This window comes from Cydia amplana, chromosome 19, assembly GCF_948474715.1.
Source record: "Cydia amplana chromosome 19, ilCydAmpl1.1, whole genome shotgun sequence".
NCBI lineage: Eukaryota > Metazoa > Arthropoda > Insecta > Lepidoptera > Tortricidae > Cydia > Cydia amplana.
Window position 1 is genome coordinate 3,372,093 of NC_086087.1, and position 72,089 is coordinate 3,444,181.

The 72,089-nt window shown below is 38.3% G+C and overlaps 5 protein-coding genes across 5 annotated transcripts; 3 read left to right on the forward strand and 2 right to left on the reverse strand.

The window, feature by feature from the left end:
* Positions 1-10,838: 10,838 nt before the first annotated feature.
* LOC134657105 (trypsin-like) lies at positions 10,839-14,383 on the reverse strand. Its single transcript, XM_063512657.1, has 4 exons — positions 14,133-14,383; positions 12,767-13,040; positions 11,961-12,089; positions 10,839-10,999 (listed from the first exon to the last, which is right to left on the reverse strand). The coding sequence occupies exons 1-4, from the start codon at positions 14,318-14,320 to the stop codon at positions 10,850-10,852; spliced, it is 741 nt and encodes a 246-aa protein (XP_063368727.1). The 5' UTR covers positions 14,321-14,383; the 3' UTR covers positions 10,839-10,849.
* A 5,244-nt stretch (positions 14,384-19,627) lies between these two features.
* Positions 19,628-23,728, forward strand: LOC134657106 (trypsin-like). The gene is made up of 6 exons (XM_063512658.1): positions 19,628-19,728; positions 19,955-19,979; positions 20,310-20,323; positions 20,994-21,264; positions 22,120-22,251; positions 23,579-23,728. Exons 1-6 carry the CDS (start codon positions 19,628-19,630, stop codon positions 23,726-23,728), a joined length of 693 nt encoding a protein of 230 aa, XP_063368728.1.
* Positions 23,729-29,745: 6,017 nt separating this feature from the next.
* LOC134657107 (uncharacterized) lies at positions 29,746-42,741 on the forward strand. Its single transcript, XM_063512659.1, has 5 exons — positions 29,746-30,058; positions 30,138-30,235; positions 31,003-31,093; positions 31,704-31,781; positions 42,638-42,741. Exons 1-5 carry the CDS (start codon positions 29,746-29,748, stop codon positions 42,733-42,735), a joined length of 678 nt encoding a protein of 225 aa, XP_063368729.1. The 3' UTR covers positions 42,736-42,741.
* LOC134657250 (uncharacterized) lies at positions 37,389-41,556 on the reverse strand. Its single transcript, XM_063512825.1, has 2 exons — positions 40,153-41,556; positions 37,389-38,629 (listed from the first exon to the last, which is right to left on the reverse strand). The coding sequence occupies exons 1-2, from the start codon at positions 41,066-41,068 to the stop codon at positions 38,556-38,558; spliced, it is 990 nt and encodes a 329-aa protein (XP_063368895.1). The 5' UTR covers positions 41,069-41,556; the 3' UTR covers positions 37,389-38,555.
* Positions 42,742-53,565: 10,824 nt separating the features above from the next.
* On the forward strand, positions 53,566-56,468 carry LOC134657108 (uncharacterized). The gene has a single exon (XM_063512661.1). It carries the CDS (start codon positions 53,574-53,576, stop codon positions 56,466-56,468), a length of 2,895 nt encoding a protein of 964 aa, XP_063368731.1. The 5' UTR covers positions 53,566-53,573.
* The last annotated feature ends 15,621 nt before the right edge of the window (positions 56,469-72,089 follow it).

Sequence of the window (72,089 nt, forward strand, 5' to 3'; positions counted from 1 at the left end):
ACTTGCAATGTAAGTGTAAGGCCTGAGTGGACGCTCGAGTTGGGCGTGCAGCGGGGCGGGGCGTGCGGCGTGCATGTTAAACAAATGGTTTACTAATGAATGGGCCAAAAACGTTTCCCAAAGTATCACATCCCAAACTATGTTTCCCAAATTATCATTTCCCAAAAAAATGTTTGGCAAAACAACTTATCGCAATTTTTCAGTTAGCAATAGTCTTTTTTGGCAAGTTATTGTTTAGCAAATAATTACTTGGTCAAGTTTCATTTTAGCAAGTATTATTTAGTCAAATGTATCATTAAGCATAACTTACATGTCCCAAAATATTATATGGCATACAATTTACATACCAATAGAGGGCCTGCATCAGTATTTTTATTTTTGCTTTCATTTGAAATACTTTATCCCGACCTTGGTTTTTTTATCATTTTGGTTATGTTTTACGCAAACGGATGTAATTAGTTGAACCACGAATTCTATGCATTACGCTCTTGCTGATATATTAGTGCGAGCGAGATGTAGGTACTATAGAAAGTAAATTACAATGGTCACGTATATGTCAGTGTTGACACTGTCAGTGACTCATGGTTCGGGGTAGGTACTGAATGGTAACCGTAAATTTCCAATTTTAAAAGGCACGTATTTAACCGGTCAACTAATTAATCGAATTTGGGTAGTTTAAAAAAATAGAAATGGCTACTAAAATTAATAGTTTGGCAACAAAAACGGAGCCTTAAAATATTTATCAATATGAGTTTTATTTTAATGCCGTTACAGCTTTTGATTATTTTTAGGCAGGTACCAAGTATTTATTTGGCAACTGAATTAATATATTTAAGACCATTTATGAAGCACATTTTAAAAAGAAAACGGCTATCTATTAATTAAAAAATTAAAAAAATATATTATTATATGCCCAATGAAAGTTCCTGTTTAATATTTTAGTTGCCCGGTTAATAATAAGCCATTTTAAAACGTATTTATGTGTGGGTTGTTTCACGTTTGCCGAACTAATACGACAATTGATGTAAATAAATATATTATGATTTTGACATTTTGATGATTAAAAATTTAAAAAAACATACTATTTTTTTTGGTACTGCATTATACCTACCTACTATAACTTAATTTATGAAGATTACCCCCAATCTGCATTACACAGAACTGTGATTTTTTTGTATTATTTCCAGTTAGAATCACGAGCTCTTTCGACCCTAATACGAGAAAAAAAGTGTTCCCAAAATTTCATACAAATGCAGCAAAAACGAACGAACGAATTTAGGTTCAAATTTAAATAGTGATGCCTATTTGCCAAATTTGCGAAGTAACAATTTGAGCAAACATCTTTTTGGAATATAATATTAGCCAATAAAAAACGTTTGCTAAATAAGTTTTTGTCCTAATAACATTTGACAAAGTAAAATCATGCCAAATGATAATTTGACCAAATAAGTTATATGCGAAGTGTAACTTTTGCTAAAGGTTCCTTTGGGAAATGAAACTATTGCGATAAGTTTGTTGGGAAGTGAAATTTGGCGAAATGTATTTGGGCCAAACGGAAGTACACCTAAACGAATGCAAGCGTCTAGGAGCGGCCTTAGTGCACGCTGCTCAAATCACTTGTGAGCTCGATGCCACGCTGCACGCCCCGCCTAACGATCCGCTCCGAGCGTCCGCTTCGGCCTTGGACTTAAGACACTCTTCTTGAATATGTTGGCAGACAATCATGATTTTACTTTTTACTGCATTCTTACCGCAAACGAACTATTATATTGTTTGGGATTCAGGGGGTAGGTAAGTATACTTCTATTACATTTGCTCTAAGCCCCACTTGCACAATCCCACTAACCCGGGATTAACCGGTTAAACCGTTAACTCAGTGTCAAATTGTACTGGTAATTATGGCAACTCCAGGTTTAACCGGTTAACCCCGGGTTAGTGAATGGTGTAACTGACTCTTAGAAAACAAAGTTAGGTAAAGTGGATAATGCTGATGTCTTCATCACCCTCCTTCTTCACCATTAAATGAAATTTTTAAACTGTTTTGTGAAGTTTTTTTTTATAATAAATAGCTACCGTAAAAGTATAAAACTTTGCCCTTAACATAACTTTGCCCACCGCGTCACAGTTCAGTAAAAGCCAAATAATTTAAAAGTAGTTACAGATACACTTTCTTCAGAAACTACTTTTAAGTTATTTCGTATTTACTGAACTGTGATGCTCTGGGCAAAGTTTTTTTAAAGGGCAAAGTTTTATACTTTAACGGTACTTAGCTTTTTTTCTATTGTTGATCCTATTTCTACACAGGGTGATAGTGGAGGTCCCTTAGTCTACAACAACGTGCTGGTCGGTTTGGTGTCCTACCGTCGACAGGACGAATGTGCTGGACCATTCGGCACCGTCTACATGAGAGTGGCCAGTTATTCCGAGTGGATCAAAAGTCACTTAACTTAAGATTGCGTTTTTAAATTGGCAATAAAACATGAAAAATTTAGTTGTATTTTTTATTTTTGTTTTCGATAAATATTCACTTGGATACAGTTACTGACCTCTACACTAGGCAATGCCTATCCCGTGGAAGAGAGAATTATTATTCTAGTGTGTTTTAGTTAATTTTTTTTGTGTATTTGGAACGGGTGATATTACTGATATTTTAACCTTTCATGGTCAAAAATTGTGAGTTCAAATCTCGGTGGTGCTGTATAGACCAGAAAAATTGTGCTCGAATAAAATTACTACAATTTGGGTCAGGATCCTTATCATACATAGTCAAGGTTAAATTTATTTGTAAACTCTTGTAAAAAATAATTATAATTAACTTTCGTAACCAATTTAGGCAATATATCGCTATTCTCGCTAACAAGTTTAGCTATATGAAAATGAAAAAATAATAATGAAATAATGAAAATAAAAAAATGAATATTAAAAAATTAAAAAATAATTATTTGTTAACAATATAGGGTACAGTTGTAAAAGTTGGAGTCTTCTAGTAAGTATAAAACGCCTATGACAGCTTAGAAGACCCCGCTCTTCCATAACATCACGTGTAGAACTTAATTATACTTTTATGTATCTTCTTCCTCTTTCTCACTCCTTCTAATGAAGATTCTTTTTGATGGTAGTTTTAATCCACTTCAAGTACTTGGTTACCCTGGTGTGTCTCGTCCCGATGACGCCGCACGGGGCTCTACGTCTGATGCCGCCGGATATCACCCCGATGAGGACACGCCCGTAGGTAAGGGGTCCTCCGCTGTCACCCTTTAAAAAAAACAACGGGTTGCACACAGGGAGTGCCGGCAGAAGTGAAAACTCAATCACTATTGCAAAATGTCTGCAGCACTATGTGTAATTGAGGTTAACGCCATCTAGCGTTAGCGTTAATTACTTGAAACCCCTAAGCACATCACTGTTAGTATTCGAGTTATATCAATACCAGTTAGAGCGAAACTCACTAGATGGCATTTAAATCAATAAAGAAAAACTCAATGACATTGAAGTAACAGTTTTTCGATCAGGTCACGTGTCCGTCTTACGTCTTACGGATACGGACACGTGACACCTGTTACGAGTTCAACATTTTTTCCTCATCACAAAAAGCGCCGCTAAAGAAGTTATCACTTCAAAAAGAAATCCTGGAGGTTGATTCTAATTTAACAATTATGGTTTTGATACGACAACGATGATTGTGTTGGTGATTGACGTGAGTCTAGGGTTTGCAATCCGGATCCGAAATGTATGAAATTATGGATATGGATCCGGATCCGCGGATATTCCCATACATTTCGGATCCGTCGTGCAAACTGTACGTGAGTCTCACGCACGAATTTCACTTCATTTCGCATGCGCCAATCAGCATGACCGATGTTCAAGGTTGGATCAAAACCGTAACAAGTTCTCACTAGACTTATATCGTTATATCGACCGATATAGTTCTCACTGAATTTGCGAATAGATACTCGTATAGCCAGGAGAATGTTTTTGCTGAGGAATTACCCAACTGACCAGCTTTTGGACCAAAACCAAACATTACATTTTTACTTAGTTAACATAATTAATACAAATCTAGCTGACTAAATATAATAACAACTTACTAACCACCTCAGTTACATAGTAGATAGTAGTAGTAGATCTACAGCTACCCCATAACCTTGAAGTGACTTTTTTCTGTATTATTCTTTATTGAGCTCAATAAAGAATAATACAGAAAAAAATTGAGGTGTGCAATGAAGAGTATTTGTATTGTATTATTATATATAATATATATATAATAATATCATTTATTTCAGAATTAAATTATTCCATATATGTACAATTAAATAAAACTCCGACCATCGTCCCGTCCTGCCACTGTTTCCAGGAGACTGTTGAGGCTACCGGCGATACGTCTCAGCAGGGACGTAACACGTTTGCGCATTATCGCGTGGAAGCCATCCGTGCGCGCCTCCGCGAACATGCCTGACGCACTGCAATGCCTCGGGAGCCCCAACAGCATCCTGAAAGCGTTGTTATATTGGACGCGCAGGGCGCTGTAGGTTTTTTGAGTATAGTTGATCCATAGACTGCAGGTGTAAAATGACTGACAGTATGCCCTAAATAGGGTAATTTTAACGTTTTTGTTACACCTAGCAAATCTACGGATCAACATGTTACTCCTCACCGCCAGCGCTCTGCGTTCCTTTTCGATGTCCTTGTTGTCTGTGAGGGATGAAGTAACCCAGTGCCCCAGGTATTTAAATTCTTCAACTATCTTGAGAGGAATGTCGCCAAGTTTAACCTGAGCGGTATGCGAGTAGCTCTTAGTACCCGCTTTAAAAACTAACAACTCGCTCTTCGAGGCATTGTACCTGAGGCCATGAGACTCCGCATACCGCTCACATATCGTCAACAGGTCTTGTATGCCACTGATTGATGGACTCAGCAACACCATATCGTCTGCGTAGCTGATGTTATTCATAAATTTACCGCCCACTGAGCATCCGACCATGGCATTGCTGAGCTCACCAATCAGGCGATCTACATACAAGCTGAAGAGCTTAGGTGACGTGAGCCCCCCCTGCCTCACCCCGCACTCCAACCTGTAAGCATCAGGCAATGAATCTGCCCACTTAACAACATTATATTGATGACCATACCAGTACTTGAACATTCCAATCAGCTGACTGGGCAATGTCGTATCCTCATGCAGTTTTTGCCATAACTTTTCATAGGACACCATGTATATGTTATGTTGTATTGTATTGCACTGTATTGTATTGTATTGTATTGTATTGTATTGTATTGTATAATCTTACTAAGCAAGATGTATGGCCTTGATACCCGGTGCAAACGATGGTCTTACGTTGTCCACGACATTCTTCCGTGGATATCGGGACTGTTACCAGTTGCAAAGCGTCTTGAAGTTCGTTCTGTTGAAAAACAAATGATTTAACACTATCAGTGCCATGCGCACCATTTCCAATACAAAATGAAAACACATCTTGGCAGTGAATGTGTTAAGATGCAATTTTAGTTACAAAAGCATCGCTGCACAGCATTGCAGCATGCTGCTTGCTTGCAACGCTGTCAATTTCCTTGATAAATAGAGTTAGGTTAATTGCCGCAATGCTGTCGGTTTTGGAACGTTAAACTGTGCCCCTAATTTTTCAAGCAGATTATTTAAATCGGTCGGGAAGCGCATGTTGCAATGCTGCTCGATAATGCTTTCATATTCAGGATGGAACCTTTATGTTTTTTTTTTAATTGGAGTAGGTATATCCCGACTGAACAGACAGGTGCAGAAATTCACAGCGGTATTTTAGTAAATATAAAAAATAATTTTAAATGAAAATCAACTCTTGGAAAAAAATCTCTTATAAATGGTGCTAATCAGAAAATCTGATTTGTACTTTTCATGACAATGGATTTAAAAACACGGTGCATGATGTATCTTTCTAAAATATTTTGCAATTACTTATTACGAAATATATAAATACCTACACTATATTCGGTGTACCCCCATCCAGTTAAGTTGACCAGAGTACCTGCTTCTAATTCATATCTTACATTAGGCAACGTGACTCTATTTACTTTACTTCCAAACTTTAAACGATCCTTCAGTTTCAACAAGCATATGTCATTAATATCATCAATAGGGTCGTATTCCTCATGACAAAATTTATATTCTGGTGTGACGACAACTCTGTTTGCGTTTTTTAAACTGTCAGTGCCGACAAATCCCCACCCAGATAAGGGGATAACACTATTACTGAAAAAGAAAACACAACTTACAAGTTTACTGGAATTGTGTCGTTATAAAAACTACAAGTGTTAGTGTAAGGCCTGAGTGGAAGCTCGAGTTGGGCGTGCAGCGGGGCGGGGCGTGCGGCGTGCATGTTAAACAAATAAATAAATAAATATAAATAAATAAATATTATAGGGACATTCTTACACAAATTGACTAAGCCCCACGGTAAGCTCAAGAAGGCTTGTGTTGTGGGTACTCAGACAACGATATATATAATATATAAATACTTAAATATATAGAAAACAACCATGACTCAGGAACAAATATCTGTATCATCATACAAATAAATGCCCTTACCAGGATTCGAACCCGGGACCATCGGCTTCATAGGCAGGGTCACTACCCACTAGGCCAGACTGGTCGTCGAACAAATGCAAACGTATAGGAGCGGCCTTAGTGCACGCTGCTCAAATTACTCCTGATCCCGACGCCACGCTGCACACTCCGCCGAACGCTCCGCTTCGAGCGTCTACTCAGGCCTTACACTTAGTGTTTTAGTTTTAACTAGTGCTCACAGCTTACCATTATCAGATTCTAAATATTTTTAACAATGGCCTGATTAGGGATCTATGGGGTAGGTATTTCTATGAATGTCGGGACGGTTTGCAAACTACAAGTATATTATTAAGATCATCGATTTAGGTTTATTTCGACGTAAACAATAATATATGGAGGAGATAGTAAGAGTTACATTAAACTACTGTTTCCATACATTATTTAAGTTTCATTCAACTAACAGATTAGTTCTATAAACGATTGTCATCTTTGCTTGGTTGGTTGGTTTGCCCAAACGGCTATATTTAAACATTTTATTGTACATAAGACAGATCACAAACACAATAAAAACAAAATATATACAATATACAAAGGCGAACTTATCCCTATAAGGGATCTCTTCAGGAATCTAACCTTTGTCGTCAACCTTTGAGGAATTGCAATTTGAGCAATATATAGGTTGTTTGGTACATCGTTTGCCAAATTAAAACGGCAGATAGGTTGACTCATTTGCTATCTTCTCATGCCTAGAAAAAAATATTGGCCATGGTTATTTTAACTACTGCGCAAGTAACAATTTGAAATTTACGGAAAACTGGCATTGAGCTGAAAAAAAAAACCTTGCGACTTTTTTTTTCTAAGCATGAGAAGATAGCAAATTTATTTATTTAGAAATTTAGAAATTTAATTCAGGCAACAAGGCCCATATTACAAATACCTTACACACTAACATACATATGTATTTTATAAACTTAAACCTATCTGCCGTGTTAATTTGGCAAACGATGTACAGTCACCTGCAATAATATGTTACTCTACGAAGGCCGCAAAAATATGTGACACGCTCTTATGGCTCGACAAATATTTTTGCGGCCTTCGTTGTGTAACATATTATTGCAGGTGACTGTACCAAAAATCCTATACAGTGTGGAAAAATAAGTCGGGCCCTGGAGGGAAACTACCTTAAATCCTTCAGCTGGCTCATTTTACTTAAAGGAGACATTCCTTTATTTTTAAAAAGAAACAAAACTGCATTCAAAGATTTTCTAAAACTCGCTTGCCTCGCCCGGGACTCGAACCAACTAAAAATTCCAAAAAATAAAAACTCGCAATTTTATTCTACTAGTCGATACAGTTAATGTTAATGATAACATTTCTCCAAGACACATTAGGTCTTAAACTCGTCTGTCGTACAAAATATCCATAAAATGTAATATTTATTACTCAAGATTTTTTTTAGACAAGCCAAATCAAGGAAAAAAAGAAAAATACTTTGAATGCAGTTTTGTTTCTTTTAAAAAATAAAGGAATGTCTCCATTAAGTAAAATGAGCCAGCTTATGGATTTAAGGTAGTTTCCCTCCAGGGCCCGACTTATCTTTCCACACTGTATATGCTGAAAGATATTGAAAATACTTACTACAAGCAATGTGCAGCAGTCAGGATGAACCTATCGTTGATGATAGAGCCTCCACAAAAATATGTTTTATTATCTTTTTTGGGTGTGTATAAGGCAGCCATGAAGGGAACTTCTTTAATCGAGATCTTTTTTCCTCCGTAGATTCCTAAGTTATCACTGGTGCTAGCTGAAAGAAGAAATCTTATTTTTTTTAATAAAGCATAAACATGTTCTTTTACCGCACAGGGTAGAAATAGTGTCGATTTTTCAAACTTATTAAGCACTAGCGACCCACTTCAGCTTCGCACAGGCAGGGTTGGGCAGTATTTCAATTACATGTATTTGAAATACGTATTTGAAATACAAATTAGTATTTTGTATTTGTATTTCAAATACTACCTCAAAAGTATTTTGTATTTGGTATTTCAAATACTGCACTCACATGTATTTAGTATTTTGTATTTCAAATACTTCAAGCTTCAAAATACATTTCTATAAATACATTTTATTAAATTCTATAATCCTAAAATGTCTAATCTCTCGCACAAGCTGTGAGCCGACCGCGAACCTCCGATCCAGCCGAGATACAATTTTCATTGGCTGGATACTGGATCTATATTAGGTCAACTTCTGCGTGGAACTTTTCGTTTAAATCTAGGGGATAGGGTCATTGCAGTAGTTTCCGTCCATGCACTAGTTTTCGACGACTTGACGGATTATCAAATATATATTTCATTTTTAATTTACTACTTTTTGCGAAATCTTCATCTTCCTCGCGTTGTCCCGGCATTTTGCCACGGCTCATGGGAGCCTGGGGTCCGCTTGGAAACTAATCCCAGTAATTGGCGTTGGCACTAGTTTTTACGATAGCGACTGCCATTTGACCTTCCAACCCAGAGGGTAAACTAGGGCCGTAATTGGAATTAGTCCGGTTTCCTCACGATGTTTTCCTTCACCGATAAGCGACTGGTAAATATCAAATGATATTTCGTACATAGTTCCGAAAAACTCACTGGTTCGAGCCGGGGTTCGAACTCGCGACCTCCGGATTGCAAGTCGCACGCTCTTACCGCTAGGCCACCAGCGCTTCCTTTTTGCGAAATATGATTGTTATATGTAGACAGATATATTGCTTAGACGCCTTAGACATAAGGATTGAAATCAGTCCAAATTTGTGCAGGAATGTAGGTATATATTCAAATTTCGTCAAGTGGACGTAAACTAGAGCTGGACGAAAACTAGCGCAATGACCCTATAAGTTTATATGAAAGGATATTCGTTAAAGTTAAAACTAAATGCTAAACAAAAAAATAAATAAAGGTATATTTTGTAATTGAAATACATTATTTTAAACACTGTAATTTGTATTTTGTATTTCAAATACCCGTCACCAAAGTAGTTTGTATTTTGTATTTCAAATACTTTTAAAAATGTATTTTGTAATTTGTATTTCAAATACGTGGAAGCCAGTATTTTGCCCAACCCTGCGCACAGGATACCCTTAACAAATTATACGAGTACACTTAAGCCTTCCTCAAGAATCACTCTATTGATATGTGAAATCCGTTCAGTAGTTTTTGAGTTTATCGCGGACATACATACAGACAGACGCGGCGTGGGACTTTGTTTTTTAAAATGTATTAGATTAACACTCAATTGAGCAAGAAAGGTGCTAAGTAGATATAGACTTACCTATATAGATTGTATTTAATAATTTGAAATATTATGAAGAAAATAGTTAAGTTAGGTATAATGAAATATTGATATAGTAAAATATCTTCAAAATTATAGCGGAAATAATACCATCACTTACCATAACCTCCACAAAATGATACACTGAACACAAAAACTAACAAATGTAGGCCAGCCATGTCAAACCACGTTTTAAATTTATATGTGTCGTATTTATAAACAAGGTACCTATATCCAGCAAAATAATGAGTTGGATAAGGAATTGCTCTGAATTAATAATTTAATTTATCGAATAATTTATTAGTAGCTCTAAACTGCGTTCCTCAATACACAATCAGATTTTAATTGAAATAATGAAGTAAAAACGTTGGGTCACCGGCAATTATACCTAATCTAAGCTGTGTATCAAATAACTAGATAAGAACTAATAAACAATACATTTAATTGGCATGTTTTAATAGAAAAAGGAAATAAAGAGTTATAATATTAGATTTTTTTAAGCTATGTTCATAATTCCATACAAAATGAGACAACGCAAACGCGTACCTACGTCACGTCACACTATCGAATGAAAACACTAGTGGGTTCTGTACATTTATGGGTCGGTTAAACCAGTGTACGGTACATTGTAAACAACAGGCGATTCTTGAGTGTAAGGCCTGAGTGGACGCTCGAGTTGGGCGTGCAGCGGGGCGGGGCGTGCGGCGTGCATGTTAAACAAATGCAAGCGTATAGTAGCGGCCTTAGTGCACGCTGCTCAAATTACTTGTGAGCCCGACGCCACGCTGCACGCCCCGCGGAACGCTCCGCTCCGAGCGTCCACTCAGGCCTTACACTCAGTGTGGTGAAACAGGGGCGTATTAACTCGACTATTGTGGTGTCCTCTGTTTTCAGGTGCAGTAAATAAAATACTTGACATTGTGCCAACTTGTTTGACCAGATCGCCATTAAAAAGAAGAAGAAGAAGAACTCGACTATAATAGTTTACAAGTTGTCGTTAATGGTAGTGCTGATCCAGTCCAGGTAGCTGTTGACCCTGACGTACACCGCACCGTTAGGCTGGCCGCACCCTCGGCCGTAGGACACTATCCCGACCTGGATGTTGTACCAAGTTAGAGGTCCTCCGCTGTCACCCTGTATAAATATAAGGGTTAGTAGAATGAGTAGAAATACCGTAAAAGTATAAACAACAAAACTTTGCACTTAACATAACTTTGCCCACCGCGTCACAATTCAGTAAAAGCACTTTCTTCAGAAAGTGTAAGTACCTATCTATAATTACTTTTATTTCGCTTTTACTGAACTGTGGCGCGGTGGGCAAAGTTTTATACTATTACGGTAAACACTTTTACAAGATATGCATGGGCCCAAATGAAGAACATCCCGGAAGCTCCGGCCCGGACACGGCCCGGTCTAACGTGAGTCCTCCTTAACTCATGTGTTATAGTCACTTGCGCGACATGTTTCGGACAGCCTAGGTTTCCGTTTCAAGCACTAACAGCGAGTGAGTGTAACACGTTACGTGTAACACGTGTTACACGTGAGTTAAACCGTAAAATTTAGCTTAAAACAAAATCAATTTGCGTCAGAATCAGAAGGGCGTCGACATCCTAAATGGACTGGGTGTTTGTCGTTTTCGATTAAAATATTTTTTTATACAATCTGAGTCCGGGTCGAAGCATCCAACACATAATTTCACACAACAGCCACTCCAAGCCTCAGTGATTACGTGACCCTTTCTATAGAAATCAGAGTATTGAACGGCTCGGCCCAGACACAGGCCGTTCTAGCGTGAGTCATTCTTAACCCGTGGAGCGCCCTAACAAGACACGTGTGCTAGTAACTAGTATAGGAGTTCCATACTACGGTAATTCTGGGGCGCTCCAGGGGTTAATCCACATACATCCTGGACCCTGGTGGCCCCAAATGCTAGTTAATGGAGAAATATCTGTAGGGCTAAGATGGTCGGTTTTTTATCATCTGCCATCATGCCTGTCACGTTCTAGCAACTATGTAAGTGCGAAAGTGACGCATGACATGACAAGATTGAAAAGTGATAAAAATGCGACCATGATATCGCCGCTGGAGTGCTTACCACGCAGGAATCGTGGCCTTTATTTCCGGCACATATTTGCTTTGCAGTGGTAGACGGATAATATTTACGGCAATTCTTATCCGAAATAATTGGTACCAACACTTGACGCAGGTCTTCCACAGCGCCTTTCTGTATGACATAAAAATGTATTTTTTATTTAATAAGTTTTTTGTAAAATATCCATATCCAAGCTTTTGTCGCTGACTGTACTTTTCTTTCAAACACAAAACTGTGTTCGAGTCATTCCTGAAGACATACCCAAAAGTTAAGGGCTATAAAGGTTTCATATTTAACCCTTATCCACGTGAAAAGGTACTCCTTTTATTTGGATAAGTATGATACAATCTTAACTTATACATGCCCACAAGCTGTTAACTATTGTCCAAAGAAGAGAAAACTGTGCAGTTTTGATGAACACACAAGTTTTAGCTCCTGTGAGCAACATAAGTTAACAGCATGGCAGCTAGGTACTGATACTAATTATTTTATCATACTTATCCAAATAAAAGGAGTACCTACCTTTTCATGTGGATAAGGGTTAAACAAGAAAATTAGAATAAATTTAAAAGTGGAAATATTACTGTCTTAAGAGTGCTGTCAGAGGCCGTGAGTTCAAGTCTGTGAGAGTTGAACTCACGGTCTCTGGATATCCATGGATGGGGTGGGTTATAGCATCGTTCGCAGACGTTTCTGCTTAATACAAATTAAGAAAATTAACCTTTATAGCCCTTCTGGGTACCTATGTCTACAGGAAACACGTGAACACAGTTTTGTGTTTAACCCAGCTGTGGGAAACAGATACTTACACTATTTTCAGTCTTTCCCCACCCAGTAACGTTGACCTTAGTGCCCGGTTCTACCGAGACAGAGTCATTAAACGTGATGAGTGCTATCTTGTCATTATTATCAAACTCCTTTATCGGTTCCTTCAGTTTTAGCAAACATATGTCGTTGGCATGGCTGGGGAACTGGAAGTCGTCATGACATAGTTTTTGCTCGGGCTTTATGAAGACCCCTTCTTCGTCGAACAAGTTGGATAGACCGATGTAGCCCCATGAGTTGAAAGGTTCTTCCGCATTTCTGTAACATTATGATTATCAGCATCATCATCATTTTAGCCTTCAGTCGCCCAAAGCTGAGCATAGGCCTCTCTTCGTGTACGCCACTTATCCCGGTAGGTACTAAGCTAGTCTCATTCAAAAGTGGCCCGCGATTTGTAATTATAATTATCAAGTTGAATTTAAACCAGGGTTCTAATTAGAGTGGTGCCGTTGAGAGAGATAATCTTCCTCGTAGTAAACCAAGAACGTTCTCGAGATTACCACAACTCGCTAATTTGAATATTTACCAGAATGGTTGTTAATGTATAGGTATTGCATTGTATTAAGCTACTCTGAGACAGGGGGGTGTCACTCCGCAGTTTAGGTACATTTGGCCGGCGCACCCAGCGGACAGGCGTATGGCAGTGGGCTGCCGCTCGGCGCGCACGATAGTCGTGTCACATGGCGCTCGCGCAAAATTGAAAATACACAATGGCTTCGAAACTTACTTCCGCGAGTATCAGACATGCTATCTTCGGATAAAAGATGTATGTTTACATAATCAACGTTTGTAATTCCTACATATTTATCTTAAAAACAATAAATCAGTGGGTATAGGTATAAAAACTTGTCAAGTGATAACCCCGTGCCGACACTCACAGCTCGGTCATAAAACTGCGGCGCGCAAAGGAGATTCACGGTTCGTGCGCGGTTATAAGTTTCAATTTTGCTTGCAGGCGGCGATATAGGTGTAATTTTATACCTAAACCTGACTTTTGTGAAGGAGTGAATTTTCTGTACGGTAGTACTATTAGTTATTCTGTGTCTGAGATAAGTATTAAATTCATTGTCTTAAGAATATCAAAGAGTTATTCTTGTTTCAAACGTAGGGTGATAAATTGATAATTTGATCCCGGTAACGATGATGAGACTTACACTTTAACCTTTTATCCGCAGGCAGGAACCAATTGCGCAGAAAATTGATGGAGTTAAACTAAAGATCAAGCTCCGTAACATGCCATGGAAAATACTAATGTCCAGCAGCGATATCATGGTCGCATTTCTATCACCTGTCATGCCATGCGTCGCTTTCGCACTTACTTATTTGTTAGAACGTGACAGGCATGGTGACAAATGATAAAGTTTAGAGACGACCATCTTAGCCCTATAGCAATGAAAAAAAAAAACTAACCGGAAGCAATGGGCAGCAGTCAGGATAAACTGTTCGTGGACGATGGATCCTCCGCAAAACGACGTGTTACCATCTTTGTTCGCCGTCCACAGCGCAGCCATCCAGGGGGCGTCTTCGATATCGGTCATATGACCCCCGATAATGCGCTGAGTAAGATCGTCTGAAGCTGCCACTGGTAAAACTAGAAATATAACGGCTGGAACTGTACCCTTTTCAAGCAAATAAATGATTGATTTAATCGTATGGCTACAAGTTGATCGCTTAGGTATATACTATTGGTAGAAGTATAATGATTGATAGAGATTATAACCACAAGGTTTTTGAGATATGGGAGGCAAACGAGCCGCCAAATTTCCAGATGGCAAGCAATCACTGTCGCCCATGGACACCGGCAATACCAGCGGAAATACAGGATTTCCTTATGGGACATGGGGCGTTGGTATGTGCTTATAAAAAAACCACAAATGGGCATTGGTAGGTATATCGTCTTGTACCTGTCGCTTTTTGGTGAAGAAAAACATCGCGAGGAAACCAGATTAATCCAGGGTTGGAAGGTCATTCTTAGGATTAGTTCGTTATTCTACAGGTATTAGGATTAGTTAGTTAGTTAGGTTTAGTTATTCTACAGGTTGCACTTCGGGGAGTGTGCTCAAGAGCTACACGAGCTTATTCCACCGTCCCCATTCTACCATCGGACTTTTAGACGCACGGCCGGTTTCCATCCTTACTTGGTAAATAGATATTCCACCAATTCGCACGAAGCGCTTTGCTTCCTCTTTTCTTATGCGCACTGCCAAGGAATGGAATTCCTTGCCGGCGTCTACATTTCCGAGCACATATAACCCGGCAACCTTCAAATCAAGGGTGAACAAGCACCTTCTGGGCAGGCTCGCTCCATCGTAGGCCACGTCTTCGCCTCGGCTAGTCTGTGGCCATGAGTAAGCCCATTTATAATAATAATAAAAAAAGTTGCCAAACGAACCGCAGGATCCCATTCTGAGCCGTGGCAAAAAGTCGGTACAACGCGAGGAAGATGATACTTACCTGATGCTGAAATTAACACACTTATAGTGACTAACACTATTGCCAGCAAACACGCCATGGCGACAAACTTAACAAACTACAACGTATCGAAATTTTTGGTTAATTAAAAGTGTGTATTACAAATGCAACCTGCAATTTCCATTTCCTTAATTTATACCCTTCAAGAAGTTTACTTTAATTAGCTGTATTATCAGCGTTGATAAGTAATGTTTATGTTCCCGTTGGGCTCGTTTTTGCGACTTATCGGAAATCATAATTATATATTTTAGGCGGGCATGATACTGAAAATATACAATAATAATCAATTTCAATTTATTTTTATTTCCTTTAAATACAATTTTAACATTACAACATGTTGTTCGTAAGAGTAGGAAACGATTCCTCCGTACTAGTAAAAACTTTATGACGGCAGGAAGCACCACCTCTCCCGAATCACATTCAATCTATCTAAGTCTAGACGCAGTAGGTATACATAGTATTAACGCATCATACATATAAAGATAAAAAAGAATACAATAAACAAAAAACACAAATGATAAGGCAAACAAGTTTTTAAGTGTATGTATGTGTGTGTGTGTGGTGTAGTCGTCATCACCAGGGAGATTCCAAAGACTGTGAGGCATGTATGGATGGCTATATGTAATAATGTATGTGAGGGAGCACAACGTATACAGAAAAATATGAAGTTAAAGACATCAAGCGTTGCATGAACTGATGGTACGTCAGACATTATTGAAGTTAGCGTTTTTGTATTTATATATATACAGTAATTTTTAGAAGTTTTTCAGTTGCATCGTAATCACATCATTTCAAAAAAGATGTAACGGCCGCTTTACACCTATTCACTGTTAGCTGAGTTAGGTTGATATTTATGGAGATCTTGTTGTATAGAAATTGGCCAAAGAAAAAGGCAAAGTCATAGGCAAAGCTAGTTCTACTAGGTGGATTGATAAAAATTCGATTTCTCCTTCTTTCAGAAACTGCTGCAGATGGCGCTTTCTTGTGCTGTTTTAGAATGACGGACTTTATAAATAGTTGTCTTACCGTTAAAACATTAAATACCTGTATTAAATTCCTTATATAGCGGCTGTTGAGTATCTGAAAATTTTGAATGTAGCTACCTTAATAACTGCTCTTTGAGCTCGTTCAATTGCAATCATGTGAGACTTTTTGGCACCTCCCCAAGCTTCAATACCGTATGTTATGATGGACTGGCATAGTGAAAAATATACATTCTTGACAACACCAGGATCCCTTAAATGCCTAATTTTGTAGTAAATTTCTTAGTTTTTAAGTCTACATTTAAGGTTTATCTGTAAAAATGTGTTACACTATCTGTTAACTCTGCAACTTCATGTGATGTTGAATAAAACTTTTCTATGTCTTCTTCTTCTAATTTTTTTAAATATATGCATTCGTTTTCTTACTCGAGAACATAGAGTTCCGGTTAATCCGGTTATAATATTAGCTGAAAATTGTTGAGCATTACACTTTTCTTTCGACGCGACATCTATTGTCAAGTAGCAGTACTGATAATTTCGCTACTTGACGTATGGAGTGAGCACTCTATTCTATGTTTACTTATTTCTCTATGCCACCGCCGATTTATGGGCCACTAGTTGCCTGAGATAAAGATTTTCATTCATTCATAACATGTTGTTTTACAGAAGGTATAAGTGAAAACTTGGGAATCTACGGTGGCCATAATATATCTGTCGGCGGCCGATCGTAAGATCAGGTATATCGTGAAATTCCTATTAGGCATATCGTGAAACGTGAAAATATTTGACCCGTTCCCTGAGTCGACGGAGCCCCGCTACGCGGGGCTCCTATTTCTGGGCAGTTTGCCCTTCGGGCATCTAAAGCAACCTAACGAACCTATCCTACCTATATATTGGTTTAATGTAATGTCACTATCGTCAAAACATTACACAGGAACATTACGATCTGCCTGATCTTACGATCGGCCGCCGACATATCGATCGAAAATGCCCCGTACATGGTTGCGTTGTTCATACGCAAAACTGACTTTTGTGGGGGCTCATATCCTATGGCTCCTCTACACGATGGGCCAGCGCCGGCCACTCCAAGGGACGCAGCCATGCGGTAGAATGAGACAGCAATATCACTTGCTCCCTCTAACGCATAAATGCGTACCGCATGGCTGCGTCCCTTGGAGTGGCCGGCGCTGGCCCATCGTGTAGAGGAGCCCCTAGAAGTTCGTGCTAACCGCTGCCCATTGCTTAAGGTATGTTAATAAAAATATTTTCACAGATGTGAACGAGTTAAACATACTATAATAGTACATTATTGTCGAGGTTCGGAAGTAGCTACTTGCAGGCTGAGGATTCGTTTTAAACGGACGACCTTGGGAGTCCGTTTAATTGAATCCGAAGCCAGCAAGTAGCCTTCCAGCCGAGTCATATATAGTGCTTTTCTCAAAAATGGTGCAAGAAATAGAAATATTTTACAGAACTTACAGAAGTAACGTTCTAATTTTCCATTAATTTTCACAGAAAAAAGTACAACCATTAAAAAAATTAGCTTGCCGCCTTTAAAAAAAAAGAAGTGTATTTTTCTGCTGAAAATACGCCAAACTATTTGAGACACCTAAATAGTCGCGGTACCAACATTAAGCCTGTAACAGACTATCGCACCGCATCGCGACCTTGGAGCGTCGCACCCATAAGTGAGAGTGAGAAAGAGATATCTGTTTCTCGCTCTCACTTATGGGTGCGACGCTCCAAGGTCGCGGTGCGGTGCGATAGTCTGTTATAGGCTTTATAATAATAAGTACTGATCATCTGTTTGGCTGTTTAAGGGACCTATGCCTTCATTTGATATGGCCATTTGAAGTTTTAAAAAGTTTGGAACTCGTTAAATAATGGAATTTGTATGCGACATTGCAGTCCCGAAATCGAGACTGCAATGTTTTTAACTTTTTAATTTTTTGAATGACCATAAACTACGCACTTCGCGACCTATTTTTTAACCGGCAACGTCGACTTTGCCGTCCATTTTTGAGAAAATTATACATACTTATGACCTTTCACAACCCTACACACACATACACAACCATACATACACACACAACCCTACATTATGTTTTTAATTTTGCCGAGACTGTTTATCAGATTTACTTTAAAATGATAAAACAGTTAAAAGATTATCAGGAGTGATATTGCAACTAATCGTATAATCAGAGCATTTGCAAGGTATAAATAGGTGAAAATAACATTACTTACTGCAATTAAAACTGAATTTTGTTAAACTCGCATTTTAAAGCAATTAGAGTCATCATGGCTCCCTTACAGACGGTGTTTGTCACTTTTAGTGTGTTACTCGTATTCCCAGTTGTGTGGGGTTTTGGTAAGGCAAATAATCAATACTTTAGTGTCGTTTCAGTTTTTGTAAAATCTGACAATAAAATCAAATAAAACTGTCGGTAGGTACCGTAAAATGGGGTGAGTAGGGTCAAAACTGAAATTCAAACCTCGATAACATTTTATTTTTACATATGAAAACTGAATGGTGTATATAATAAGTGTTCCGGACGTTTGTATTTTAGTTTTTATTTTATTTTGGGTAGTTTCATTTCATAACTTTGACGATAAATAGGAAAACCCATCTCACCCCGTAGTGCCTCGTATTTGGGGTGAGAGGGGTTTTCATACAAAGCTGATTTTGGAAGATTGTTGGATCGATTTTTTTTATTATGCTATAGCTCCATTTTAAATTAGAATACATTATTTTTGTAGCAGTAGCCTTAAAATCCCTTCTCACCCCCCTCTCAAACCTTCTCTCCCCATTCATAACCCACCTCTCCCCGCGAAACCTACTTACCCCGTTTTACAGTATTTGTTGTTGTCCTTCAATTCAAACTTGACAACCATACTGACTTGGTAGTTGGTAGCGAACGCGGAAATTAGGTTGAGTTGAGAAATACGACTCGCATACTACCAGGATGTTCTTGTTAGATAATTTGATTTGATCATTAGTCTGGTGGTAGGCAGAATTCAATCAATCTTTAACACACCTCTCCGTGGTTTTACGCAGACAGCTAAACGTCCAAACAGCGGGTTTAGATCCGAATAATGTGACATTAACCAGATCCAATTGAAATTACTTGTGACGACGCGTGCATTTTGATAGTGGCTTTCCTCTAACTAATTTTGTTATCCGTTAGTTCATTGGTAGACATTAGGAAGATCGCCAGGTATTTTTAGGTGAGACTAGCTCAGGACAGATACATGTGTCATACACGGAGCAAGGCCTGTACTTAGCAGTGGATTACTAAAGGAAGATATGTTTTAGCTGCACATGCGACGGGTACCAATGGCCCCTCACGTATCATTGGTGGTCATGAAATAACAATCGAAGACGCACCCTGGATGGCTGCGCTGTGGATACCAAAGAATGACGGCAATACATCATTTTGTGGAGGCTCAATCGTCCACGAACGGTTCATCTTGACTGCTGCTCACTGTTTCATGTAAGTTAGCTTATATTTAAAAAACCGGCCAAGTGCGAGTCGGACTCGCGCACGGAAGGTTCCACACCATCAACAAAAAATAGAGCAAAACAAGCAAAAAAACGGTCACCCATCCAAGTACTGACCCCGCCCGACGTTGCTTAACTTCGGTCAAAAATCACGTTTGTTGTATGGGAGCCCCACTTAAATCTTTATTTTATTCTGTTTTTAGTATTTGTTGTTATAGCGGCAACAGAAATACATCATCTGTGAAAATTTCAACTGTCTAGCTATCACGGTTCGTGAGATACAGCCTGGTGACAGACGGACGGACGGACAGCGGAGTCTTAGTAATAGGGTCCCGTTTTTACCCTTTGGGTACGGAACCCTAAAAACAACATACCTACACAAATCTAAGTCTAAGGAAAGGCAAAGGATTATACAGAAATATGGTAAAGATAGTTAAAATAATACGAACGAATAGCATAATAGAAATATCAAAAATAGTATTTTTCTATTTTTGATATTTCTATTATGCTATTCGTCCGAATTTGAGGATGATTTTGATTTGAGGTATGAAGCAAATAAGCATCTTTTAATAGGGGCACAACCATAGGTACATTATTGCAGAGGCCGGGGAAAGCCAAATCGTGGATGTGATCCGATTTTGTCGAACGATGCGAAGCTGAGTTGGCACTGACGAATTCGCTCAGATCATCAGTGGCGGATTTGCAGTCTTTGCCGCCCTAGGCCCTGTAATGACTACTAGCCGCCCTTTTCTCTCAGCACCCATCACATATGTAGCCTGCCGCCCCTAATGTCTTACCGCCCTAGGCCCGGGCCTACTAGGCCCTAGGGCAAATCCGCCACTGCAGAGCATAGTGCCCGTAAGGCCAATCTTTACGAAGTAAATATACCTACTTATAGTCAATGGTAATGATGGGATGGGACACTCTGACAACACCGATTGTCGTATGTGTGGCGAAGAGGAAGAGATAATGTGTGAATGTCACGCCCTCGCCAGACAAAGAATGAAGGACTTTGGAGCAGGATATCTGGAACCAAAGGACTTTAAAACGCTACGCGTTATGTTTAGCTCATAAGCTCCATCATCCGACACATGGATATGGTGGAAAAAGCTCTTGAGTAGTTGACGGATCTCTAGGGGGTAATTGCACAAAAGATCCCTATGGGTCGAAGCGTATCCGCAAGGGCCCCCGAAAACAATAAGATAAGACAAGATAGTCAATGGTAATACTCTCTTCAATAGCGCATTTCCTTTACAGTAACGTTGAGGAGCCTTTCGCGCCATGGGGATTCATTGACATGCACGACATATTCGACCCAGACGCAGCCTTCATCCAACCTATAGAGAAACACTGCCACGATGACTTCAACACCGGTGCTCGCTATGAGAATGACATTTGCCTGCTGAAATTGAAGGATCCCATAGTGTTTGGAGACAAAGTGGTGCAGATCACACTGCCAGGGGTTGATTTGGCTTTGGACGCGGGTACCCAGCTTAATGTTTCTGGGTGGGGACGAACTGAATTCAGTGTGAGTGTGTATACATTCCTTACTATATAAACAAATAGCATTAGGTATAGAATATGCAAGAACACAAGTCAGAGTATAAAAATCTAAACCTATAAGAGATTACCATTAAATTAGTTCTTAGGAACCATGACGAAGGTTTTAGAGATACCTTTAACACTAGGTACCTACTTTAAGCTATTAAAAAACCGGCAAAGTGCGAGTTAGACTCGCGAACGGAGGGTTCCGCACCATCAACAAAAAATAGAGCAAAACAAGTAAAAAGAACAAGCAAAAAAACGGTCACCCATCCAAGTACTGACCCCGCTCGACGTTGCTTAACTTCGGTCAAAAATCACGTTTGTTGTATGGGAGCCCCACTTAAATCTTTATTTTATTCTGTTTTTAGTATTAGTTGTTATAGCGACCGCAGAAATACATCATCTGTGAAAATTTCAACTGTCTAGCTATCACGGTTCGTGAGATACAGCCTGATGACAGACGGACGGACGGACGGACGGACTGACAGCGGAGTCTTGGTAATAGGGTCCCGTTTTTACCCTTTGGGTACGGAACCCTAAAACGAACCTTCATATTGCATGAAAATATCCTATTAATTAGTAAAATATGAATATTCCCATTGCTTGTAGAATACAAGAATTTGTTACTTATAACATTTTTTTTTTATTTAACTTTAGTATCTATTTTTGAGTTACAGATTTGATATAGGTTTACAGATTTGACCGAGTTGGCACTCTTTCATACTTTGTGATGTCAAAATCGTTGATGAGTTGGTTTAGACGGACGGATACTACATCTCTGAATGATATAACTTGTCTCAAGGGCAACTTGCAAAATGAAAACTTTTTCTTTTTACAGAACACGACTGTACAGATACTCCGTCAAGTGTCAGTTCCTCTCATGTCGGGGGAAACCTGCACGGAGCACTATTCTGGTATAAACAATGACTTACAGATTTGTGCCGGATCGCTCGGCCTAGATGCATGTGTGGTAAGATAACTTAGAAATATTTTTTTAACACAAACTAAATACAACATGTATATAAATGCACGTGTCCTGACTGACTGACTGACTGACTCATCAACGCAGAGCCGAAACTACAAAAGCTAGAAAGTTGAAATTTGCACACTAGGTTGCATTTATAAAATGTATAAGTGCTAAGAAGCGATTTTGAGAAATTCAACCCCTAAGGGGATTAAAAAGGGGATGAAAGTGTGTATGGGGTTCAAGTTTTATTTTAAGATAGGACTTTGAAACTTCGTAAAAATAAATATTATTAAAATACAAGAAAACGAGTTTAAGCGTTTTTGCAAATTCATCCCCTAACAGGGTTAAAAAGGGGTTGAAAGATGGAATCCATTACAAATTCTTTGAAACTTCTTATAAACGCGTAACATAAAATAAAAAAAATAACATTAATTGAACATTATTAAAAATTCAACCCCTAAGGGGGTTAAAACAAGGGATGAAAGTTTTTCTTGGGGTTCAAACTTGAAACTTGAAACTTGAAACTTCGTAAAAAGGTATTATAATTAAAAAGAAGAAAACTAATTTCAGCGTTTTTGAAATGTCATCCCCCAAGGTGGTGAAAAAGGGGTTGAAAGTTTGTATGCACATCAAATATTTTTTTGTGTGCGGGACTTGAATCGTTGTATAAAGGCATATTATTAGAATACATGAAAAGAAATTTCAGCTTTTTTAAAAATTCATCCCAAGTTGGTAGAGAGTTCAAATTTTATTTAAAGCTAGGAACTTCAAACTTCGTGAATAGGTAGTTAAGTAGTAGGTTTTACTAAAATAGTGGACTTAAAAATATATGCTGGGGGACGAGAGGGATTATATCGAGAACAATTTTATTCAGTTAGGGGCTTGAAACTTCGTAGCCAGGTTGTGAAAGATAAATCTCATGCGTTGTATAATAATTAACAAATGATTAACTGTCCCTACTGCTATCTTTTGCTGCATAATGTTCTAAGCTAATGTAGAATATATAACCACCAATATACAAATTCACGCGTACGAAGTCGCGGGCAACAGCTAGTAGGGAATAAATTTAAAAGTGGAATATTGGTAATAATCCGATGACACACTTTCACCACTTTCACCATTCTTTATTTAAACTTTATTGCACAGGAGCACTTAATGCCTCAATGCATTCTCTACTTGTCAACCATAGGGCAAAACCGAAGTGCAGTGAGAGAAAAAAAAATCATTGAACTAGGAATAAAATGATCGGCGCTATAATCTGTGATGTCTATGAGCAACCCAAATATTATATGTCTGATTGTGAGTCACACATTTTTTCAAATTTCTACAGGGGGACAGCGGAGGTCCTTTGACCCTGGGTAATGTGCAGGTCGGTGTGGTGTCTTACGGTCGCCAATGCGGCACGGTCAGAGGTGGAGTCTACGCCAGGGTCACCAGCTACCTGGACTGGATCAGCAATACCATCAACACGAATCTGTAGATGCTTGAAATTAAGGTTTAAAACTTCATTTCAAGGTATGGTTCAAGTTAAAAATGTCAGATTAACATATTCATTGCCACCCAGCCAAACAAGACATCCGCGCCAGGCCACAAAAATATCGTCATATAAAGCTGTAGTACCACGATCCAGACTATCGGGTCGTCCGGCCTGGGAACGAAATCATAAAATACCCACTGAATAAAAACAATACATCGGAAAAAATTGGCAGTTCCAAATAGTTCTAATTATTAAAATGTTTTAGTTTTAATATTATATAAATTCACAGCACTGATTTAGTTTATTTCATCTTGAACTATGCCCTGTTAAAATAGTCTAAATACGTAAAAACCACGTCACTACACGACAATATTACTACAATAGTGATTTGGCAAGGGAATTGTATGACGAATCACCTCATCAGGACAACGTAATAATTTGGACTCACGGGGAGGCCGGGAAAATAAATAACAAAACACGTTTATAAGGGCTATTTTCTAAATTAGGGGTAGTTTTGTTGGTTTTACAAAGTAAATAATAGGAGTTATTGTTGCTTATTGTGGACCGAAACGTACAGTTAGGAGGTATAACTGGTAAAAGAACGATGGCATGTACAGTCACCAGCAATAATATGTTACTCTTTGAAGGCCGCAAAACATGTGACACGCTTTTATGGCTCTACAAATAAAATCGTGTCAGATATTTTTGCGGCCTTCGTTGTGTAACATATTATTGCAGGTGACTGTACGCTAAATCATTGTGTGAATCTGAATAATTGACTGAGAATGTATTTAATTTACCTACATAAACCCCGTTAAAATCTTAGCAAATACAGTTATACAGCTTATCTTCCAGATTTTAAAGAAGAAGGACATTATATGGCATCGTCACTGGCAGCTCCTCTTAACTCTAAACGTAACTAAACGTTCGTCAAGAATCACTCTATTGGTAGGTGAAAACTGCATGAAAATCCGTTCAGTAGTTTTCGAGTTTATCGCGAATATATACACAAAAACAGACAGACGCGGAGGGGGAATTGGTTTCATAAATAGTGATAAATCAAAGTATAAGCCAAAAGGGTTAGGCTAGGTTAGGAATCGTAGGACCCCACTTAGTGAAAGGTTAGAATAATTGTAGGTCATTCGGTTGAATATTGGTGCTATAAATCATAAATGGCCGGTCGTTAGTCAGACGACAGATGTGGATTAATGTGCCTGCGCCGCGGTCAGATGAATCTCCATATAGAAGGAGAGTTAGTATACCGGAAAAAGTGTAATTTTTAGGGTTCCGTACCTCAAAAGGAAAATAACGGAACCCTTATAGGATCACTCGTGCGTCTGTCTGTCTGTCCGTCTGTCACAGCCTATTTTCTCGAAAACTACTGGACCAAGTTAAAGTTCGGTACACACATGTAAATTAGTCACCCCAAAGACGGACATGTAACGTAAATAAATGACGTAAATAAAACGAGAAACTAAATGAGAAAGTTAAAAAATAAAGTTTTATCTACACACATGTCATTAGTGCTCTATAATGTGTTCAGAAACCGTAGGAAATGACAAGCTTTATTACAACCAATTTTACTATGAGAACTTTCTTATCTGTGGTAGTAGGAAAATTTGTACTTTAATGTACGAGTATAGGTGAACCAGGATCTATTAAGGGTGCGCCATGTTGCGGAATTTCACAGGAACTATTTTTTTCATACTACACTGAATTGTCACCCCATACATGAGAATAACAGCGCCCTCTTGACAATTATCATATATTACTGGTCAGGCTATACATAGGTAACGTTATAGATTTTTGTATGGTTATGAATTTAAATTTGGAACAGCAGTCTAAACTCAAGTGGGTCTCTATTCTAGTATCCATAGATATTAAAAGAGTTATCGATACGAAACGTCAATTTAGTATGTTTTTTTAATATAAACCGCACGATATTTGATCTCGAGTGACATGAGAATAGGGACTTCGTTCTTTTGTCTAGGAATTTAAAAAAAAACTACGGATGTGTGACATGCGTGAAAAAGTTTTCATTCACCGCCATTTGATGTACAGTTTATCTTTTAGTTAGTTTTAAGCATAGATGGTAGTATTTCTATAGATGTGGCCTACCGCGTGCCCCCGTAAGGGATAGACATAGATGACGTCACAAACCCGGGGATACCATATAGTTAAAAATTACCCCAATATTATCAAATATTGGGGTAATTTTAATCACGTTCGCGAGTTGTTCGCCTACGTAAGACGCAGCAATAAATAAAATATCAATGGGCCAATTTTTTTTTTTTTTAGAAAACAAACAGCCTTTTACAAATAAGTTTTACAAAAATGACTAAAAATAGGCCTAAAGTTTCATACGTTACTAAGTTGACTATTACAATGAAAAGTAAATAGGTTACTTAATTATACATTACCCGTGGGTATAGTTGTGACTACAACACGCAAATAAAGTAAGAAAACAATGCAAAATATTTACTTGAAACAATTTTTCAATTACTTGTAAACAAAATATGCCGAACTTTATTCTTGAAAACGGACAAACTATGAACAAAAATGTCTATATCATTAAGCGATTCATTATACATATTACAAGTACGCCTAAAGAAAGAATTTTTAGCATACTGTGTGCCACAGGAAGAAATAGAAAAGGTAGGTTTTCGTAATATACTTTGAGCATATTCGGCAGTTTTGCGTCGGTGCCCAGTTTCTCCTTCCGGTTGCTAAAATCCATTTAGCACGCGTGCCTGCATCTTGTGGAAATCTGGAGGTAATAAACGAAATATTCATTTTGTAATCTGTCACTCTTATTGCAAAATTAAGAATTAGTGCCTGCAGCATATCAATTAGATTCTCTGAGTCGTGGCAAAACCCCCTATAACGTTAGAAAGAATCCGTAATTCTTAAATAAATATAATTTACATTCTAATTTAAACACAGTTCAATTTTATTGTCCGTATAATATGTCCAGTTCTACAGCATAATTATTTATAAAAATGTTATTAAAATACGAAATACCCGAATTTTGGGGTAATTGTATGCATCACGGGCTGGTATCCCTCGAATAATAGCAATGCGACTAAATTGAATACACGTTATTAAAAGGGTGACGGGTTACTGTCAATATGCGTACGTAATTTGGTCGGTTAATTTATCAGGAAATATTTATAGGTTAATTTTTTTACCTGAGTTATTATTTACTGTAAATGCTTTTTCTACTCAGATTTTAATTGATATAGATTGTAGGATGCTGTTACTAAGCATGATAATGTGACCGAAGTATAAAATACTGTATTTACCTGTGAAATGTTACGTTGTCCTGTTTTTGCCGGCAGTCACTTGTACAGCGCAAAACTGAGCAATTCACCATATTTGTTGAATTGTTAAGTACTACTACATGCACACGAAACACTGATTTCAATATTTTTCCTGATAATCTTTGCACTGTTCATATGTTTCACACCAATTTGACGTTTACGCATTGTTTGTATCCCACCATAAACTACGGTGGGGAATAAAAAAATATGAGACTGTGACAAAGACAAACAATAATAGCTCTTTCTCTGCTATTCCTAGTGAAAGATACATAAGACTATCCCGTTCTGTCAGTTATCCCCACCACTCATGCCATGCCCTCGGTTTTAAGTATGTGTTTAGATAAAGTAGTGTATGTAACGGTACATAATTAGGCATTAAAATACTCGTGTGATCCTTTTAAGAAACTCACTAACGTTCGTTTCTTAAACCCACACTCTTATTTTATTGCCTCTCATTATGTAGCAGTCACATAAACTACTATTTCAAAATAAATGTTGTTACATATCAAATGTAAGAACTTATTTTGAGAATTGCAAATTTTTTTAATAGGTAATTATAAAATAAATAGGTTACCTATATAATTTATTTAAGAAAATAGGCAATAAAATACCATTCCCCCCTTTATCACCGAAACTACTGAGTCTAAAATTTTGCGCAGTCAAGCGTGAGTCCGACTGAATGTACGGAATCCTTGGAACGCGAGTCCGACTCGCACTTTACCAGTTTTTTTATGTTAACACAAACAGTAACATAGCTAGGTATACTTAGGTAAAATATACGTAATGTGTTACGATATACTATCCAAATATCAGGGATTCAAGTTCAGAAAACAATTCAAAAGCCTTTTTTAATTGTTTAATCTCGACACAGTAATCATTTAATCCTCCCGCGCCTTTATTGCGGCGTCTGATTACTGCAATCCCGCTCAACAATTAGCCGAGGACATTATCTCGCGGCCATTTTACTTCCTGTACCTATTCTTCTTGCTTTGCGAATTACTTTCACTAAATAAAAGACAAGCACGACTAGCATGTGATAGACTGGCAGTCTTTTTCTAACTGTAAATTAAAGTCGGGTAGTCTAATCGCGGGCGAGATACTGTCGCGCCAATCATGTGCTAGCCCTCATGTGAGACTCGTATTCCCGACTCTGGGATACCAGCCTATCGCTCTACCAACTGTGCTACCAAGACTTAGCCGTCTTAGGGAGGCGCCTAGCGACATCTACCGTAAGAGCATTATTCTTAAAGCTTCTTATCTATCTTCCTCGCGTTATCCCGGCATTTTGCCATGGCTCATGGGAGCCTGGGATCCGCTTGACAACTAATCTCAAGATTTGACGTAGGCACTAGTTATTACGAATGCGACTGCCATCTGATCTTCCAACCCAGAGGGGAAACTAGGCCTACTAAGGAATATTGGGATTAGTCCGGGGTTGGTTATAGAGGAGAGAGGTAGAAATGATGTGAAACTTTGTCTCGCCTCAGTTCAAAAGCGTTTGTAACAACACCAGAACTTTTGGCGCGAACGGAAAATTATTTCCAGTGTTGCCACTTAGCAATTAATTGCCATTATCTAGGTACTCTCTATGGTCTGTGTTGCTTTATTGTTAATTAAGCTTTAGTAAAATTCTGTTTCGTAAAACCGAAGACTGGTTTAAAGTAGTACGCGAAGTTATTTTTAATTGGATCTGGGACAAAGACAGTCTTATATTTTCCGATAAAATAGGTTACCTAGTTAAAACTTTGCCGTTTTGTGTCATTATAATTTTAACAAGACACTGCAATGCAAGATATCTATGATAAAGGAATATCGTAAGCAAGGAAAATATTAATTTAATTTAATGTATTGAGAATGATTGAAAATAGCAGTTGTAGTATATTTATGCGTTTACACATTCGTTGTTGCTCTTTCACAAATATTTACTTAATTTAACTAGTAAGTGTATATATATATTTTTTGTATTTTGTGCTATAAATTTTAAACAAGTAAATATGTACGTATGTAAGTTACCTAGAACTTACGTTTTGTTGGCTATTCTATGTTTTGTAAGAGCCACGAAAATTGGCGAGAAATTGTACGGCAAGCAACATCATGATTTCATGATATTAGCGCGGTTGAGCACGACGCCCTGCAAAGAGTAGGTATTGGCTAGGGTGTTATTAATTAATATTTAGTGGCAGAGTAAAGAAATAGGCATTTTATTCGTTAATATTTTGTCTCCAGCAATATCAAAAAGTTACGAGATAGGTAGAGTTTGTGCGGAAAAAGAAGAGTAGTGGAATGTATTGGGCCTCATACATCCCACGACTCTTCTTTTTCCGCCTTGGAGGATACAACTAAACGGAGTAGCCATTAACAGGCTTTCCCCTCTGTCGAAAATAGGCGGCCAACGGTCATACACAATGTATGGACTGACGTTTATCTGACATGGCTATTTTTACGTTACGCATACATTTGACGTTCCCCTCCCCCGCAAAAATCGGCAGACTGTTTTGTACAGAAAATTACAGACATGGCGTCTCCGTTTGATTATATCCTCCAAGTTTTCCGCACAAACTCTAATGAAAATATCAAAAAGGTACGAGATAAAACTTTTTACTCCAAACGAGTCTCACAGATTGATATAGTTAGAGGACATAAACTGTCATCAAAGCGTCAAATTCTGGAATCCCAAATATCCTACTAAATTACGATAAAATGCTTAGTCAGAATTTCTCTGAAGTAAATTACGCGCAGCGCGCCAAAGTACCGCAACGAATTGGTGATTTAAAATGTAAAATTACAGAGAGTTTCCAGCGGAAATGTCCTTACAAAACTTGTAATAAGGCCGGTTGCCGTAAGTTCTGGCACACGCCCTATGCGGCATATGACCCTGGATTTGTGGGACAGCTATGGCCTACGGTGCTGGCCGTGGGGATAGCTGAGATATTTTTCGGTGTGATTTTGATATCAATTGTGATCGCTAATAGAGAAAAGTATGACAGCATATACGGAGTTGACGCGGCTAACAGTAAGTTATTGAACGTTTTGCAGTAATATACCATAATTATAATACATATATGCGTCTCTAATGCATTTTAATTTCGCAGTAATAAGTCTAACAAGTATTGTTGGACTGGTGACACTGATTGTGTGTGGAGTGATGCTGCTTCTAGCGCTCATTCTGGACATGCGCAGAATCATGTGGGTAAGTAAGTCTTTAAACTATAAATATAATCTAGCGTTTTCCCGGCCTAGCGCCAGGGTCCGCTTTCCTGCTCAACCTTCTCCACTTCGCCCGGTCTTCGGCATCCTCAGGTGTGAGATTGTTCTCTTCCATACGATAGCCTAAGATCTAAGACTGTTCTACCGTCTTTACAATGGGGAATGCATGTAAAGAACTATAGCTAGATTATATGGCACACCATAAACAGGCATCTTGCTCGTTTTAGTCCCAGAACGAGCAGAATGTGGAATAAGTTACCTCCCAAGATTCGTTGTGCCCCCATTGCACAACGAATCTTAGTTTCTTCTAGAAGCGGGTATTCAGGGTTCTCAATGGCAACGCATGTGGTTCTTAGGTGTTGCTTTTGTCCATGGGAGACGGTAACCGCTTCCCGGCAGGCGACTATGATATTAAAAAATAAAACGAATGTCTCTGATAGTTTAGCCATTCCCGTTAGTAGCAAAAGACGGCAAAAAAATGTAGGCGCGAAGGGTTGTCCTATGTCCTTCCATAGAATTTCGGGCCGTTTTCTACTGACAAAGCGGGTTTGCCAGAGTATAAAACTAAAACATTAAAGTTTAATCGTATTTACGAGTATAAAACTCTTTGTACTTTGTTGTTTAATTCTTCTCGAGGCAGAGGTGTAGGGTTAGAGCCGGTGTAGCTTTATTTGACGTTCATAAGCGCATTGTAATATGCCTACTTGAATAAACTATCTTTTATCTTTATCTTATCTTGTCTGTTTTCAGATCAGGATTTTGACCTCCACGGGTTTGGGCGGATATGTTGTGATACTTTCAGTCCTTAAAATGCATTTTGCTCTTCTTGCCATTGAACGAGGTGAGATTTAAATTAATTGTAGTTATTATTATTATCCTAAAATCAACAATACACTCCTTTTTTTGGGCAATCTTGTAAAAATACAACCAAAATCGGAATGATATCAAGTGTCAATATTAGAAGTAGGGTGCATTGGGGTAAATGCGAAAGCGGGATAATTTTGAAAATGGCAAATATCTACTAAAATAGAAACATTTTCTACTGTACCAACAGTACGTAAGATGCCTTGTAAGCGTTGCAGTGGCGTAAGTGTATATGTGAATTCAGAATGTATAATATGTGATTGTGTAAACAAATTGCCTTTCTAAAATATATTCTAAGATATAACTAAGTAGACCATCCGTGTCTCCTTATAATATATACAGCTTTTTGTATCTTCCAGTCCGCTAAACCTTTTTTAATAATGGGAAAATGGGTAATGCTGTATTGGTTAAGAGAATAAGGGGAGGTGGAGAAGGGGTGACTGTCAGTGATACGTGTCAGATAAGTTTAGTGTCTATGCGTGTTAGCGTAATATTAAAAAAACACATATTTGCCCATATATTTTCACTAGTCTACTAGGTTAATTTGCGCAAGATTGCCACAAATTTAATACTTATTCTTTTTCTAGAGCCATCAGTATCGATAACCCAAGCAATTATATTGAGTGACGCGAGCATGCTGGAAGTTTTCACTTTACTCGGAGCAGGTAAATTCCCCACATATACATATATCGTCGTAAGCCTTAAACGTTGACTGGTATACTCTCCTCCGCCTGGCCACGACATTGCGCGACTGGCTTCGGCTAAGGCGAAAACCATAAGTTAATAAAATAATATTACGATTTATTAAACAATGAATAATTCAAGTATGTACTACCAAGTTTCTTGCCGGTCCCATATTGGGATACCCTCCTCCAATTGGGGCGGGATTTAAATCTTTTCAAGGCAGAGGTGTAGGGTTGGAGCCGGTGTAGCTTTATTTGACGTTCATAAACGCATTGTAATATGCTTAAGTACTTGAATAATAAACTATGTTTATCTTATCTACCTGGAGTGGCTGCAGTATCTCTTAGGTCACTTTGCGCTGATATATAACGACGTGTGTTTTTATTTTTTCCTTTGGCGTACAAAGGGTTATATATCGATAAAAAATACGATATCTAGTAACGGCTAACAATACTAGAGCATACGTAATGCGGTGTCGCAAACGAGTGATGCAAGTATAATAGGGGTTAATTGCGTTATATTATGTAGATGTTATACTATGTTAATGCATTCGAAACCGCAATGCCTAACGGATGGGTTTTTTCTATTATTACGCTTAGCTCAAAAGTTTATAGGGATACTAGCGACCCGCCCCGGCTTCGCATGGGTTAACAAATTATACATAAACCTTTCTCTTGAATCACTCTATCTATTAAAAAAAAAACCACATCAAAATCTGTTGCGTAGTTTTAAAGACAGACAGACAGACAGATAGATAACGGGAAGCGACTTTGTTTTATACTATGTACTTAGTGATTATTAAAAGTTACCTTTACAGTAGGGCTAGCACATGATTACCGCGACAGTATCTCGCGGCGAGATAGACTATCCTTCTTTTTCTGTGTGAATTAAAGAGGGATGGGTAGCCTATCTCGCTGCGAGATAGTCGCGCCAATCATGTGCTAGCCCGGTGATCTTGCAATAAATAGTATACGGTTTTAAAACTGCTAACTAATTCAATCAATCAATATGGTGCGTTGTAACACTTGTAACACAAATCACAAAGAATTATCGGTGAGGTATGTACATTGTACAGGCCAATAAGCAGTTTTAAAAGTAACGTTTGATTCTTAAAATTTCAACAACTTCCTATTATTATGTTATGTATGTCATTTAATTTTTAACAAGCAGAAACGTCTGCGACCGATGCTATTAACCTTAGAATAAATTAAAAAGAGGAAAAATTACTCACTGTCTGTCTGTCCAGAGATATTTCCACTTTTAAATGTATGTCGTTATAATCTTTAAACTCTCAATTCTCTTCCCATACCAGTTTTTTTTATCAATAATACTCGCTATTCTAAGCAGGTATCAGGGTACATAATTTACTGAAGACAGCTAAATTAATACTACCTAACTAAACTTCCTGCATCTAACAGCTAAACTGTGAAATGAACTGTCGCCCGCTGTATTTCCGGATACAACGTTCACACATTGAATAAATCTCACATTTTAAAGGCCGGCAACGCATTTGCAACCTTTCTGGTATTGCTGACGTCCATGTGCGACGTTATTTGCTTACCATCAGGCGATTTGTCTGCTCATTTGCCTCCTATATCATAAAAAATTAAATAAAATAAATTTGCAAAAATATAACCCTCCCATGAACCTATAATATTACGGACAGAGTTTCGCTTACAACACAGCTGTGATTCCAACATCCACCAGTTTCTAAGTATTTACGCGTGACACACACACATTGACAGCCCACATCCACCAGTTTGCCGTCAGACGAATCGAAACGTCATTGAAGTAAACATGTCGAAGAAAAATATAAAATATGCCGGCATGCGTAGTTAAATCCTGCTAGAATTGTACCGATCGAAAGAAAAAAAGTCACGGAATAACTTTTCATTCTTAAGTTTATCAATTAGTACGTAAAATCACGATAATTTGTTGTTTATAAATGATCAAACTGCAAAACAGGAGTGTGACCAGTAACATGAAAAGGGTAATTTCCGGAAAGTAGGGTAATTGATACCCTTCTTATTAAATCATTATTTATTAAGAGATCATTTAGGTAAATGGTTAAATTATTGATTGTGCATTTCAAACTAGGTCGTAGGTAGGTAGGTAGGTTATGTATTATAATTTTTTTGTTGAAAACCAGATAAGTTTCAAGTTAAATGTATAAATTAAAAAAACATGACGAACTGATTTCATTACGATGCTAAATATCATTAGGTATTGAAAATAATGTTTGCACAAAGTAATTGTGCAATATTGCGCATTTTCAAGACCTATAAAATCAGATACGTACACACCTTTTTTATTGTCTAACGTAAAACTGACCTAATTTTTTATTTTAAATTAAAAAAAAAAACTAGGACGATATCATGGAGTCCATGACGATATTAAAAATAATTGTTTCACCATTAGGCTTTGAGTATATAGCCTAAGGAGATGTGATAACGTAAACTCTTCGAACAAATTTTTTCACCACTTTAAGCGGGCGGCGAGGTAAACACCTACAGCACACCACCAAAAGATAAGTAACTCAACAGACACAGATTTTGCTGTTGCGACAAACGCAGACTACAAAAAAATTCAACACATCAAAAATTACACGCACACAGACATAGTTTTCACATAACTATGCAGCATACATACGAACATGATAGTGATGGGTCACATCTGAAGAATGAGTCAAATCAGTTTTATGAATGAACTGAATGGTCTTATACTATTTTATTATAAAATTGTAAAAGTGAAAATTCTGTACATTGAAGCTATTAGGTAGTCAATAAAATGATTGTTTGTATGTATGGCTGTCTGTATTTATGTGGATTTGTGTCTTAGCCAGCACGCACAGCTAAACTGTGGAATGAACTGTCGCCCGCGGGTTTTCCGGGCTGATACATCGGTAAACGTACTAAGGGAAAACCGAAAGAGAGGTGGTCAGACGAGATAGATAGAGCGGCTGGAAAGGACTGGATTACAAAGGCAATGGATAGAGATACTTGGAAGGATATGGAGGAGGCCTTTACTCGTAGAGAGGTCCTTATATAAACATTTAAATAAATAAATTATGTATAATTTATTAATCTACATATGTTTTTTCGATATAAAAATAAATAAATAATAATAATAAGAAAATAAATTATACTGTAAACTTGCAATATTATAATGTGTAATTGTAAAGTATAGTACCTAATGCATGAAATGAAATATTAATTTAATTAAGAAATGATATGTTTGTTTATTAAGGAATAAAGAGGCTATATTATTATTATTTTTTTACATAGGTAAAGATATCGTCCCATAGAAAATTTGAATTTCGCGCCTTTTTTTACTGACATTATTTGCTTGATTAGCTAATTAAACAAACTGCCGTGATTGAATGAATGAATGATTCATTCAATCATTCAAATGTTGAGTCGCTTTTTTGACTTTGTGACATCCCTTAAGACCGATTCATCCCCGTACCACTGTATTCATGTTTACATTTTTCTGTCGTTTATGTATGTTAGTGGATGATGAAAAGTCAATTTAATTATTAGAAAACTGTGTATTTTCATTAAAAACTTATATTTATTACAGAGCGATGTTAACAGTGGGAGTTGTTGAGAAAGAAGAGAGTGAGTGAGTCGATGAATGGATACAGGTTTAAAACCATTCAGTCTTAAATATGGTTGCGTTCAGAAACATAATCCCGGGGGATGGTTTGACCATTATACATTTTTTTTTTCTTAAGTTAAGTAGTCCTGGGACTAATGCTAATGCAGAATTACAGATAAACAAAGTAAAAAATGCTTTTATAAAAATAATAAAAGGTAAGTTACAGTATCATTTACCTGGTAGGTTATAGTTAGTTACATTTACCTTATAAGTACATGAGATCAAATTTCACATAGAGACGGATCTTTGAATTTTGAATTTGATTTTTTTGAACCGGAGTTTTGAATTATTAGATATTCAATTAAAAAATAACATTTGTTAAAGTTTTAAGCATAACTACATTTGACTAACAAAATTAAACTTTGAAGACTATTTTCTTAAACATTACAAGCTAGGTACATTTTTTTAAAATGCAGATTACAAAGTTTCAAATAATTAACACATACATTTAAATTTAACAGAAAGATAGAAACATTATTAAGCTATCATTAACATTGATAGATTTACATTTCAATGGGCAAAACACTTATTTTATTTATAGCCCTACTAGTAATGTTGCCATTAGGCATTTTCAAGTCCACCACCCTTGCTTTTTGGTCAGCGCCATAATGAATCTTTATGATTCTTCCTACCGGCCACTGCAATGGACTGCATCTAGTGTCTCTAAGAAGCACTAAGTTATTAAGTTCAACATTTGGTTGTATGTGATGCCATTTAGGACGGTTGTTTAACAAACTTAAATATTGCTTGTGCCAAGCTCTCCAGAAGTGTTGATGTATTTGGGTGCAACGGCGCCACAAACGCAACCTGTTTTGAGGTATAGATGTTATGTCTGGCTCAGGGATGGCATTTATTTGCCTGTGAATTAAAAAGTGACCCGGGGTCAGGTATGTAAAATCTGTGGGGTCCCTAGATATTTGGGTTATGGGTCTTGAGTTAAGAATCCCTTCTGTGTTTGCTATTATAGTATTAAATTCCTCATAATTGAATAGACTATTACCTATGACCCGCTTAAAATGTTTTTTGAGCTCTTCACGGCTGCCTCCCAGAGGCCTCCAAATGTAGGTGAATAACTGGGAATATATTTAAAATCTATATTTTTTGACACTGCATAGTCTATGACAGAATCTTGATGCTCTTTCGAGCTTAAATTTGAAAGCTCTTTAAGAGAATTGTCAGCTCCTATAAACGTTTTAGCGTTGTCACAAAAGATTTTGGATGGATAACCACGCCTGGCTGTAAACCTTTTTAGTGCAGCAATGAAGGCTGGGGTGGTCATGTCCGAGACTAGTTCTAAATGGATAGCTTTAGTGGCAAAGCACACAAATACACAGACATAACCTTTTGTGACAATGCTTCTTCGCAGTGAAGACTGTTTGATGCTGAAAGGCCCACAGTAATCTATACCAATAACATCAAATACTTTGGCCTCATTTACTCTATCAAAGGGCAAAGACCCCATCAGCTGTGAGGCAGCTTGAGCTTTAAATCTATAGCAAGTGATACATTTTCCTATTATTTTAGAAACTTCTTTATTGCAGTTAATAATCCAGTATGTCTGAGCTAGACTGCTAATTGTATCTTTTAAACCACCATGTAATAATGACTTGTGCTCATATTGGATTATTAAACTGGTCACAAAACATTTTTTGGGCAAAATTATTGGATGCTTTTGTGCATATGGGATATTTGCATTTTGCAATCTTCCTGTCACTCTTAATACATTGTTTGCATCTAAAAATGGAACTAAACTTTTTAAATTACTCTTAATTGGTAACTTGTTCTTTATACAGTGTATTTCTTGTTTAAAATACTCATGTTGCAAGAGTGATACAATTTTGTATTTAGATTGCTGGATTTCATTTACAGTGAGATTACCATTAACTTTATTGTTAGAATTTTTACAATTATTATAGAATCTTAAAATCCAAGCAACTACTCTTTGTAACTTTATCCATGATGAGTATTTTTTAAATAACTCTGATTCATTTGGTGTAGCAATCAAACAGGCTAGATGGCTGCTGACAGTCTCACTGGTGTTTTCTGAGCTGTTGGTGACTGTGAATGGCTGGGGATGGTACTTAGGATCCAGAAAGTCACTTGGGCCATGCCACCACAAGTCATTTTTTTCGAGGTCAAGCGCACTACAGCCTCTAGACAAAACATCAGCCGGGTTGGTTGTGCCACCAATATGGCTCCAAATACAATCACTAGTTACATTATTTATTATTTGTATTCTGTTTTTGACATAAACAGGTAACGATTCTTTTTTTGACTTGATCCAGCACAAAGTAACCTTTGAGTCAGATAGTAAGTATTTAGCAGTTATTTTTACATTTGCTAAAATTTGTTTTACCTTATCAAATAATTTTGCTAGCAACACTGCTGCATTCAATTCTAATTTTGGAATTGTAAGCTCATTTTTGATTGGGGCTATTTTTGACTTGCTGCATAGCAGGTTCATTGTAGCCTTTCCATTTTGAAAGGTTCGTACATATATGCATGCCCCATAAGATTTGGACGAGGCATCACAAAACCCTATGATTTCTACTTGATCCTTGGTAGGCATTACATGCCTTTGTATTTGTATATTTGGCATCTCCAATATTTCTTTGTGAAATTTAATCCATTTATTTAAGAATTCCTCTGGTATTGGAGAGGTCCAGTCTAAATTTTGCCTCCAAAGATCCTGTAGAAATTGTTTTGCCCTAACAACTATAGGCCCCGCCAGCCCTAAGGGATCAAAAAAGGACCCAATGAAACTAAGGATTGAGCGTTTGTCCCAATGTTGTATGTCTTTGTTGGGATAACTAATTTTAAAAACATCTTGATTGGGATTGAATACCATGCCTAAGGCTTTTAGATCAGTTTTCATAGAGAGTTGGTGATCATCAGCGTAGCAAGTTTCGGGAGAGATACCAGTTAGCAGTTTGGGATCATTGGCTGCCCACTTGTGCAGATGGAAATCTGCATGAGACAGCAAGTTAGTAAATTGATCTCTTACCTCCAATGCATCCTTGATGGAGTCTGCTCCGAAGAGGGCATCATCCACGTACATTGCAGTGCGGACCACCTCTGCTGCTTTAGGAAGCTCTGCCTCATACCTTGCCGCCAGCTCCTCTAAGCACCTTGTCGCCAGGAAACTCGAACTTTTTTGTCCGTAGGTCACGGTCTGTAATTGAATGATAATTAGTTCATTGTTGTTATTGCGCCATAAGATATTTTGCAAGTGATGAAACTTGGGGTCTATTCTTATGGCTCTGTACATATTTTGGATGTCAGCCATCATTACATATTTGTGAACTCTGAATGATATCAATATATCAAACAGGTCTTTTTGAACTTTAGGGCCATTTAGTAACACATCATTAAGACTGTTGCATTCTTTGCCTGCCTTAGTATTTCCGTTGAACACTACTCTAACTTTATTTGTTTTCCTGTCCTCTCTAATGACCGGTAAATGTTGCATGAAATATAATTGTTGCTTATTAGAGTTTGTTAAGGGCAGCACCTTAGCATGACCAAGCTCTATGTATTTATTTATAAATTCTTTGTACCTCTCGTGCAAAGTTTGGTCCTTTTTGAATCGTTTTTCTATACAATTAAGGGTTTTGACTGCAATTGGAAAGGTATTGCCAAGATTGAGTAGATCCATGGGCTGAGCAAGGGGAAGAGACACCTGAAACTTGTTATCAATTAATTGTACCGAGCGTTGAAACTCGGCCTCACAGGAGTCCTGCTTTGCTGTAACCTCCGATTTCATTTCAGGAACAATTTCTGTTTCCCAAAACTTTGTTAGGAGGTGCTCAATATTATTATTGGCCTCATGGGTGGCCACATGCAATGAAACATGATGGCAGGTTGTTGCTCCATTATGACATGGAGTGTCGCCAGATATTACTGTACCAAATTCTGTACCGATGAGGTAAAGTTCAGTATTTGAGATTTTGGTTTTGCTGGGCAATAATATTTTGCAAAATATGCTGGCAGAAAACAAGAATGAAATATCACCTGGAATTGACCATTCATTGTCTGCTAGTACAACAGAATTTGGTATTGTGAATTTACTTGTATCTATTTTGTTTTCTGGCAATTGTGTGGTGATTTTGTCCACCAGTGAACATGTTACTTGCAAGCTGTAATCTGAATGCAGCGACTCAAATTTGGCATTTACAGCTTTTGATGTTTGATTAGATTGACACTGTAGAGCTGAAATGTTGAGGTTTTTATTTATTGGCTGCAAATTCAATGCTTTGGCAAGATTATTTGTTATGAAAGAAACTTGGCTGCCACAATCAATCAAACCTCTAGCTGTAATATATGACTTTCCATCTGGCCCTAGTACTTTGACCTTAACGGTGGGCAATAGATCAGTAACGTCAGCATTTGTCGAGTTTGCATGGCAACTGGTAACTTTTGGCTCAGATTCAATATGCAACAATGTGTTGTGAGCTTTACTTTGACATGTGGAGCATTTGAAATGAAATTTACATTTATTTTTGTGCATACCTAAACATATGTTACACAATTTGTGTTTGGTAGCAAGCTCCTGTCTTTCATTGGGTGATTGTGCTGCAAAAATTGGGCAACAAAACAATTTGTGTGATGTTGCTTTGCAACATAAGCATGAAGGTACTGATATATTGGCCACATTACACACTTTAGCACTTTTAGTTTGATATGTATGCGACTTACCTTCGCTTTGTTGGCTTTCTTCAAAGCTGCTGGCTCTTCTCTCCACGAATGACAAGAAGTCTTCGAGATTTGGCATCTTGTCACTGTCCCTTTCCTGATGATAGGCTCTGCATGAAAACTGATCCACCTTTTTTAAGACAATAGTTAGTACAATTAAGTCCCATTGCTCTATTGGCTGACCTAGGGCTTTAAGGGCGCCTAGATGCTGACGTGTGTTGGCTACAAGGTCCCGCAGGTTGGTTGCAGAACCTTTCACAATGGGTGTGCTATCTATTATAGCTTGGATATGATTGTTTATTACCAGAAACTTATTGTCATACCGCAATTTAATTAGCTCTCTGGCTTTTACATATGATTCAGTGGTTAATGGAAGACCTTCAATTAACGCTAATGCTTCACCTTTCAGGTATTTCTTCAAGTAATATAGTTTTTGCACTTGTTTTAACTTTTCACTGGAGTCTATTATCGCGTCGAAGAGCTCGATGAAGGCGACATATTTCGTGTAATCCTTCCCGTCGTACGTAGGGATGTCTATCTCCGGCAACCGCACTCCACCATGATGACTCGTTACGTCCGTGGCCTCCGCTATTGTTTTCGACGTTGACGACGACGTATTGGTTGTGGGCGCTTTTGAGGTTATTTTCCGTAATCGTGAGATGACTTTTATGGTACGCTCCTCGTGCTCATCTTCGTCTTCAAAGTCTTCAGATGAATCCTTTTCTGTTAATATGGCTAGTTCCAGCGTCAAGTCATTGTATTTTTTAAAGTTTGCTTCAGTTTGTTCTAATCTGATTATTGCTGATTCTTGATCCAAAGGATTGTCCGGTCCGTTTAAAAGTTTCTCTATTTTAGTTGTAAATCCTTTACACCACGCGATTTGCGCATTCAGCTTCCTTATTTCGTTGGATTTTTTCATTTTGATGTTCAATTGTAAACAAGTTGAAGAATGAAGTCTAATGTCAATTATGACATTGACAGCGGATGTCAGATTCGAATGACGTTTCACGAAGTTTGAGTGAACGGTCCGATCTTCGCTCCAAAATTGTCATTCCGCGTCTTTTCGGTTTGTCCTTGAATTCATCAAAATGGCTAACGTTGGAAGTTGAATTCCGAGAAATGGGCTTGGTCGCGTCGAAACTTGATTTTGCTCAATTTAATGCTGCGGCTTCGAAATATCACTGAAAATCTTCTCGTTTGCTGCGAGGCGCGACTTGGCGTTAATATTTCGGCGATATCTTTGCACAATGAGAGATTTTAAGTCCGACCGGCACTTCACACGAGGCGACAACTTTCTTGAAATATCGTAACTTTTGCACGAACTACACTTGTTTCGGCACCATTTATGTTAGTGGATGATGAAAAGTCAATTTAATTATTAGAAAACTGTGTATTTTCATTAAAAACTTATATTTATTACAGAGCGATGTTAACAGTGGGAGTTGTTGAGAAAGAAGAGAGTGAGTGAGTCGATGAATGGATACAGGTTTAAAACCATTCAGTCTTAAATATGGTTGCGTTCAGAAACAATGTATCGCAACGGTTTTTTCTTTAAATGGAGATTGTACTTCAATATACATTTAATAGTTAGCATAAATACTTATTTAAGATAGGAAACGCGATCTTGTTGCGAATTTGAGCTATCAGATCGCCTTTTACATGATAATACTGCACAAGTCACCATTTTTTAAGAGAAACGTCTCGCGAGTCTCGCGACACGGAACGATGCAAAATGGCGGTGAAGCGACTTCAAGTAGTTTTATATAACGTATTTGAACAGTTGACCAATGTACTTTGCCGGAGGGGGTCGCCCATGTATCACATCAAAGCCATTAGGGGAGAATTTGTGTTACATGGTAACACTCGTCTACACGCACACATTCAAACCGGCCGCCATTGCAGTGTCACAGTTTGTCTTAGGTGACAGTCCGTCCGTAATATTCTAGGTCCATGAACCCTCCCTTTTGTGTCGGTTCTAGTCTTAGCAACGAATATATATCATGATTTCGTAACGATGCATGTATAACTAGGGTTAATGCCATGATATTGTTAATATGTAGATTAGTTGCATTCATAACTGCAATGGTAAATATCTACTATGTATGTATCTATCTGTGTAGTAAAATAAGTTTTTTGAAAAACATTTAATGTTAATATACAAGCATTTATCACTGACTGTACTTTTCTTTCAACAGCCAACTACAAGATTGTCAGTAGAATAAGTCGCGAAATTCAAAGTTCCTATGGGACGATAACCCTTAATTTTTTTTTAATTTGCCGCTCTTTTCTACTGACGGAAATTACTTGACAGAGTATAAATGATATAAAACGGATTATATCGCGTATATTGAATTTACGAGTATTCTACATCGGGATGTAGAATAAATTCAAAATACGCGATATAATCCGTTTTAATAGTTTTATTTCATGAGTAACTATCGCGGTAACCGAAGACAATATTCAGAGTATTTTAAATGATTGTTTTCAGTTCTCCATTTCTTCGGCGACATTGCAGTATTCACTTACTACAACCTGAGGTACCTGCAACCAACGTTGTTCTACACCGGGCAAGTTGAAAATATTTGATCGATGAGGTTAGGGCTCATTTAGACGATGCGATAACTCGCATGCGAGTTTCATTACATTGCGGGTTTTGATCGGTCGGTTGAATTGGACGTAACCAACAGTCCGCAGTGTAACTAAAATCGCATGCGAGTTCACGCGCCGTCTAAATCAGCCCTATGGAAAGGCAGAGATAGAAAATGGCAGGTAAACGTACGCAATTCAAAAATAGATAAATGGCCCTAAATTATAAGAGTTGAAAGCAAAGGAAAAATAAACGATAGCATCAATTAATAGATACCTAATAGAAACTAATATCGTCGTCGAGAATGCCTAATCCGGCGAGTATTTAATTAAATTAATGATGATGATGATGGTATCCTGTTATCCCTTATCAGGGACATAGGGCTCTCAGAAGGGATTTCCATTTTTCGCGGTCCAGCGCGGCCTCCTCCAGCTCCGTCCAGCCGAGGCCGACTGGTGCAGCCTCCTTTTCCACTGTGCGCCTCCAGCCAGCCTATTATGGATAGCTTTATCCATCTTTATCCACGTGATAAAATAACTGTCACTGTTTAACACCGTGGGAAAGAAAGTGACGGACACCGTTTTATCACGCTGTCACGTAGACAAGAACGACCATCATATCCGTACAGGAGGTACGTGGGCGACCTGGCCCCATTTTTCCGGGAATTTTCCAAGTCAGCCCTTGCTTGGATATGTGGTTATTATGAGGTATTAAATTAATACCTCATGTATTCTGTTGCTAGGTAACTATTTATCAATCAAGAATCGAAATAGATTTGCTAAAATTTTAATTCAACTAAATTAAAAATAGAGCATGTAACGGATTTGGAATTCTCAACGACGACAAATGTGGTTTCCTTTACAATATATGTGTATCATCCTTAAAATGATACATTATTTAATTACTTACAGCTTAGTTTTATAATGGCTCGCGAACTTAAATTAAACAATCTCTGTGGCTTTAACTTTGACATTTGTGTGTATTTTGTTTACCTATAGTGATTGTTATTTTTACATTGCAAAAATATACGTTATCAAACCTAAAAATCAACTTTTTGTCTTCAAGCATGAGCTTCTTTACTTGTATACTCAGGTGCCTGTTGTTTACCTCTGCTTGTATTTCTGTTTTATTTGTATTGTCTTCTTTTATTGAGGTGTGCAATAAAGAGTATTTGTATTGTATTGTATTGTATTGTACCTGAACATTATAATATAATAAATTTTACCTGCCTTAGGGCTGATTTAGACGGCGCGTAAACTCGCATGCGATTTTAGTTACACTGCGGACTGTTGGTTACGTCCAATTCAACCGACCGATCAAAACCCGCAATGTAGGTAATGAAACTCGCATGCGAGTTCTCGCATCGTCTAAATGAGCCCGTACAAACTGTATACGTACGTACTTGTAATGTGTGTTCGATTTATTGGTTAAACTTGTTAAAACTTTAGCTCGTGAATTATATGGGCTACAACTTGTACAAAACTTTAGTCCCGGGAGACAAAGCCACAACTTTAGTGGAAAGTAACTAGATTCCACCATTTTGGTTTCGTGTGCTGTTAAATTTAACATTATTGGAACATACTCGTACCTATATCGTTGGTTTAGGTAGGTACGTCAGATGTCTTGAGAGTGGCTCGTAGAGGTTTTAACGACAGACGATAATAAGTTTTTGGCAAAAATTTCATTTTTGGCACACGCTTTTAATGCTGACTGTACTTTTCTTACGACAGACAACTAATACTCATCGAGACAATTCTAAAAACCCCTAACACAATTAGGTTGCGTTGTTTCATCACAGAGTTCCTATGGCCAACTCCTGTCTCCATCATCAGATCAGCTCGATGGTACCATAATATTGCATTGTCACCCGACTTACATGTGTATGCAAAATTTCAGCTCAATCGGAAACCGGGAAGTGGATCAAATTTAACTTGCAAGATTCCATTACAAGTTTGTTACATACAGGTCGACCTAATAAAAGCGTGTTAAAAAATCAACCATCATATCCCTCCAGCTTTGATGTCCTAATTTATAAAGCAGCTATGTTTTATGAAATCATTAATATGGCCGTCCCTCATAGACTTATCTATGCCTGACACATGAAATTATTGGACACCTAAATGATTAAAGAACCTCTCGTAACGATTTTATGTCACGCACTCTTCATGAATGTTATTTGAAAATGAACCTTGTTGTAAAATGTATGAAACGTGCGAGATTTATAGGTATACATAATTAGTGCGATAGCCTGTAACTTTGGACGCTGTATGAGTAGAGTCAGCAACAGAAGTTGCTAAGCGGGCGAGGAGTTTAAAATGATCTTGACGCGAGTGCATTGTTAAGGGAATAAGAGCGTGTCAAAGGTAATTTTGAACACCTCGCCCGCTTAGCAACTTCTGCTGCTGACTGTAACAAGAAAATGAGACGTGTCCTGGCTACGGTCAACCGAATGATCAAAGGCCTGCCGTTGTTCCCAATTATACGGGACCCGCTATAATTAGTGGCCGAGAAAATGTGGTCCGTTTGTTTTGCAACTTGGAAATATAATATATCTTCTGTTAAGTGTTACTTTTCAATGTGAAACGAAGGTAATTTATTTTTCATTTCTCATGCTCTGAAAGAGGGTCATTGTTGTTCTAAAAGGTGTGCAGAAAAAAATACGTTTCTGCACTAGAGCATTTTACGTTCCAAGTACTTTTACGATAAGCAATTGAAATTTGGGTTTAAATGGATTTTTTATACAGTTTACATTCTGATATTTAAATCCCCATTACATAAATAACGATACTTTTGCTTAAATTGTTATACCTACTTTCTCATCTTTAAAAAAAAAGCGGCCAAGTGCGAGTCGGACTCGCCCATGAAGGGTTCCGTATTTAGGCGATTTATGACGTATTAAAAAAAACTACTTGCTAGATCTCGTTGTAACCAATTTTCGGTGGAAGTTTACATGGTAATGTACATCATATATTTTTTTTAGTTTTATCATTCTCTTATTTTAGAAGTTAGGGGGGGGGACACACATTTTACCACTTTGGAAGTGTCTCTCGCGCAAACTATTCAGTTTAGAAAAAAATGATATTAGAAACCTCAATATCATTTTTGAAGACCTACCCATAGATACCCCACACGTATGGGTTTGATGAAAAAAAAATTTTGAGTTTCAGTTCGAAGTATCGGGAACCCCAAAAATTTATTGTTTTTTTTCTATTTTTGTGTGAAAATCTTAATGCGGTTCACAGAATACATCTACTTACCAAGTTTCAACAGTATAGTTCTTATAGTTTCGGAGAAAAGTGGCTGTGACATACGGACGGACAGACAGACAGACATGACGAATCTATAAGGGTTCCGTTTTTTGCCATTTGGCTACGGAACCCTAAAAACACATGCATTTTACTTTCCTCGTATTTCAAATGAAAAGTAGAGTATTTAACTCGAGTGAAAGGCATCATTTCATCCCTTGGTTAACAATCTACTATAACAATACCGCTTTGTATTGTTAAAACCTGTTTTTTAACCGACGAAAAAAACGGAGGAAGTTCTCAAGTCGAAACGTATTTGTTTTTTGTGTATGACCACGCATAAATTTTACAGAGTACCTAGTCTGATTTTGATAATTATTTTTCACCTCAGCAGCTCGAACAAGGGTACTTTGCTACTTAAAAACAGTGAGCAAATTCGCATTTTGCTCACTGAGTGAGACAAAATGAGCAAAATGCGATTTTGCTCATTGTTTTTAAGTAGCAAAGTACCCTTGTTCGAGCTACTGAGGTGAAAACGTAATTGTTGGTATATCTTAAGAAAACATGAGTGAATAGGTACCTAAGTGATGAAGAAGGAATACATTTTTCGGGTTCTCTAATATGTGACGTCCCACGGGTAAAGGTACCTTATGGCCGTTGGCGCTTACGCTATTATTAACGCCGCTCCGCCGCCGCGCGCTATTATTATTGCGGCGCTATGCGACGTAAGCGCCAAGTGCCATAAGGTACCTTTTGCCGTGGAACGTCACATATGTTCTCACTACTGAGGTGAAAAGTTTTGTGAACTACACGAGATCAAAGTTATTTACATCTCGTGCGCTTTTGAGTCCCTTACTACGCTCAAGATTCTAAATTAGTATAGAATCTTTCGCTTGCACGGGACTCAAAATCAGCACTCGAAGAAATATCAAACTTTGATCTCTTGTTGTACAAATAACTATTTTTATTAGATAGGGTACCTTGAAGTTGGTCCTATATAAACTTGGAAAAAAATATTCTACCCTTTAAGGGTGGGAAAGTAGGGGAGAGTAGATTATAGCCACAAAGTTTATAAAATAAAAACTTTTTAACAAAATAATTAAACCGTAAAAATAATAAACCCTTTTTTTTTTACTAATGCAAGTATATCTAAGTAATTTTTTCTACTCCAGCACTTAAATGTGTCAATTAAATGACTGACAGTGATATCTAAAGCAATGTCATTTGAATGCTTTGTCTATAGGCTCATAAGATGACTGCTAGCAGTCATCTTATGAGTATAATACAACTGCTTTATTTTTTTTAAAGATACAAGTTCCGATCATCTTGATTGAAAGAGGTGTTTTCATTTACAATAATAACTCTTTTTTTTTTTTTAATAATAACTCAATTTTTTTTAAATAATAACTCTTTTTTTTTAATAATAACTCTTTTTTTTTTTTTTTGCTGCAGCTGTCATAGAAAAAGTAATGTATGCAACAGCTCATAATTGGTTCTTAAAATTCTCGGGTCTTTTTTTACAAAACTCGACTACGTCTCGTTTTGTAACTTCGACCCTTGAATTTTAAGAACCCTTATTATATCACTGTTGCATAAACTACTATTGAGTAGGCGCCATAAGCTAAGGGCTATAAAGGTTCATTTTCTTATTTAACCCTTATCCAGGGTGATCCTGTTATTTGGATAAGTATGATAAATCATTACCTACATGTAGACATCATAATTTCTCAAAGGGCACTTTTCCTTGCATTCAAATCTATATCAAGCCTTTCTTGACATGACCTTAGCCGTAAAAACACCACATTGGCATGGGGCCATTATCCAGCAAAAAAACGTCTAGTTTTATGAAGACCATAAGAATAATACCAATGGCTAAGCCACGCGATCCTTGCAGTGTCACACTTATTATTATTTATGGGCCCTTGGGGTCTGCCAGTGCGAGAAACAATAGGGATGGGATAATGAGTCGAGCTGAGAGTAGTCTCGAGACCAACGAAGTCTTAACTAGAGCTCAAGACTCCACGGGAATTATGCTGCGAGCGGCTCGAGTGCTGCGCGCATGTTGACCACTTAATTTTTTTTAAATGTGCCCTATTACACTAACAGTTTTGAATGATTCACGGTTAGTTTCACTAGACTTATATCGACTGGGATATGGACCGTGATGACCTTTTGTATTGTACCACGGTCGATATGTCTAGTGAAACTAACCGGGAATCATTCAAAACTGTTAGTGTAACAAGGCATTTTCATGCTAACTTGGACATATAGCGCGACTTATGTATGTCGTGTTTTAGTAATGTCTAGCCGTCACATACCTGACAACCTGGGTTTGACATAGACCGTCAGTTTTGTGACGATTGCTAACCGGCCGTTAATAGAATAGGATAGAATACATAATGAATATACAGTTAAGTGAAAATGCCCATTGGGTACATGCGCACGAGTGTCTAAGAGCAAAAATGTACTAAGATTTTCATTTATTTATATTCCACAGATTTCACAATTAATGATAGACAACATAACACCAAGGTGTACAAGGTTAGTGTAAATAAGTTATTAGGTGGATAACAAATAGACTTTAATGATAATAATGATATTATCGAGTCGCTGGACCGCTCAAGCTTTACCACATCCCTTTAAGTAACGTGATTTGTTTGTAAAGGGAGCGGTCTTTCGGACGGTTAAGTTGTGCTTAACATATTTTTCTCTCTCGTTTTGCTTAGTAATAGGGTTTTGTAGCCAATTATTTTTTATTCAAGTACGTAGTACTTCTAGAACAATGGTGGCGAATAAACGTGCAGCTCGCCTTATGGTAAGCGGTTAACGTGGCCACATATATGTAAAGCGAATTCTGGCAACGTTGCGCCACTTCACACGATGTCTTTGATGTCGTCGTCGACGTGTCGCGCGATGTTGCCAGAGTCCGCCAATGTCACGCCATCCGCGCGTATCGCAGGACATTTGTCCCCTAGTGTATCCGTGGCTTAATAGAATAGGATTTGTATTCTGTCGCTGTCTGACTCTGATTTATCTCCCAACGCAACAATGCGATGTTAATACGGTGTCAACGGATGCAATACATTATTGCAGGTCGTGATTTATGGACCGGTTTCAATGGGAATAGACAATGAGTTTAATAGGATGATCATGTATGTAGGACATGTAGGTACTATTTTTTTTATAGTGTTATACCTAGAGTCTGTGCGGTAAGAGAATTTAAGAGTCGTAGACGTGGAATATATGGGGCCCAATACATTCCGCGACTCTTCTCTTTCCAACAGACTCTATACTGAAACCATAGACTAGGAATCCTCTAGACGCAGTTTAGAGCAATTATTTCATGAAACTGATGCTGCCATAATACGGGGGTGCGGGGGGACGAGGTGAGCGAATCCCGTGCCGTGATTGGTCCGTTCAAAGACACGGACCAATTAGTCAACTTTACCCGTCTATATATTTTTTAAATTTGCCGCCTTTTCCTACTAACAAGGCCGCTGTGACAGAGTTTAACAACAATTTTGAGTACTTCCGAACGGGATGGATAAAAAAAAGACACCTAAAGCTTACAGCCCATGATGGAAATGGTTTTTTTATCTCTTCTATCTACATTTTGACATTTTCTATTAATCAAATTTACGGTATTATACGAATGTTTAGTCTATTTGTTTTAACTTTATGCAATTTAATATATTTGCATATTCATTTCAGTTAGCACCCTTGTATGAGATAAACATAAATTGAGCTAAAATAAACGAAAAAAATATGTAAACCATCCTCATTACAAAACCGCCAGACTCCAGGGCTTAATAAATATTCCCTAAAACGTAAAAAACTCACCTAAAAATTTGGGGAATTTTTTAAAAACCACGTAAATCTCCCCGGAATTCAAGTTTGACAATATCAGCCGACATTAAGAGTGGGAGGGTTTTAATTAAACGTGTAAAACGGAAGAAACTGTGCGTAGACGGCTCCCGTACACGCACTGTGATTGTACACGCGGCACATTAAACATTAGGTTATTTGACAGTATCACAGGGCGGACACGCCATACATCAAATTAAATCATTTGTGTTTATATGTGTGCACGCCTGCACGGCCCGTCTGTCATTGTGTATGTGTGGGTAAGTCGCTTTACTAAGAGTACGCCAGAAGTCCGCCAGATTCATGTCGCGGGGCGAGGTAATGCGAGTCGGGCGGGACGGTGCGTGGCCGTTCTGTATGACTTATTCTTATACAATAACTTATTCTGTGACAGTATTTAAAATACAATATTTTACACCTTGCATGAAATAAAGCACCAGAAGATTTAATTAATGAAGAAACGTAGACAGGTTATTTTAAGACACAATTTATATTTTAAAACTTGTATAAAACTATAAAGAGCAGGTAATTTGATTGTGACGTCACATACTACTAGTCCTAGTGTTTCATATAAACTCCATTGTAGCGAAATCGTTTTGACAGTTCGAAAAAAGAAACTGGTTTGACTAATAGTCAAATATCCTATTGTAACAATACCGAGTACGGCGCTGTAGGTATGTGTCACGCCTGCATTACACCGCCAAGGCTGCTGAAGTGGTGGACTATGTACACAAGAAAACAAGTTACACGCTGAGGGTTGTAGATGACGGCCTCCTTTTGATATCGAATACTCTTTTATACTTTTTCTAATGTTTTGTCACATTTTTTCCTATGTCTTTCACTCTTGTCAATTAAATAAAATTACACGTATTTTGCAAGATTTCTACGTTTTAATAGCTAATTAAGCCCACAAGATCTTCATTGGTCTTCGAGCCGGTCCTAGTGTTATGTATGTTTGAACCGCGCACTAAGTTATGAGCTACAAAATGTTTCGCACTCCTATAAAGACCAGAAGTCTCACACGCGCAGAGCGCGATGCAATAACGGAGGTAATCAGAGTGTCCAAGTCTTCGCCCTCGCACTCCGCGACTATTCGACCAGCAGACACGACGTTCGTCGCCGGTAGCAGCCACATGGAAACCTCAGCGCACAGCGATGTGTCGCACCCGCTGCCAGCGCACAGCATGGTATCGAAATCCTCGTCTGCCATACGGAAAAGGTTAGAATACGAGCGCGCTAAAGAAAAGGCCAAGATTGACAAACAGTTGTTACATTTGAAGTATGAGGCAGAACTAGCCGACCTAAAGTCAGAAAAATACAGTTCACACCAAAGTACTGGTAAAAGCTCACGTCATAGTTCCCGCATTAGCGACGCCAGTAAGAGCACTCGTCAAAATGTTGAAGACTGGATGGATCGTAGCGCGCGAGAAGTTGATCCGTTGCTGCCCGCCCCCGAGGATGATGATAACCTGGGCGGCCGCAACCAGCCGGCACCTCCCCTCGCCGACTCTGATGGTACGGTTAAGCTACTCGCAGCCGCATTAAATAATTTGACGATCGCTTCCACTAAAGATAAGTCACACGCCAACATTTTGAGCCGCATATGTACGCCGCGAGATTTACCGAAATATTCCGGCGATCCGCTCGAATGGCTACAATTCAAACAAGCGTTTGAGGAGTCAACTGACGTTTGTAAATTTACCCCGAAGGAAAACTTATGGAGATTACGTAAGTGTCTGCATGGACAAGCTAAAGAAACCGTGTCAGCCCTGCTTATGACCGCCGCCTCTCCTGATCGTATTATGGCGACACTTGAACTTCGTCACGGCGACCCCGAGTGTATTATAAGCAGACTCATTCATGACATAAAGAAGCTTCAGACCATGTCCCAAGAGTACCAGAAAGATATAGTAAATTTTTCTGTCAAAGTTCAAAACTTTGTGGAGTCTGTAAAGGCAGTGGGGCGCGAGGAGTACGTGCAAGGGCTTAGTATTGTTCCATTGCTAATATCGAAACTACCTCCAGTACTCATTTCGAAGTGGTCAGACTATAGCTATCCACTAATCAAGGACGGAGCAAAGTCACGTTTGGGTATTATGTCCGACTTTCTCAACATGGAAGCTCTCAAGATTACCACGACCGCCAACATTCATCTACAAAGTTATCGCCCTGAACAGAATAAACAAAAGCAACACGATACTATTACTAAAGCTGCACCGAAAACGCAAGCAATTTTACTACAAACTGACCAACGCGACGACGAAGGGAAGAACGATAAGTGCCTCTTTTGCCGCACTCAATGTCATAAGTTGCCTGATTGTAAGAAATTTAAACGCGCTTTACGTAAAGACAGATGGCGCCACGTTAAGAAGTACGGACTTTGCTACAAATGCATATCGCAACGCCACGATCGTGAGACTTGTTCTGCGCCTGTGTGCGACAAGGATGAATGCGGAGGTGCACACCACAGTCTACTGCACTACATAGAAAATGGTAAAGATGGCAAAGCTTCAACTTCGCGCCCGGTTGACGTTAACGTCAGCGCTATGCCACAGCCCGAGTCAACCTCAGTCACGGAGTCTACACCATCGAGTTCTAAAATACAGTCAGCATCGCATGCAACAGAAGCTGCGACGTGCTCTATAGACACAGAAAAGCGCGTACTATTGAAAGTAGTTCCTGTCAACATTCACGGACCGAACGGCGTGTTTAGTACGACTGCATTTTTGGACGACGGGTCTTCGATTTCGTTATTCAGCTCTGACCTAGCAGCGCGCGCCGGCCTCTCCGGCCGCAACGAAACCATGCGCGTGAGCGGCGCCTGGAAAGACGACGAGCTTGTGCACGAAGCAACTGTACTGACTTTACGTATTTCTAGTGCTAGTGGTAGTACACATGAATTAAATGTACGTAGCGTTCAACAATTAAGTATACCTGTACAAAATGTTAACTTAGTAGACTGCGACAAGTATGAGCATTTGAAAAAACTTAAAACTCAACTTCCTTTTGCTAAGATTTCTAAGCCAGAGTTGTTAATAGGTCAGGACAATTATAATTTACTTGTACCTTTAGAAGTATGCTTAGGGCCTAATAACGAACCGTCAGCTACACGCACCCCCTTAGGTTGGTGTGTTCATGGGCCGGTACATGTGCCGCGCGCATCGCGGGCCGCACGCTCCGCGCGATCAGCGCACGCCACGCTCAACCTCTGCGTGGTGCCTGAGGAAGACGCCGTCGCGCACGCACTGCGTGAGCTACACGACGAGGTACGCCGCTCGTTTGCAATCGACTCTTTGGGAGTTGCAGGTAAGCCTAGAGAGAATGCTGACGATGTGAAAGCGCAGGAAATGTTAGAGAAGTCTGCAGTGCTCACCAATGGCAGGTGGTCAGTGGGTCTACCGTGGAAAGATCCGCACGTCAGCTTGCCCGATAGTTACCCTAGCGCTTTTAAGCGGCTTCAGGGTGTAGAAAAGAAGATGCTAGCTGATAAAGCGTATGGACTCAGGTACGAGGAACGTGTCAACCATTTGTTTGAAAACGATTTCGCTCGGGAAATGGCCGACACGTCACTCACGCCTAATACGTGGTACTTACCACATTTCGGAGTTGACAATCCGAACAAGAAGAAGCTACGTTTGGTTTATGATGCAGCAGCTAAAAGTCAAGGCAAGTCACTCAACGACTTCCTTCTCACGGGTCCGGATTTACTCATTTCCTTGTTCGGCATTATGGTTCGTTTTCGAGAGGATAGGGTAGCCGTAACCGGTGACATAAAAGATATGTTTTTGAGAATTAAAATTAACCCCGTAGATCAGAACGCCCTCAGATTCCTGTGGAGAGGTAGGAACCCCACAGGCCCAGTGAAGACGTACGCGATGACGTCGCTGATTTTCGGCGCGAACTGCTCGCCCTTTGTTGCCCAGTACATTAAGAACAAGAACGCTAGCAGGTTCGAGTCTACGTTTCCAGCTGCCGTCGCTGCTATACACCGCCAGCACTATATGGACGACTATATTGATAGTCTGCCGGATGAAGCTACCGCCATCAGTATGGTAAAGAATATTCGCGATATTCACAGCGCGGGAGGTTTCGAAATCCGCAACTGGACGTGTAATAGCGCAAATGTGCTCGACACTATACCTAAGGATATTTTAGGTAATACGGCTGTGAGGTTTGGACTGGACGAACATGACGAAGGTGAGCGCACTCTTGGACTGATTTGGTACCCTGCCAAGGATGAACTGGGGTTCGATGTTTCATTCAAGCGCATTCCCGACACCGTCATCAAAGGCGAACAAAGACCTACGAAGAGGGTTATGTTGCGTGTTATTATGTCAGTTTTTGACATTTTTGGGTTCTTGTCACCTTTCACTACACAAGGCAAAGTTATGCTGCAAGATACCTGGCGTCTCCATATCGACTGGGACGATATTATTCCAGATGAATTGTATAAAAAATGGTGCAGTTGGTTGGAATTACTGAAGGTTATTGGAGAAATTCGCCTGCCAAGATGGTACCAGTCATGCGCTGCTAGGTGTAAGGTGGGAGATGAGTTGACCAAAACTTTACCAGGCTCTTCTTTTCATGCCGTGACCGACCAATGCTACAGTGACTTAGAACTGCATTTATTCAGTGACGCCTCACTTAAGGCAATGTCAGCGGTTGCGTACTGGCGTTGGAAGAGTAACGATCAGATATTTGTCGCGTTTGTTGCCAGCAAAAGCCGAGTATCTTCGGTGAAAACTCAAACTGTGCCACGATTGGAACTTCAAGCTGCGTTGCTAGCAGCTCGACTTGCTGACTCAATAGCGAAGGCACATCGTTTGCACGTCACACGGCGATACTTTTGGTGTGATTCAAGTACGGTGCTACACTGGATTGGCAACAACACTCGTCGATACAAGACTTTCGAAGCTAACAGATTAGGCGAGATTGACGACCTCTCACAAGCCTCTGAGTGGAGATATGTACCTACAGGACTAAACGTGGCGGACATTGCTACCAGAGAAACGTTCAATTATCAGTCTTTTCTTAATGAGTGGTTCAAGGGACCCGAGTTTTTGTACAGCGATGAGACTTACTGGCCAGCGAACGTCCTGGAACCCGAAAATGAAGTCGGCGCTGAAGCTTGCATGACCGTAGTACAAAACTCGCCTACATGTTTCCCGGTTCCCGACCCTGAGCGCTTCTCCTCGTGGCTACGATTACTGCGATCTACCGCTTGTGTTCTCAAGTTTGTAAATAAATGCAGAGGTATCGCGCTTGACGACCACGCCCTGATGGAGCAAGCAAAGCAGTTAATCTTGCAGCAAGCTCAGGAAGACTCGTTTGCCAGTGATATACAAGCAGTAAAGGCAGTTAAAGACTTGCCACGCGACAGTCGGCTGAGAAATCTATCTCCCTACTTGGACGAGAACAATGTTTTACGCGTAAGCGGGCGCATTGATGCTGTTTCTGACGTACCTCAGGACGCGAAAAGGCCCATTATTCATGACGGACGGCATCCCACTACCAAGCTTTTGGTCAAGCACTATCATGTGAAGGCTGCGCACGGACACCAAGAAGCGGTAGTAAACGATTTGAAACAAGAATTTTGGATAATCCAATTGCGACCTACTGTCAAAAATGTTGCGTCTCGTTGCATGCTCTGCAGGTTAAGAAAGGCTACCCCACAGGTGCCTCGGATGGGTGACTTACCTCAAGCGCGCATGGCGCATCATCAACGTGCATTCACCTATTGCGGGATCGATCTGTTTGGGCCTATGGAAGTCACAGTAGGCAGACGTCGAGAAAAACGTTACGGCGTTTTGTTTACTTGCCTAACCGTTCGTGCAGTCCACATAGAAGTCGTTCACACACTTACTATCGACTCACTGATCATGGCGCTTCGACGAATGGCGTCTCGACGTGGGTGGCCGTCGCATATTTACTCCGACAACGGCACGAACCTACGCGGAGCAGACGTCGAATTGCGAAGATCCATACAGGAGCTCGACGAAGAATCACTAAGAGCCGCAGCTCTTAACAATCAAGTTCGCTGGACTTTTATTCCGCCCGCCAGCCCCCATTGGGGTGGGGCGTGGGAGCGCTTGATTCGGACCGTAAAGCGATCTCTTCGTGTCATATTAAAAGAACGAGCGCCCCGAGACGAAACTCTAAGCACTCTACTAGCGGAAGTAGAAGGTATAGTCAACGGTCGACCACTAATACACGTGTCGGTAGAGCCGGGCTCCTCTGAAGCGCTCACGCCCAACCATTTTCTTATAGGCTCTTCGTCCAGGTTGCCAGTACATGGCGTATTTGACGATTCGGACTTAGCCTTAAGGAAGCAATGGCGAATAGCGCAGCGATTGGCCGACATGTACTGGAAACGTTGGATGAAGGAGTTCCTCCCGCTTCTGTTACCGAGAAAGAAGTGGCAACAGGAGCAGAAGCCACTGAGTGTTGGTGACCTAGTGCTTGTCGTTGACCCTGATTCACCTCGAAACGTATGGCCACGAGGCCTAATAAAAAGTGTTCTGCCTGGAAAAGACGGCCGTATCAGAGTAGTCGACATCAGCACCGCTACCGGCGTGCTGCGCCGGTCTGTGGCGCGCGTGGCTCCTGTACCCTTAGCTGATTAGTGCTAGTTTGCGCACTAGGGTGGGGAGTGTAGATGACGGCCTCCTTTTGATATCGAATACTCTTTTATACTTTTTCTAATGTTTTGTCACATTTTTTCCTATGTCTTTCACTCTTGTCAATTAAATAAAATTACACGTATTTTGCAAGATTTCTACGTTTTAATAGCTAATTAAGCCCACAAGATCTTCAAGGGTGTTCCAGCTTTGAGCTATTCTATTCTGTGTGTGCCGCGACCGCTGCAGGGGACCATAGAGTGCGGCGACTACTGGACGAAGGGTGTCGTGTTTCGGAGGTTCCGGGGCAAACTGCCGAATCCGACACCAGAGCAGACGATTCAACGGAGCCACGTCGTTCTGTCGCCAAAATGTTCAGTTTTTAAGTTTATGTTATTACATGATTATTATATATGTATATCCCATTATCGTAATATTCGTATTGTTTAACAAGCATGATTCTAATACCAAACGTAATGATATCTGTAAGATAAATTTAGTTGATTAGTAAGTAGTCGTTACATGTAGACTGGCTAAACTTGAGCGGTTAAAAAAACGCCACTAAAATCTGCTCGTCTCTCCGCTCAGTGCGTACGCCTAATAATTACCTATCCGGTGGCGAATGCACTAGTCCCAAAACGCACTATTAGTCAATACACTCTAATTTCGAAAGCCCCTCTTCTCATAAGAAACTAGGCCCAAAATACCATATTTCCAAAAAGGCTCATTCTCGATTTACACGAGAACCATTGAGAACTAGTCCCAAAATACACCTTTCCCAAAATACCCCAAATTGTGTTCACCTGTGCGTGGCGTAATACTTTATTCTCATAATGCGTAGGTCTCAAAACACTCTAGTTCCAAAATACCCTATTTTTTTGGAATGTCTCTTTGTGACTGCTTTCAGCCGTAATCATTACCCGTTTGATGCCTAAAATTTTTTTTTCAAAAATAGGATTTACGTATTTAATTATTATTTTGAGCTATACAGGGTGTAATCGTTAAGTGTTGCTCGGCGATAGTTCCGTAAATATAGCAGATATCAGAAAATTTCAAATTGATATCGAAAGTGCATATAGTGAAAGTGAAGGGCAATATACACACGAGTGTTTTAATGCCTGTGTTGATAAAGCAGTGTATGGAACTATCATAATTAGGTGGGCGAGAAACTACCCTCATTTATGGCATTAAATAATTAAATAATTAAATAATGCCATAAATGAGGGTAGTTTCTCGCCCACCTAATTATGATAGTTCCATACACTGCTTTATCAACACAGGCATTAAAACACTCGTGTGTATATTGCCCTTCACTTTCACTATATGCACTTTCGATATCAATTTGAAATTTTCTGATATCTGCTATATTTACGGAACTATCGCCGAGCAACACTTAACGATTACACCCTGTATAGCTCAAAATAATAATTAAATACGTAAATCCTATTTTTGAAAAAAAAATTTTAGGCATCAAACGGGTAATGATTACGGCTGAAAGCAGTCACAAAGAGACATTCCAAAAAAATAGGGTATTTTGGAACTAGAGTGTTTTGAGACCTACGCATTATGAGAATAAAGTATTACGCCACGCACAGGTGAACACAATTTGGGGTATTTTGGGAAAGGTGTATTTTGGGACTAGTTCTCAATGGTTCTCGTGTAAATCGAGAATGAGCCTTTTTGGAAATATGGTATTTTGGGCCTAGTTTCTTATGAGAAGAGGGGCTTTCGAAATTAGAGTGTATTGACTAATAGTGCGTTTTGGGACTAGTGCATTCGCCACCGGATACATAATTACGATTCAGGTTTAAGAGGTTATTTTCGCCCAGCCGCGCTTCAACAAATTTATGACGCTTCATAAAACGCTGAGCCGTCTAACAGTGCGTCTGTATTAGACATAAATAATGTTCATATTAGGTACTTGGCTTTATTAAAGCAAGTTCTACGTATTTTTATTAAAATATACATATAAGTATTTATTAATGTACTAACATTAGTTACCTATATGACATTACCCAGTAGGGTGATATATTTATTGGCCACTACATAGTAATTGGCCTTTCCTAACAAATCAGAAAGAGACAAGCGAAATAAGTCTAAGTAAACAATAGTTTGGAGTGGAGTGGCCAAAGAGAACAGAGTGTATAGAGAGTTACTGACAAAGTAAATTATGTAGCCCCAGTATATTTACTGCCATCTTTTGACAAAAGATTAAAGCTGTTAATAAGAATAATGAGAAAAGGAGTAAAAGAATAATTATGGCTATACAAATAAGATCGTGTCAGATGTGTTTGCGGCCTTCGTTAAATATTCGTTCGTTATTATTGCATGTGACTCTGTACAGCACCATCGTTTCCGTACACAGTGCCGGTAGTGATACCAGTTAATATGCCATTTAAGACCCTCTCTTTGAATAAATATGTTCACATCGAGCAAATAGATGTTATTATGATCATTTTTTCAGAGCGCGCACCCCATTAAGTTTATCTCGCGGATGTGCTATCTCGGCGGATCTCGAGATCCGGCGCGGTTCCACCTGCCGCGCGTTTCCATTGTCTCCTTTTCCATTTTACAAGGCGCAGGTTCGACCAAAATGTTTAATACCGTACTCATCTGTGGGCAGGGGCACCCCAGGACCAGCTTTTCTCTCTGGACAGCAACGGAGAGTGACTCGAATTGTCGGATGCCAGCATATTTCAGGATAGCCATCGTGCCAATCGTTAACGCTCTGTAGCGTATCGTAGTCATCTTTCTCTATCAATCCTCCACACTAGTTCGACAGTGCCAGTTGCGTTTCGTTCTCTACGAAGCGTTAACGATTGCACGTTGAATATTACGCACCCAGATCGGCTTGACTCTTCGGCGCTGCGTAGAGATGTAGCCTCTAAATGAGTGGCCATTTAAATCTTACGGTCACGTGATCGCCTTACGCTGTCTCGAGTTTATCATTTCTTCCCTTCAAAAAGTGCACAGCGCCGCTAAAGAAGTTTTCACTTCAAAAATAAATACGAAACTTTCCATTACACTGTATAATGGAAACACGTCATGTTAAAATAACTTGCAGAAATAGAGTACATTCCATATTTTCTGCTAGACGTCGGCTTCTCATGCAATTCAAGCTAACATTTTTAAGAAGTTTCTAGCAATGACCGAATTTTCATAAGAATCGTATGACTGTTAAGTCCTTTCGAAATAATTGCGGCTGTTTAGATATTTCCATCTTACCGAATGAATAAATAATGTTTACCGTACAAATGTTACGCAGCAAATGTACAGAATGCATGCAAGAAGTATGAAATTACTTACACTTACCTACATCTATCTATTCTTTTCGCTTTTAAGTTCTATCAGCTCTTGATGTTTAGCAAAAATGTGTTAACCCACATTAATTTCGCAATAAAATGTCAACTTTAAGAGTAAATATGTTTTTAGTTGAAATCAAAATACAATAGCTGATTGAATAGCTGATAGCTGAATGGTTGACTGGTAGAGAATGCCATGAGGCATTAAGTCCGCCATTTGTACCATTTTTGATGTGCAAATAAATAGCAGAAAGTTTTAGTATAGACCAGCTAGTGATATAGCTGAAGGATAATTTGACCCCAAAATAATAATGATATTCTGTGTAAGTAATGTTTTCATTTATAATGTGTGTTGTAGAGAAATAATGTGCTGACATGTAAAATAGGTACTTCTATTTTATCAATAAAAGTTTGTTTGATTGATTGATTGGTTGATCTGACGAGCTGCTGGCGACCAAATTATAAACAGAATTATATTTTCAAAGTAATTGAGAATAAGGGTAAAAAGCCGCGCAACGGCCATATCTTTTGGTTTCCTTAGGGATCCAAGAGGACAATTGTTGATCGTGACTTCATAGCATCTCACTGGTGAATTCTCAATGCAACTTGAGACTCCGGTGCCGATAAAAAGATGTAATCGTTTTTCGGTAGATGTCGCTATACGCCACCCCAAAGGCGTGTGCATGAGGGAAGGAATGGAAAAATTCGCAAGATTCTGGTAGGCTTCCGTAGCTCAATTGGCAGAGCTAACGCACGGATTGCGGAGGTTAATTGCGGGTTCAAGTCCTGCCGGAAGCGTAATTTTTCCATTTTTTCCTTTAATATAAAATTCATAGCATCTGTCTTTCCGATACATTTTCCTTTTCGTTTGGAGATTTTCGATATACGATATTGTCATCTTGGCTAGGCCCCCGGCTTTACGCCTCCTCTTAACTTCGGCACAAGGCCGTGTTTCCGCCAAGCTTTCATCTTTCGACTCGAGAGCTGTACACTTGTACAGTTAACTTCAGACCTTTCACTGGATACTTGGGAACTCGCTCCGGAAATCCGGAAGGGTGTTGCTAAAGTGTAACTGAAATTTATGGGTGTAACCCTGTTCTGGGGTAAAATGTATTGTGCATTTGTACGTATTGTACGTATGTTCATTTTGTAAGGAAAAGCCGGTAGGTTAATTAAACATTTTAGTACTTACTAAAATGTATGTATGTATTTAAAATAAAATAAATAAATAAAGTTTTATTTCAGGCAACACGTACAGTTGTACACCCATATCAAAATACAATGTTATGTCAGTTATGTGTTCTCCTGATACAAGTATATTTTTTATACTTACAAGGAGGACTCAAATCCAATTGTTTTCAAATTGTATTATAGGTATAACACTTTAAACTCTCGTTTTGTACACATATTTAATTACACAAACGGGTCTACCGCGATATAATTTCATTGTTTTTACCTTTAATTCCGACGTTTCAGCTGAGTTGCACCAGCTGTGGTGATTAATGAACAAAGTCATTAACACTCGTGTCATTAACTTTCCTACATATATTTATTCCGCTTTACGTATGCGGCGAGTGTATTATAATTAATTAGATTAATTCATGTCTCTCTTTTCCATGGTAACGACCTTTCGTAAGTATATTTACTACGTACTTACACGAAAAGGGTGTTTTCGAGTCTTCATTGAACTGATGGGCACTTATGTTTCACTTTTATATGTCACCAGCGACCCGCCCGGCTTTGCACGGGTTAACAAATTATACATAAACCTTTCTCTTGAATCACTCTATCTATTAAAAAAACCGCATCAAAATCCGTTGCGTAGTTTTAAAGATCTGAGCATACATAGGGACACACAGCGGGAAGCGACTTTGTTTTATACTATGTAGTGACTAGCAACCCTCCCCAGCTTTGCACAGGTTACATGGGTGATTCTTATTCTTATGCATTTTTTGTGTAACACGTAAGAATAGCATGTATTTTTGTGAAAATAAGTAAACTCTATATCAATATACTTAGCAATTTACCTCTAGTTTTAGGTCAACCTAAATGTATTGTCCTAAGAGGTTTAGAAACATATAAAAAAAAATTACAAGTGCGAAATGTCACGGACCGTGTAGTGTGACATCCCCAGATTTTGTGATATTTGTTTTTTTTTAATATGAAATAGTGATTTTGCAATATTTTTTATCAAATATAAAACACTAATCCTTGTTCTACAACACTGTTTAAAAATTGTATGGATTTATAACGATTTTATATAATTTTAAACAACATACATTTTTAGTTTTCGCGTCACCACCGCGCGTGGTAATATAAACATACAGTACTCGGTAGAAAATTATCTTTACTACTGGCAGCCTTATTAAAGTTTTTTTAGAACAGCAACACTGTTTTTGTCAGGTTTACAAATGGCTGAAGAGAGAAGTTTTGTCGAAAATTATTTATTTGTGTTCATTTGAAAAAACGGTCAACCTTAACGCGTCACCGCCGTGTTAGAGTTTTAAAAGTAAGTTGCAGTTTTACGTTATTGTTTGTAACATAAGATATACCTCATACATTGCAGATTAAGCTAATTATTTAACATTTGCAAAATCAAAGGAAATGTTTATATAATATCGAACATGTTCCATATTATCACGACCGTGGCCTCAAAAATCGGTCACCGCCACGGACTTTTGAGTCCACGTTCGTGACATATAGACACGTGGTCGTGTCATTCTTAATTCGTTTGATTAATTTAGAGGCATATGCACTATTCAGAAATGCATTTTTATTAGCTACAGATCATTTGCTATTATTGCCCGACTGCCAAACCAAAAAAAATGTTTTTCGCTTGTATGTATGTATGATTTGTATCGAATTCTTTGTCACGCTCTACAGCCTTTATAGTTTGACGGATTTCAACGTCTGAGCTATCATTAGGTTTGTTGTAGTTATAAGAGTGACTTAGGCTATGTTAAAATAACTATATAAATCAAAATAGCCGAGTTGGCCACCAAAATGCCGAAATGTCACGACTGAGGGACACTTCGTCACAACCGTGTTTATGTACTCATTTTATTTACCTTTCCTGAGGGTATTAGGCTTGACCATATGAATAAAAAAATTGCTTTTTGTTTGTACTTTTGATATATGTAATAATATGTGATAAATAAAAACGTTTATGAAAAAAAAATTTTTTGGACTCAATTTAAGAATCACCCACATAAAACCTTCCTAAAAAAATCACTCTATTGATATGTGAAAACTGTATGAAAATCCGTTCAGTAAGTAGTATCCCATCAAAAACATTACATGTAAAAAGATGCAAGTCTCGCAACGCAATTCTTCAACTACAAAAAAGTTTCGAGATGTAATGTGAAATCAAGTCGGTTATTTTAGTCAGTGCCAGGACTGCCAGGGGGTGTTAAAACCGTATTAATAAGATATCTTTAATTTTTAATACGTATAATGATTGCCAGAAACACCTGTGATCTGAAGCATTCGCGAATTCACCTCCCTAGGTATGTAATGGACTTACTATTAATTTTTTACATGATACAATTTATAGTGAAAATATTATTTAATGCCAGTTAAGGCGAAGTTATATACTAACGCTGAATTTAGGATATTTATTTTTGCCAACTCTTTATTTGCAATAAACTGCAACATTGCGGGGTTTGATAACAATACACCTCTTCCTAAGAGAAATTGATTTGAAAGGCTTCAATGCGTTTCAAACTATTATATTTCGTTTCCATTTAGCTAGGCTTAGCCATAAATGCCATAATCCTATGATTGTGTTGGACCTAGGCCTAGATCGAGACTTAGGCCGGCCATTCAAGTATGGTTCAAGACTGGTTAAAATTATGTGCTTATAATAATAGCCTTAGCATTAAATTACGGGCCTGTAATTATGAAACAAGCTGAAAGCGAGCTTTAAAAAAATATCTCACGTAATGTGTTCCAAACTATTATGGTCCATGGTTCCATTTAACTTAGGCTTAGCCATAATCCTATGATTGTGTTGGACCTAGGCCTAGATCGATGCTTAGATCGGGCCATTCAAGAACGGTACAGGACTTATAATTGTGTTCTTATAAATAGAAATGATGAGGGTAATCAATTTAATTCGAAAACGCTTTGTAGGGTCAGGAAGGGTACAGTTGCTCGGAGGGAACAGTCGCTCGAATGCACTGTGCTGGAAAGGGAAAGAGCTTTATATCTGTCCTCTACGGCAATGAGAAGCGTTCGACATACGAACATGTATGAACTAATCCATGAGCCGCTCTGGCGCCGTGCGGTTGTGTAATGATGTGTTTTGTTTTTTACTTGGCCGAATTTACATTTTCACGTAAGTTTCACTTCGTTTTTTAACTAAACTTGTGTGAGATTCTTAATTACTGTTGTTTTTGTCGAAAAGTGTGTCTAATCTACTTAGTATTGACTGATAATTCAATGCTCTAGGTCTATGCGTTTGTTTCTAGTTTGATCTTGATTCCAAAATGGCGTCAGGGTCAACAGTAGCTCGTTTCGGAGAAGTACACACTGGCTCGCGAGCCATTGTGTACGTATGAACTTATGAAAATAATACGGACAAAGTTTAATTTAACAAAAGTCGAATAAAATATTGTTGTTAATTGTTCTTAGAACTTCAAATTTAAAACCAAATGACTGCTAATAAAATAAAAGTGAAAACTTGTACCTACCTATTTACAGAATGCCGCGACGAAATAGATCGCCCTCAGTGCCCAGGAAAATAGGCAACCATACGGCGGAGGAGATCAAAACAGGGTTGAACCTGATACGAAGTGGTACATCCATTAAACAAGCTGCTAAAACTACTGGAATTCCATTTACAACATTAAAATCCTAGCCACTGTGTACTGTTAGAACCACTGTATACAGGGGGTAGTACACAGTGGCTCGAGCCACTGTGTACTGTAAGAGCAACTGTGTACTAGGCGGTACTAGTCACTGTGTACCTATAGTAGTACACAGTGGCTAGATTCCCATTTTTTAAAAAAAGGTCGTTATCTCTTTTTTGGTGAAAGCAATTGGAAATCTATTTACTACATATAAAACTTAAATAATGAACGCTGCTTTGTGCCTACAAAAATATTTCAGGCACTAAATACTTTTCATGCTATAGCCCGTTGAAAAAATCCTAGCGACTGTACCCTCCTTGACCCTACGATTTTCAATTATGCAATTTAAAATAAGTATATAGTACAAAATATCTACAAACGTACAAACCTACACAATTCACATAGGTTGCATTTTTAAAGTTTCCATATGGTGAAAGGTGAAATTCGCCGTATTCAAATACGTGTGGTGGTAAAAATGCACAGGTATTTTACAATTATTATACGAGAATTCTTCTGTTGGCCTCGCATATTTATAATTTTTAGTTTATTCCAATAACTATCATTTTATTTAAAGGTTTTCTTACAAGTCCACACGGAATATTTTGAAAATATACGTGTTCTATGGCGGTAATGTAGGCGCCGGGGGTCAGGGGTTCCCATCCAGGTGGAGCTGAAAACACCTGCTTAGCATACAATGCCGAGTACCGTATAATGTCGCTGTCATATCGGTGGGTAAGGATTTGGTTCAAATTTCTAGTATATTATAAAGTGCTACGTATAGGGAGTACTTATTACTGCAATGTTTTGCCGCCAGAGTGCGGCACTAGTGACTTAAGGATACCATAGAGGGCATAGAGTAACTTATACATACTGTACCTGCCAACAAACCACTGTGTGGTTTGGCAGAAGAATATATGTAATTAGTTATAAGAAAGATCTCTGAATAAACGTTTTATTTATTTATTATTATTTATTATTTATTAAACTGTTTTTCTGACAAGTTTTCACAGACAATCAAATATGACATTGATACCTACATCAAGGCGGTTTATTTACAAAGGGCCTACCGGGAAACGCGAAATCGAAATTCAGCTATCTGCCTCTTTATCGCTCGAATATGCAAGAGTAATAGAGAGGTTAGGTAACAAAATTTCGACTCTCTCGTTTGCGGTAGAGCCTTAAATTGTGACTTATTGAGGAAGTGGCGCCCCCTACGCAGACTTTCACGTAATATTCCCTATTGGCCATACCGAAGCGGGTGGCCTAGCGGTAAGAGCGTGAGACTTTCAATCAGGAGATCGTGGGTTCAAACCCAGCCAATGAGTTTTTCGGAACTTATGCACGAAATATGCGCAGTGGAAGCGTGCTGGGCCCATAACCTCTAAAGAAAGTAATGAAACACACGGATGACGGTTGACAAGTAACGGGATTTTATTTGAAAGAAGACCAGATGCATAGACACATGTTATACATATTCTTAACTAGATGGCGCTAGTAACCCTATTTCAAGCTTATTTTGATATAAATAACAACAATTTGATTGATATTTACCAGTAGTTTTTGAAGGAAAACATCGTGAGGAAACCGGACTAATTCCAACAAGGCCTAGTTTCCCCTCTGGGTTGGAAGGTCAGATGTCAGTCGCTTTCGTAATAAATAGAGCCTACGCCAATTCTCGGGATTAGTTGCCAAGCGGACCCCAGGCTCCTATGAGCAAAAACCCTGTGGCAAAAAGCCGGGATAGCACGAGGAAGATAATAGTTATTGGCCACTCCATAGGAATTGGCCACTTAACAATTAGACTTCTATTGCCTTGTTTCTTTCTGATTTGTTAAAAGTGGCCAATTATTATGGGCGCTAACAAAATAAAACGAAAACGAAGAAGACAAACCGACAAACGTGAAGTACCTACCTTCATGTCTTTAAAGGGGCCCACTGATTAACAGTCCGCCGGACGACATCGGCCTGTCAGTTAGAACAAAAAGTTGACAGTTCCGAACAACTGACAGGCCGACACCAACCGGCGGACTGTTAATCAGTGGGCCCCTTAAAGAGTTCCGTTCTAACCAGCAGATAAGCGAAAGTCACGTAAGCGGCTTTTTTGAAATCAATAATGTACTTTTAATGTTCGTCTACATTTTATATTATCGCTGTTTCATGTCATTATTTTAGCCATTTCATAAAAACACTAATATTGTTAGCAACTGTGATATACAACTTGAAATCCAGCCTGAAGTGAACACATACAGGGTGTTAATTTATTTTGAAGTTTTGTGGAAGTGTCAATGAACTTCAAAAACATAATACTTCCAAGCTAAGAGCAATGACAAATAGGAGAATTTCGTGGAAATATTTGATTTCGTTTCTTTTATTTCATTTAATAAATAAAGGTGAAACTGGTAGAGTAAGACCAAAGAAAGTATGCAGCGCTAGATTAAAAGTAGTTTTTAAAAATCTGTATGTGACAACACCACAGAAAATGGATTAAATAGTCTTGATACTTGTGAAATTTCTACCATATTTACCATCCGGCTGTGCATTATGGCATAATAAATTTAATTCCAACAGTAGATGTTACTATTAATGCGTATACAAACCTATATATTGATAAATAATATTGGGAGAATGTGACATTTGGCTTCATCAAAATTATTGAGCTTTTGCAATATCCGCGACGGCCTAGTGGTAAATAGGTACCTACAGAGGGCCTACCGCGAACACCGAAGTTCGCAAATTGCGGGCATCTTTCTCTTTTACTCCCATTAAGGCGTAATTAGATTGACAGAGAAATTGCCCGCATTTTGCGAACTTCGGTTTTTCAAAACGAAATAATCCAATAATACAATAAACATACTTATATTAAAAATAAATTTTAGCTTTAACTAGTAGGTATTCATGCCGTTAGCATAAGCATGTAGGTTGTGGGTTCGAGCCTAAGAGTGGTATAATATATATATAGGACAGTTCGAGCTCGAAACCAGGCCAGTACCAATGAGTTTCTCAAAATGTTAGAGGAAGTTAATAAGGTAAGTATGCCTATACATACCTATTAGGTGTGTTCAATTTGCTGTGAAACCTTGGTCTAAACTAATATTATATTATCTACAGTACCTATATGGTGCAAGTATTAAGATGTTTCATTCCACTTACCCGTTTGTAAACATTTAACCTGCAAATTTTGTAAACATTGTCGTTTTTGAGCTTGAATCGTCTCGTGCTGATTTTTTACAAGAGTAAAAATATTCGTCATGCGGAAAAGTAACTCCCACACGCTGGTTTTGTAAGGTTTCACCATGTTTTTTCCGTTCATCACAAAACACAACGAATATTTAAACTATTTTGACAAACACATACCATATTGAATGACGTTTAATGACTGCTAAAAAACATTGCCATATATAGCTTTTTTAATTTGCTGTCTAAATATTGCGCTGCAGACTTTCTTTGGTCTTACTCTAAATGAGAAGCTGGCGTTTTTCATAAACGCCTGGTTTTTTTTCTCTCGTCAGTATTTTTATTTACTTTTAATTTTAGTTTTATTGTAATGTAATATAATATTAATGTAAAATAATACAAGCAATATGTCTGAATAAACGACATTTTACTTATTTAACAGAATATTGTTAACTTTTAGGAATAAAGGGGTTAAACTTTAGCTGCTTTAGGGGTTAGCTGCAAGGTTGCAGTGCGATATATTCCCAATTTATTAAAGTCTTCTTTTTATATTCCTATGCCATTGTCAACCAAAATAGTACTTATTGTCGGATGTCAATAAGGCGCTATTTCCACATAGCTTCAATTTCAAATCAACCTTATTGACAACCGACAATGTACCTTTTAAGTTTTAACAGTTTTGAATGATTCACGGTTAGTTTCACTAGACCTACATCGACCGGGATATCAACCGATGATTACTTTTTATATTGTTTTCGAGCTCCCGATATTTCGACGCTGTTACATGCATCTTGTTCACGGGAAATATCGGGAGCTCGAAAACAATATAAAAGGTAATCACGGTTCATATCCCGGTCGATATACCTAAGTCTAATGTACTTTTTGGTTGAAATCGTCACTTATGTACAATACAGTTTCCATCTAAATTATTTCTAAACTAAAGCCGAGCGAACTAAAAAGCTATACAGCTATAAATTACGTTGTAACTATGCGTCCGATTCAGATTTAAATATTGTTACGGTTTTGAACTGATTTTGATACGACTTTGACGATCATGGTGATGGACGCGAATCTCACGCACGACTTTACTTCATAGGCCAACATATTTAATTACACAAACGGGTCTACCGTGATATAATTTAATTTTTTTATTTAAAGGTAAAAACAATGAAATTATATCGCGGTAGACCCGTTTGTGACCTAATTAAATATTCATAGGCCAATTCGATCATATACTGACATCAGAAACATTTTAATCGTGTTGTTTAAATTTAAATTTAATATAATTGAATTTTAGGCAACTAAGGCCCATAAATACACAGGTATACCTACCTTATAAACATGCTTATAAACTAGAATTTGTGCGAAAAGAGAAGAGTCGTAGAATGTATTGGATCCCATACATATCACGACTCTTCTCTTTCCGCACAGACTCTAACGTACATACAATAATAAAAATCTTAAAAGCTAAATAAAAATCAGTTAAATTATTAATTTTAAGTTTGTTTTATTTTTTGTTTTCTTTCGACTTTGGTGTACCTAATTTTATGTATTAAAATAAACAAATGATATTGTTAAAATCAGTTTTGCGACAAAGTTTACTGTAGCGTCGCGTCGCCTAGTTATCGTGTGTCTCGTCGCCCCAATCCATGTACGGACGGACAAAATACACAACATCATTCAAATATCATTCTAATATCAGTGTACGTTATAATCAGCCAATCATCGTGTGCGATCGCCAAGGTATCAAAATAAGATCAAAACCGTACAAGTTGTTAAATCTGAATCGTGGTCTATGTCGCTTTAGTTCGAGATCGCTAATCCGCCTTCGGGGTGTCGTGTCACGTTTAGCGATATCAGTTTTGATTTATAATTTCACAAAACCATACAATAAGTACATAGTATCTTTGCTAAAGCTTGATAAGATTTTGGTCCTGATATAGTGTTGCTACAATCAGCTTACATATTATGGCAATAATGTGCATGGGTATCATATCAATGACTAATTTAAAAAGATTGTTTCTTGGAATGTTACGCAATGTTGTCCTTTTATTACACTCTAAAAAATGAAGACCAACTAAGAGCAGTTTTCTCTTAGTTGACGTTAAGTTAATTATAACAATAACGATCTTATATAAATCAAAGAAACCTGATTACTTAAAACAATAAGTGTATCTGTGATTGAACTAATAAAGTAGGTATGTTATTAATCCTAACAATTGTATACTTTGCATCTATCATTAACTTGTTGGCATAATTATGTAACGTAGGTTGATTCAATCCTTAACAAATTAATTAAAACAGATAAATATGTTAATAGTTATGAACATTTTAATAGTTTATGTGATTATTTTCTCTTTGTTGATTTACATAAGACTTGGTATTTTAATCAACTAAACATATAATATTTAGAACAACGAAGATAAAACATTCAATCCCATTATGATCAAGTTATTGTATTAATTACGAAACGAATATTCCATTCTATTAAGAATTATTTGTTAAATCGATTTTCTTCATAATTAAATTAAATAATCAGTTAATCCGTTCAATCAAGAGATAAGTAGGGGGGCGCCGGTGCACCCGCGGTCCTCCCCGCCCGCGCCCCTGCGGCGCCTGTGACCGTGCGAGTGGGGAGTCAGTCTCAGCCTCGACGTTCAACATTCAACTACTTAGTCATTCAAGTACGCGTCAACGAAATAAACTTTACTTGTGCCTTTATTTCACGGCAAGCCTGGAACAGTGAACGTGTTACCTTTGCTTTGTGTACCTAATGTATAATAGTGTATGTGCAACATGGAGCAAGTGCTATTAATCGCAGCGACGGGAATAAAAGGCGCGGGGACTGGCCGGGATGGTTATGTGGGAATCCCTGTTGTGGACTAATGAGACCCCAGGTCTACCCAGTAAAACCCCTGTTGGCCGCCTCAAGGCTTTAAGGCGAGGCACGGGAAACGATCGGGACCATGCTTCCGAAACCCCGCCAGCGGCTGTCCGAACTGCGGACTCGACTTCGGAGGAACTGTTTCCCTTTACTTCTCTAAGAGTGCGCCATTTTTTGCGCATTGGCCATCCCAGGGACCCTCGTGTAGGCGACAGACGTCCCCGAGCCTGCCGCCAACGGGTACCCATAAGGGGGAAATCGACGGTTGTACGCCAAACGGTCATTATATTTGTAGCCCGTTTTAAATGTTAATTATAGTATATATGTAAGGTATGTAAAAGAAAGTTCGATTTTTAAATGTAAAACGTTTAGTTTTCTAAATGTTTAGATGAATAAATAACATCTTATTATATATATTTTTTGTTTTATTCATGTACCCCCTTTTCATAAAACTTTACTTTGTTAAATTTGAATCTCAATTGTTTAATCAGTTCAACTATGAAGCTTGTTGTTTGTTGTTGTGTTTTATTGTACTAGTCACTGCTTCCCATACCACCACCATACCATACCATACCATACCATGTATTGTGTGTATTGATGAAGAATGGTATATTGTACTAGACAAGCTTCATAGTTGAACTGATTAAACAATTGAGATTCAAATTTAACAATTTCTTAGTTCTGGCTAATAAGATGCATAAGTCGATGCAATCATGTTCTTAGTTGAACTTATTAGGGTTAAATAGTTGATACAGTAATTCTTCATGTTAACATTGATTTACATCTTAGTTGAAATGATTAAACAATTGAGATTCAAATTTAACAATATCTTAGTTCAGGCTAATAAGGTGCATTAGTCGATGTAATTATGTTCTTAGTTGAACTTATTTGGGTCAAATAGTTAATACAGTAATTCTTCATGTTAATATTGACCTACATCTTAGTTAAACTGACTTGTTTGTATTAGTTGGTACAGTAACTTATCATGATAATAATTATCAAGCCCTTAGTTGATCTTGCTAGGATCAATTAGTTAGCATAATTATTTTTCGTGTAAATATTGAACAAGATCTTAATTGGTTCAGTTACATAGATATAGTAATAGCAATCAGAATTACCTTATTTGATGTGTCTAAGTTCTTGTTAGGCTCGTATGGAATCAAGATGCTTGATTACGACTATCAAGATATTGATAGGGCCAACCAAATTTTTTTTAGAGTGTAGGATTCCGTACTTCAAAAGGAAAAAACGGAACCCTCATAGGAACACTCGTGCGTCTGTCTGTCTGTCCGACCATTCCTCTCCCCCCCTCTTTATCTCCGAAACTACTGGGTCTAAAATTTGGAAAAAAATACTCAAAATAGTTCTTTATCTATACCATAGGAAAACCTATCAGAAATGTCCAGTCAAGCGTGAG

What these genes read in the sequence shown, in the direction of transcription:
- LOC134657105 (XM_063512657.1), bottom strand. Translation starts at nt 14,320, where the DNA reads ATGACCGATATCGAAGACGCCCCCTGGATGGCTGCGCTGTGGACGGCG. An exon ending in GTCTCTAAACTTTATCATTT is followed by an intron (nt 13,041 to 14,132) that starts GTCACCATGCCT and finishes ATAATGTTACAG; the next exon opens with AAATGCGGAAGAACCTTTCA. An exon ending in AAGGCCACGATTCCTGCGTG is followed by an intron (nt 11,000 to 11,960) that starts GTAAGCACTCCA and finishes ATATTTATACAG; the next exon opens with GGTGACAGCGGAGGACCTCT.
- LOC134657106 (XM_063512658.1), top strand. Translation starts at nt 19,628, where the DNA reads ATGGCTGCGCTGTGGATACCAAAGAATGACGGCAATACATCATTTTGT. An exon ending in ACTGCTGCTCACTGTTTCAT is followed by an intron (nt 19,729 to 19,954) that starts GTAAGTTAGCTT and finishes TTGTTGTTATAG; the next exon opens with CGGCAACAGAAATACATCAT. An exon ending in TCGGCCTAGATGCATGTGTG is followed by an intron (nt 22,252 to 23,578) that starts GTAAGATAACTT and finishes AAATTTCTACAG; the next exon opens with GGGGACAGCGGAGGTCCTTT.
- LOC134657107 (XM_063512659.1), top strand. Translation starts at nt 29,746, where the DNA reads ATGCTTAGTCAGAATTTCTCTGAAGTAAATTACGCGCAGCGCGCCAAA. An exon ending in TCTTCTTGCCATTGAACGAG is followed by an intron (nt 31,094 to 31,703) that starts GTGAGATTTAAA and finishes TTCTTTTTCTAG; the next exon opens with AGCCATCAGTATCGATAACC. An exon ending in TTTCACTTTACTCGGAGCAG is followed by an intron (nt 31,782 to 42,637) that starts GTAAATTCCCCA and finishes GATTGTTTTCAG; the next exon opens with TTCTCCATTTCTTCGGCGAC.
- LOC134657250 (XM_063512825.1), bottom strand. Translation starts at nt 41,068, where the DNA reads ATGAAAAAATCCAACGAAATAAGGAAGCTGAATGCGCAAATCGCGTGG. An exon ending in AGAAAGCCAACAAAGCGAAG is followed by an intron (nt 38,630 to 40,152) that starts GTAAGTCGCATA and finishes ATTCAATTACAG; the next exon opens with ACCGTGACCTACGGACAAAA.
- LOC134657108 (XM_063512661.1), top strand. Translation starts at nt 53,574, where the DNA reads ATGGTTCGTTTTCGAGAGGATAGGGTAGCCGTAACCGGTGACATAAAA.